The sequence below is a fragment of the Papaver somniferum genome, chromosome 2, assembly GCF_003573695.1.
Source record: "Papaver somniferum cultivar HN1 chromosome 2, ASM357369v1, whole genome shotgun sequence".
Classification (NCBI taxonomy): Eukaryota; Viridiplantae; Streptophyta; class Magnoliopsida; order Ranunculales; family Papaveraceae; genus Papaver; species Papaver somniferum.
In genome coordinates, this window is record NC_039359.1 from 83,913,684 (window position 1) to 83,985,772 (window position 72,089).

At 36.5% G+C, this 72,089-nt stretch overlaps 1 protein-coding gene, 3 long non-coding RNA genes and 2 pseudogenes across 12 annotated transcripts; 5 read left to right on the top strand and 1 right to left on the bottom strand.

The window, feature by feature from the left end:
• The first annotated feature begins 14,825 nt into the window (after positions 1-14,825).
• On the top strand, positions 14,826-17,316 carry LOC113348242. 8 transcript variants are annotated; one of them, XR_003359549.1, is made up of 7 exons: positions 14,826-15,038; positions 15,153-15,197; positions 15,346-15,427; positions 15,531-15,611; positions 15,763-15,964; positions 16,174-16,269; positions 16,965-17,316. It is a non-coding gene; the product is annotated as an uncharacterized LOC113348242 (long non-coding RNA). The 8 variants fall into 8 exon arrangements; XR_003359547.1 differs by having other exon boundaries at positions 14,826-15,197; XR_003359548.1 differs by having other exon boundaries at positions 15,153-15,427.
• A 631-nt stretch (positions 17,317-17,947) lies between these two features.
• On the top strand, positions 17,948-20,411 carry LOC113348241 (annotated as a pseudogene).
• A 1,766-nt stretch (positions 20,412-22,177) lies between these two features.
• Positions 22,178-22,929, top strand: LOC113348243. Its single transcript, XR_003359554.1, has 2 exons — positions 22,178-22,548; positions 22,713-22,929. It is a non-coding gene; the product is annotated as an uncharacterized LOC113348243 (long non-coding RNA).
• A 55-nt stretch (positions 22,930-22,984) lies between these two features.
• On the bottom strand, positions 22,985-25,226 carry LOC113348240 (ABC transporter G family member 9-like). Of its 2 annotated transcripts, XM_026591949.1 has the most exons (5): positions 25,085-25,226; positions 24,161-24,986; positions 23,764-24,089; positions 23,271-23,692; positions 22,985-23,091 (listed from the first exon to the last, which is right to left on the bottom strand). In XM_026591949.1, exons 1-5 carry the CDS (start codon positions 25,148-25,150, stop codon positions 23,085-23,087), a joined length of 1,647 nt encoding a protein of 548 aa, XP_026447734.1. In that variant the 5' UTR covers positions 25,151-25,226; the 3' UTR covers positions 22,985-23,084. The 2 variants fall into 2 exon arrangements, with proteins under 2 accessions (XP_026447734.1, XP_026447733.1); XM_026591948.1 differs by having other exon boundaries at positions 23,016-23,692.
• Positions 25,227-45,230: 20,004 nt separating this feature from the next.
• LOC113351518 lies at positions 45,231-49,203 on the top strand (annotated as a pseudogene).
• Positions 49,204-54,154: 4,951 nt separating this feature from the next.
• On the top strand, positions 54,155-55,172 carry LOC113353644. The gene is made up of 3 exons (XR_003361440.1): positions 54,155-54,219; positions 54,327-54,469; positions 55,046-55,172. It is a non-coding gene; the product is annotated as an uncharacterized LOC113353644 (long non-coding RNA).
• Positions 55,173-72,089: the final 16,917 nt, after the last annotated feature.

Sequence of the window (72,089 nt, forward strand, 5' to 3'; positions counted from 1 at the left end):
TCTGCATCTATTACCTATGTTGTACAAGGCGCCGCCTAGGCGCCAAAGTGGCATTATATTTCACTGGGCGCCACGCAGTGGAAAAGAGAGGCCACTTACAAAAGGGGCGCCCCGTCGGCGCCTTTATGGGCTCCCAGGTCAAGGTGCCAGTTGTCTGGGCGCCTAAAATTGCATCTTTCTATAAAAATCAAAATAAAATCTTCTCCAATTAATATTATAACTTATATTAGTTAACTTTCTAACCATATCCTAATTAGAATTATATGTATATTACCATTAATAGATTCAATTCATTTACTTCTCTATTATACCAAATTTTTTGCATATCCCTGACAGCTAATACTGGGTCGAGATCGTCTGTGCCACTGCTTGTGTGTGCCCTATGTGCCACACCAATAGAAACACGGTATTTTCTCTTGGAATTGTAATATCTTCTTTAACTAATTAATTATCTTTCCTAATCGATTAGTGTTGTATAAATAGAAAATCTATTTAGTTAGTCATGGTTAATGAGAGGAATGATGTGGCGTGTTTCTATTGGTATGGCACATAGGGCACACACAAGCAGTGGCACAGACGATCTGGACCCGCTAATACTACTACATATTACCATTAATAGAATGTCTCAGTTAATTTTTTAATTAATTTGATATGATATTCCTATAATTAAAATGGTAAGTACTTATGTGATTATTACAGTAGTGCGCTGCGGCTTCGCCACGCCTCGCTGCGGCTTGGGATTATACCCCCGACGCCGCGCTGCGCCTTACGCCTTGAACAACATAGTCTATTACTATATCTTCTGAGTTGCTCCCTTTACTGTCATTAAGTTCAGTATTCACCTTATTCAGAACTCCATCTTTAAAGTTATTCTGCAGAATCTATCTTTTATATTGTGGTTAGGATCAGTAACAGTTGGTTAAGGCAATTCTGTGAACTCCACTCTTATCAGCATCTCCAATATCTGACAGTTTATTTCCTTTGGTTGTTTCATTTCATCTTCTTGTGCTTTTGATCTCAGAAATCCTGTTGCTATTAGTGCAGTTTATTCTCCCTTTATTCATTCCGGAGCATTCTTTGTTTCTTTCAGCCTTGGTAGTTTATACCTGTATTTGCTTTCTGTTAGCTTGAACAGTATTCTTAGTTGAGTAGCATTAACTCTGCGTTTTTACTGATCCAAGTTGTTTTCTGTATTTTCCTTTGTACCTAGTCCGGTTTCTGTGGTTATTGTGCAGGCTTCTATCCTTTGCTAAAGGATTAGTGTTTTTACCTTTATTTCTTATAAGCTTTTGTTATTCTGCTTGCTTTTTTTTTTAGATTTCCTTTTGAGTAGCAGTTGTCCAGGCCTGTTATGGCAGCTCTAGTATTATCATCTCTCTTTACTACTATCTAAGTTTTTCGTTTTCTGCGCGTCTTAGAGTTCAGTCTTCATTCCCCTGCAGTTTATTTCCATTAATCTGAAACTCTTTCAGATCTCTTTTAGTAGTTGTGCCTGTGCTGTGTGTGCCTTTTCCAACCTGCTGTATTTCTTCCTATCTAGTCTACTAACTCAATTTTCTCTAGATCCCTTTCACGTAACTCTGTTGCAGTATTTTAGTTTTTCTTCCAGCTTTGGTCATTAAGATTAATCTCTCTTAATTTCTGTTAGTGCATATTTAATCTTGTCTCCAGTTCTGGCTGGAAAATTTTGTGTCTTTAGCTTGCACCTGTAACTGTAACTTGCATTTTCAGGCTTAAGTGCTTAACCCTGTCTACTGTAGCCCAATTGTTCTCTTTCTGGGCCTGAACCTGCTGTTTCTGTTGGCGTTGGTGATCCCAATTCCTCTGGAGGGATCCATTCCTTGATGAGAGTGCTGCATTGTCTGTTAACACTTAACAGTAGTAGGAATAACAACATAATTACATTGTTGAATTAAATGTTGTATCCTAGTGAGAGTACTGTTCTTATTAGGAGCAACATCCTGAAAAATTAGGTTGCACCTTCCCTTCCAAATATACTATATAATGCACATTAACTTAATCACATAATTCTCATTTCTGTAACTATTTTGAGGTTCTTCACCTGCAATGAACCAAGATATTACCCAAGACTGGAATGAATTATATTGCTGAGTAACACTAATAATATCAATATTTAAAGCATTCCATATGGATCTAGCATAGTCACACTCAACCAGCAAATGTGTAATAGTTTCAAGACTATGATTACAAAACTTATAATGGGGTTCAACTTCAGGATTATAACTAGCAAGTTTGATTCTAACAGGTTTCCAGACAAAAAAATTTATTCCATGGGGTACTTTATATTTACAGAGTTGTTTCCAAACATCTTTAGGACCGTTATCACCAGCAATGGAATTGATAACATAATTAGCACAAAGAGTATTGTAAGCACTCTTTACAGTGAAATTACCTTTTCAGTCAGGTTTCCAAATCAAATAATCTTCACCAATATAAGGAATAAGCATATTTAGGATAGCAGTAGAGGTATCTTCATTAAAGATAGAACAGATAAGCTGCTCATTCCAGGTTTTAGTACCAGGTAGAAATAGATCACAAACTAGAGTGTAAGATAACAGGCTAGAAAGACCCACAGTTGGGATAGGTGGACTATTGAAACCAATAATCCAATTATCCAGCTAAATATTAATTTTAGTGCCACACTGAACTATCCACATAGAGTATTGTTGTACAACCTCAATACCAGAGTGAATACTTTTCCAAAGCCAAGGAGAATTATCTTTTTTTATCTAGATGGAGTAAACAGCCATCTTTACCTTATTTGGCTCTAACAATTTGCATGCACAGAGAACTGTCATCATTACAAGCTTTCCATGCCAATTTAGTTAGCATGAAAGTATTGAAATGTTCAAGGTTTCTAAAACCCAGACCACCCAAAGACTTAGGAATACTTGGATTATTTCATCCTATCAAACAAAGTCATATATTACTACTATGTCCCCACCAGAAATGTTTTTGAATAGCATCCATCTAATTAATCAAAGTTTTAGGAATTCTAAAAAAAACCATTTGGTAAGTAGGTAAAGCATTTAAGACATGTTTAACCGTAACAGTTCTAGCAGAATGATTCATAGTTTTTCCTTTCCAAGTCTTAAGTCTAGAACCAAAGGATTGAACCAGTGGCCTAAAATCTTTGGTTTTGTTCCTTCATAACAACAAAGTGACTCCTAAATCACTATCCTTCATTTCAGTCATTTTGAGTTCTCTAGCAAGGATTTCTTTAGTACTAGGACTAAGATTATGACTAAGATAAACACTTGACTTATCTAAGTTGAGCATTTGACCAGAAACACTACCAAACTAGTCAAGAATGTTCATAATACCAGCAATATTGTGCATATCAGCTTGAGCAAAAATAAGAATATCATCTGCAAACATTAGATGGGTGGTAATATCTGGAGCATTCCTAGCTGCTTTAACTCCTAAAATTTGATGATTAGTTTTAGCATTTAATAAAAGCTTAGATAAGAATTACATACAGAGAATGAAAAGATAAGGTGATAAGGGATCACCTTATCTAATGCCTCTAGATGGGTTAAACCCATGAGTAGGGAAACCATTTAAGAGAACAGAAATGTGAGTAATAGAGATGCACTGATTTATATAGCCACAGAATTTCTCATCAAAACTAAAGCTTCTAAGAACTCCTAGCAAGAAAGGCCATTTTATTCTATCAAAATCTTTAGAAAGATCAAGTTTTAAGGCCATAATACCACTGTGACCTTCTTTGCGCTTCATAGAGTGAATCATCTCATGGGACACAATGATATTGTCATGTATATCTCTACCTGGTACAAATGCAGCTTGATAAGGAGAGATCAGATGTTTTAAGTGAGGTTTAATTCTATATGCCATAATCTTATAGATCACCTTATAAATAGTATTGCACAAACCTATAGGTCTGAAATCCACAGGTTTAGTAGCATTATCAGTCTTAGGTATCAAACCAAGATAAGTTTTATTGAAAGATGTTGGCATGTAACTTGTTTCAAAAAAAAAACTATAGAATTAGTAACATCTTGCCCAACAGTATCCAGATTGTATTTGTAAAAGCCAGATTGGAAACCATCAGGGCCAGGTGAACCCCAAGCATTCATATGCTTAATAGTTTCAAAGATTTCATCACTAGAAGGAATTCTATTGAGTTGAGAATTATCTTGAGCAGTAATAACAGTAGGGATGATGTCAAAAGTGGTATAAGTAAACTTAGGATTAGAAGTTTTACTTACCTTCTCAAAATGGTTAACAAGCATACTTGCAATATCATCACTATCATTAAACCAAACACCATTATCATCACATAAGAAGTCAATGTTTTTCCTAAACATTCTTCTATTAGCTAAAGTGTGAAAATGTTTGGTATTTTGATCCATGTCAGTAATGAAGGTGTCACCAGATTTTTATTTATAAAACTCAGCCTTAATGTTAAACCATTCATCTAGTTTTCTAGTAAGAGTAACAATGTTTTCATGCTGAGACCCAGGAATTAGGTCATTTTGAGCTGCCTCAAGTTGAGTTTGTAAATTATTAATATTTCTACCAATATCTCCAAACTCAATTTTATTCCAGCGAGAAAGTCTTTTCCTTGTACTATGTTGCTTAATCAGTTGAAAACCTGCAGATCCAGAAATATTAGTATTACATGCTATAGATAATTGAGTTTTAAAAGCAAAGTGTTCCATCCACATGGAAAAAAATTTAAAAGACCTCCAGGTATTTCTACTAAGAACTTGTGGAATTAATAAGATAGGACAATGATCAGAACCAGCCTGAACTAAGTGCATAAGCTTAGCTTGGGAAAATGAGTCACACCAGTAGCTATTACCTATAGCCATGTCAATTCTAGACTTTCTACTGCCAGTTCCAAAACTGTTACTAGTCCAAGTGTAATGTTTACCACTGTAACCTATATCCATAAGACCACAAATATTCACCTTGTCTTGAACATACCTATCTTCAAAAGAAAAGTTAGCAACTTCAGATAAGTCATGCATATAAAAGTTCAAGTCACCTATTACTAACCAAGGTTGCCTGATATTTTCACTAATCCTTAATAGAAAGTCCCATTGTTCTTTTTTCTTATCAAAATAGGTGGATCCATACATAAAGGTAATAAGAACATCTGGCTTACTAGGATCTATTTTGGTGATAACATGCATCATATTTTTTGAGACATCCTGAACTTCACAATGTATTCCATCTTTCCACATTAGAATTAGACCACCAGCTAGGCCAACTCTATCTATATGAACATAATTGCAGTAACTTAGGGAATTCGCTAGGGAGATCATTTTATCACTATATATTTTTGTTTCAGAGAGAAACAAAAAATCAGGAGAGTGTTTCTTAACAAGAACAAAAACTTGATCTCTGGTGAATCTTTTTGCTAAACCTTGAACATTCCAAGCTAAGACTTTCATATTTGCAGAAATATTGAGTAAATAAGAAAAATAATTAGAAAATTTAGAGTGTAAAGCAAAGGATAAAGATTTAGTTACCAAAATTGCAGTAGTATCAGTCATTTCATGGGAGTACTCTCTTGGAGGTAGTTCTCCTTCCTCAACCAAGTCATGCTCCATCCCATAAAAATGTTCCAATCTATTAGTAGATCAAATGTTAAGACCAATAATGTTTTTTTGAATATCATGAACCAGTAAGACACGACTTAGAGTGACTTTGGTGCCAGAATTATCTTCTTTATCTTTACTTCTTGACCTCTTATCTCTTATTTCTTCTTCTTGTTTCTCAGCCTTTTCTTTTTCTTCAAGCTTCCTCTGAATTGCTTCACAAACCCTTTGCAACAACAAATCTAAATCTTCAGTTATTTCAACACCACAAGCTCTTGCAAGATTATGACAATAAGTAACATATTCTTCATTTGTATATTTCCTAATCTTTAAGTCCAATGCAGTGTTTTCACATTCCTCATCATCATGGTCTATAATGAAGCATTCTTTGCAGAGAAGATGAGGTTGTCTTTCCCAATGATAATGAACCCATGTAACACCACCATAAGTTGTATTCCACCATCCACCTCTGTGCATAGGTTTCCTAAGATCTATTTTGACTCTTGTAATCATTGAGCCATACACAGGTCTACAATTTTCTAGTTCGGTTTTAATCTTTGGACCTAATTTAACTAGAGCTTCATCAATTACCTGAACCGAGTGATGTTCAAGATGAATATTTTTGAACTGGACGTTCCACTCTTGATGAGTAAAAACTTTATCTTTAACAACAATGGAGGGATCATATTTTTTGAGGTTCAGATGGTATTTCTTAATGTTCCAGGGACGTTTCTTAATAATAGCTTCAACAACTTCATTTGAAGTGAACTTAAAGAGAAAAATATTCTTATCCAGAGCACGCATATTCAAAATTCTATATTGCTTCCACAGTTGCATGGCTTCTTTTCTTATTTCATCTGTTTCGAAAGTATCTTTTGAGAAAAGCTTACCAATAAGATAATTGCTCAAATCTTAAGTTGCTGATGATATAGCTCTACTCGAATCAACACCTTTCCTGACTTGTCGGGCATTGAGATCGCGAAGTTTATTTGCTTGCATCTTTGAGGTAATTAAGGATACCCAAGGAATTGAAGATGAAGCCATAATTCTGATGATCAAAATTCGAGACTTTTCTTTAGAGAAGATGATAAGAAAACACTTTGGTTCCTTTGCATTATATTGATGAGAACCGTATATAATATAACCAAAATTAGTTATACTGGTATAACTATTTTGAGAGGAATTAGGAAAGGATATATTATTTTGAGCTGGAAAAGTATAAGTAGAATTGAATAAGGTAGAGGTAAAACAAAACTCATCTCGTTCTAAGCATAAACTGGCGAAAATAATAGGAGAGGGCGAAGAAAATAATAAAAGAGGAGGAAGAAAATAATAACAGGAGAGGATGTTGGATTCGAACGTGTACCTCAAGTAGCTTAATGTAACGACGTAAGCATTATTTTACATAAAACCATTTATTGGTATTATTCGACAATTTTTCCCTTTTTATACGTTATTAAGATATGAATGCTTACTTACACATAAAAAGATACTCTAATTTACAAGATTAACCAATAATGAATCTTCGCTTCATAATTCAATGTAAGAATCGATTCTCAAAATTAAAAAACTAGTCATGTTTTACAAACCCTACTACTAGTTCTTTTAGAGAAAAATAAAATACAAAAATTCTACAAGTTCTTGACTCACTGAGTCTGCAAGATTTGGGAAATTGAGATATATTTTCACATGGTCCAACAATAAGAAAGGCTACGCAAATTTATGTGAAACAATTGGCAGGGCTCTAATATCGTACTAATGGATTCAACAATTTCCGGTAACAAAGACAGTGGTAGAGCTACGATATTTTGGTTGGGAGGACAAACATGAACAGTGGAAAAGCAACAACAACACCATTGAGAAAAAAATTGTCGTCGAAGGTCGTGAAAAAAATTTAGCCGATGAAATTTCTAAACTCTTAGTATTCAATCATTATTGTAAATTTCATAGTATAGAAAAACTTGGATTATTGTGGACAAAAAACGAGAAAAGGCAGAGAAATGGATGGATCATATCCAAATTCGAAGAGTGGAGGGGGGACAATTGTTACAAAAATAGGAAACCTCATGCACAAAATTGTCATTTTAGAGATTTGTCCTCCCTAGTCCTGCTATGGATCCGCCACTGTAACAAAGGTAAGTAACTGAGATTTATTACTCAAACCCTTTTAATAGTAACAAGGTATGGTAGTCCTATCTACATTTGTATTCATGATATTTGCATTTGTTAGAAGGTTAAGACACCAATATTTGATGGATACCAACTAACACTCCGAATTATTATTTTCATGATAAGTTAAAACAGTGGTCCCAAGAATTACATCTAGGTATATTAGCCAAGGAATTATGCTACTCCCTCCTTCTAATATAGATGTCTAAATTGAGGATTTTTTTTGTCCTAAAATACTTGTTATATTTCATATTTCTCTACCTTTTATCCTTATTTCCCCTATCTTGGAATAAGGACATAACATGAAGAGTGGTGTATTTCAATTTTCGAGACACACTTTTAATACTTCTCTCTATATATTTTCTTTAATTTGCAAATTTTCCAAGTAAACAACAACTGTAAATCTAAACAGACCGCATGAAAAACCATGCCAAAACCGGGCTTCTCACAAAATTTCCAATGGCCCCACCCCCTCCTAACTCCATGTCCCGCGGGACCCGCCCCCATGTGAGGGGCGGTTTTTGCATAATTCATTTACACGGTACGTGTAGAACTGCTGAAACAACAAAAACCAAGACATCTAAAAAGTAGGAACCTCAAATACTAACGTAGGGTAATTATGGAAAAAAGACAATTCTCTTTGTGTTTCTTAATCTCTGTGCAAAATCATATTTAAGCATCTAAACTAGGACGGAGACAGTATTCTAAGGATTTAATCCCTTATCTTTCGTACGGATGAAGCTTGGGAACCATCAAACCACTTGATGGATCTCCCAAAACTACAAATTTGATGTACGCCTAATTTCAGGAAGATGTAAATCCCCAAACAGTTGGGAACAATAATAGGTTTTTAAATGGTAGAGCATCTCCAAAGGTGAGTCCAAAGATTCCTATATGACGGTCGTTATTAGATCTTCAGTTTTGAAAGTGTTTAGTGTGTCAACATAATATTTGTCTTGAAAACTATCCCAAGCGGTTATAGTTTTGTTTGTATTATTTTGTTATTAAAAATAAATTGTGCCTATGCATAAGCGGGAAATTATCGTTTGGTCATTGGTCCCTTTTAGGTGGTCTCGTCTAAGTTTAGTCCACTGACAATTAAAGGACATCTAGTTTGTCGTCTTGAACCATCTTTCGATTCATCCCCACGAGAATATTAAATCCTCATTGATTAAAACAGACCATGTCGAGGAGTTTTACTGGCCATATTTCTTATGTCTCTTTCCCTTATCCAACACAACTAATAGATGAAATCAAGAGTTGCCAGATCTTCTTCCCTCTGCTTTTGCGTCTCCTAAATTTTCAAGCTTCAAGTTCACCAATAATGCTGGCATATAAAACCCATCTGACATTGTACCCACCAATAAAATAAGTTTACATATTGTGCACATAACTGCATTGCATAAGAATGTGATTTATTCTTTCAGGTTCTTGGTTGCGTGGTTAGCACATTGCATTTTGAATCACACGTCTTCTTCTTAGCGGATTGTCAATGGCGAATGTTGCATTTTAGGAAGCTTACCACGTGAAGAATCGAATCTTAATTAGGAAGGACCAATTACACCAATATGTATTTGAAAGGAACATCTACATGATTATTGGGGTTTGCACTACTAACCATTTACAAAAGGTTTTTGTGTTGATCCCTCGAGCAACATTGCACTTTAAATCATCATCTCTCTATCTTAATCTGGTTGGACATTCAGAAATTCCAACATTTATATTTCAGTTATCTCTACTGTTTCTTTGATACTTGCATACTTCTGAGCAGATAACTTGAAAATACTAGGGATGTGTTTCAAAGTTGGGTTTCTATGCATTTATCCCACCAAAAGTAAATTTCTAACAAACTACTAGCTGAATTGTTTCCTTATATAGTACCATGCGATGATTGGATCATCACAAGTAATAGTCAGCGAACTAATGCTCAATATTTATTTCCTAATTGGTATAAAAAATAAAAGTTAGAATATCTCTGTAATAACCTAGTGTTAATCACACTTTTTTAAGTTCCTACGAAATTCGTGCAAATGGTTATCATACGGAACTCACAGTCAGAATGGGAATGCATTTATAATTTGGATCCAATGAATGTGAAAGGAATCACATTTTAGAAAAAAATAATGATCCAATTAGTCTAGTGAACTATATCACTAATACTTGGATAATTAAATCCATATCGTCGCCAACAATGTAATATTGGGGATTGGATCATTTAGGTTTTGACATAACCATAAATAACCCCTTTGATTGTGACATGACCATGCTCTGTTTTCAAATAACTAAAATGGACATCCTTTTATTTGATTGAAGAAGAAAATGAAAATTACAAAGATTAAAAGAATACAAACTGACAACTTCTCTCAAGATCAAAGATTTTCAAAAACAACTAGAAGCACCACCTCCCCTCCAATTGTATTTTTAAGGTAATAAAACATATCACTCATTATACAAACATTTATTTACTAAAAAGGATTGAGATCATCCTAAGATGCAAATGGCAAACAACCCATTCTTTCAACATAAAGAAAGTGATGTTTGTGGACATATTTATGCAGAATGCGGGCTCAGGTAATTTATGACTCTCCTGGATGATTCAAAGTATTGTATAATTAATGTTGACAAAAAATGATGCGTTTTTTAAACAATCCCAGCATATATCACTAAATTTTGAGGGTTCACCATCCTTGTTAATGTTAGAGAGTTATCATCAAAAGAACTTGATGATTATTGTATATAGGATCGTTACTATAGATCATGTTTAAAGGACTTTATCACCCATCATTCCCCACTTCCTTAAATGCATCATATTCGAAGCTGAGGCATCTCTAATACTAATGATGCATCTCTTCAGGCAACATAGGGAGATATGATGCATTTCTTCTAGCATCATAAGAAGACGATGCATTTTTTTATTTTCGGCCAATATTCACTTCCTACATAAGTCTTACGAAGTTTTTTAGATATATGTTAAAAATTAAGAGTACTTTGTCACCCATGATCTCCCGTTTCCTTAAATGCATCGTAATTCCAAGATGAAACATCTTTCGGATTAGTGGTGCATCTCTTCAAGCAACATAGAGGAGATTATTAATTGCTCCTAACAACATATGGAATATGATGCAGTTCTTATTTTCATCCAACATCCGCTTCCTGTATAAGTCTTACTAATATTTCTAGATATTAAAAATTTAGAAGACTTTTTTTATCCAATACTAATTCATTCCAAAGATGCATTGTTTTTCGTAACTAGCTTACATTAATTAAAAAACTGACTTTCGTTGTAGCGGAAGCGAGTGAAGGACGACACCATATATCCTTGATACTTTCACCCACCTAAAATTAGGAATTTCAAGTATATATGCTACTATGCATCCAAGAATTGTTTGGATTATACAGTTTGGACCAAGGTTATTGATCATTTTTTTTTATATAAATAAAAAATCGGGCACACCTAGCATGTTGTTTATTTTTTTATGATTCCATTATGACTCAGATTTGCTTACTTGAGTATAAAGTTTTACGTGATTCAAATACCTCAGAATCAGGTGTACATATGAGCTGAGTTACCCATCATGGAAAACGATATAAACAAACAATCTAATATGAGTCGAGTTTAGGGGAGGCAAAAACTTGTGGAAGGGGCAAGAACCACCTGTCCACCGAATTGCAACAGAGGATAGAAGCATGTATTCTCTTATTGACTACATAAGGGCAGCAAAACAACTTTGACGTTCTTGAAGCTGCACATGCAACAACAAAACTCTCTAAGCGCCTCAACATTGCAATTCTGTCAACTGGTTCCACTGAGAAACAATCCTTTGAGCTTCTTAAGGTCTTGAAAAATGTTGTAAACTTGTACTTGAACGCCTGTAATGCTGAGATACATCAGCTCAATGCTAATTGATCGCAGTGAGATGCAGTCATGAAGAAATGTAGTGTCCAGAAATCGTAATTTAGAAGATGACTCACTGAGGCTTTTGGTACCATTTCATGTTATATGTTTTTAGATATGGATAATGGTAATATGGAAGTACGAAAGTTTTGTATGGATAATGGAATTATGGTTGTTTTGCCTTAACAAAAGGAGTTACACATCAAGAAACGAATAAAATAATCTTATCATCTGATCCAACTTGAGTCAGATTCAAGCCTAACCCGAGTCGGCGAAAGAAAAACAAAGCATACAAATCCAATTCGATTTCCTTTTTCATTCAGATCAAAGGACACAAATTCTATTTAACATTTCCTCAGCTAAGCGTTTTCTCAGCTAAATATGTAAAAGTTTTCTTCGAGATATGACTTGCGGTTTCTAAATTTCGATTAGGGCAGTTTTGCCCAATAAAACCCAAAGGATACTATGTCGCCGATCAAATTTTCGTCAAAATATATAACATCTATAGTGCAATACAACACATACCCCGCTTTCTATTCGTCATCCCCTCTATTCTCTGAAACGAACCTCTAATATCTAATTTCTCATTCGTTAATCATACATAATTTGTTTAATTATAATCTTTTAACAGTTTGATTGTTATTTTTCTTGGTTGATCTATTATTATTTTAGTTTTCGAGGATTTTTATTTCTTTATTTTCGATTTAATGGATGCAGAAGGAGAATCTTTTGGTATGTTAAATAAGTCTTAATCTAGAAATCCATTGCAAGAACATGTTGTCCTCTGACAGAAGATTCTATATAAAAAATATATGTCCATCCATTTTAATATCTTCATACCATGAATTGTAATTTAAGGTTTTAGATTTTAGCTTACTTGTTCTTTTTTAAATTAATTTACATTATTTTTGTGACTTTTTTGTTCTTCAATTGTTAGGAATTATAGGTTTTCTTCCTCTTCTTCTTCTGATTTTTGAGAAAAGGAGAGTTTGTTAAAATATAGGTTTATTACTATTATTTATTTCTCATTGATTTTAATCAGTAATGAAGCTTCCTGGGTTTTTATGAGGGAGGATCCGCTCACACTTCTATTTTCACGATATCTCACACTTTGGGCGTCTTTTTCTTAAAAAATCCTTAACGGTAGCGGATTTGAAACTAATATTTTGGTGATGTGTTCCTTCTATATAACTCTATGTTCCTAGAAAAAATGAGAATATTATGAAATATATAACACCAACATCTGTTAATTTGAAAATTAACCGTCGAAATTATCGGATTTTCGATTGTTAAAATTATGATAGATAGATTGTGAGGTTTGGTATTCAGAATGTACTCATTTTTGGCGGCTATGTAGAGATTTGCAAGAGTAACATATCCCAAAGTATTAGCTTCAAATTTGCTATCGTTTAGGATTGTTTTAGGGGAAAAAACACCCGAAGTGTGAGATAGTGTGAATGGATACTCCATCTCCTCCGTTATTATATATTGTAATGTAATTATTTAAGTGTGAATTTTGGGCTTTATTACCCAAACTTAGGGATTACTGTTTGCAAGTAGTTTTTGAAATTAGTTGTGAGACTCAGTTGTTTCTACGATCATAATTAGTTGTATTCAAATACAATCTCCCTGCGAGGAAGCAAGCAATAGCACAACTTCTCATAAGCAACTTGTCTTGGCCATATTTTAATTTTTTAGCGAGATCATGTTTAATTTCTTACGACGAGTCTCATGTTATTTCCATTGGATATCATCCAATTCTAACTTTCACGTTTACGAGAACATTATACTTATGAGTACAATATTATTTAACTTCTACATATATATATACCTTATAATTTTGAATAGATGTTAGAAAGATGGAAAATACACTTTAATTAAGAACATTTAGACTCTGAGAAGAAAAGTGACGTTCGTTTTATATTGGAAATGAAAAAAATATGAGATGGTGGAGTACACTGAAAAAACGAAGCCCAAAAATTATGGGTTATCAGATGTGAAGAAAGGTGGAAGCTTTTTTCTTGAATTCTCCTAATAAACTATTGGATTTCATTACAAATTTCTGGTTTAGAAAAACTCAAAATTGTTATATGTAGAGACAAAATAGAAACCACTGCTCTCTTTCAGTTTAATTTTTGACACTTAGGCTTGGATAAGGGATATAATGCAAATGCAGCTGTGTACTATCATTGCTTATGACAACCTCATCTAACCTAAATAAGTTTTAAGAAACCTCATGAAAGTTATCTACTAACATCACTATTCCTTTCACTTAACTATATCTTATTCATCTTCTTTGCATCAACATTTTAACAAAGTCAATGATGATGAAAATTAAAACATTATCATCCAATAATTCACTCCAAGGTTGTCTTACTTTTTCGTAGCTAGGTTCCATAAACTAGACCTTGTGAAATTTTGTTGCAGTGGAAATAAGTTAGGGACGTAACTATTGCCTTGGAAACTCCGTCTACATAGAATGATGATATTCATGCCTATGCATCCAAAAACTCTTTCAAGTGTATAATTTGGACGAAGACTATTGATTAGATCTTTTTTAAAATAAAAAATAACTAATGTAAATACTAGGTTGCTCTTTTCATATTTTTTTTCCTAGCTCAATTAACGAGCTATTTTCTTTATTAACTTACTCATCTGGGTCCGATATGTCTGAATCGACATCTAAACCTAACTCAAAAATAATGAAATAATAAAGTTATATGTGGAAAGTTTTTATTCCATCCTGATATGTGCCCAATGAGTCAGGTAAAAATGATACCTGACACAAATAACCTCCAGAGGTGTATGAGCCGACTCATACCTCGAGTCAGGTCCGAGCCAAACCTCGAGTCATGTCCGAGTCAGATTCAAAGTTTGATTTAGGTAACGAATCATATCGAAACAAACATGGTGTAACTCGAATATGACTTATTATATTCGACTCTCAAAAAATATTAAATATCTAATTTTTGTAAAATCCTAACTCATATCTCGCTCCACGTTGATTGGTGAGCATCACCGTTGAATTCCTACAATCGCTCGGAGAAGAGGACCACAGTAGCTTAGAAAAGAGTTCTCACGTTAAACCTGGAGAGGACACTTGACGAGACCCTATTGGTCATGGGGTTAAATCATTTTTTTTCCTAACGAAATTAACAAAAAAAACACCTAAACCTAAAATTATTTCCGTCTCTCTTCCTCTCAGTGTTCTCCTATTGAACCCCTAACTGGCATTCTTTTTTTTTCTTCGTTGATTTACCCTCAGGTATCACATGTATCTCATCCTAACCGATTATTTTGATTAACCAAGGTTTTTTATCTGTTGCAGGTAATTTAAGTTTTATTTTTAGGATTTAAAGCTCAGCATTCTACTCAAAAGGGTTAGGGTATCACCTCTCTTTTTTTCTTGGTTGATTTACCTTCGGGTATCGTATATGTCTCTGTTTGCATCGTAATGGATTCAATTATTTTGATAAATTAAGTTTTTTTATCTGTTGCAGGTAACAGGTTTTTAGGTTTGCTTTTTAGGGTTTTTAAGTTCGCAGGTAACAGGTTTTTAGGTTTGCTTTTTAGGGTTTTTAAGTTCGCAGGTAATACAAGTTGCCAGAGATTTAGATTTTTTTCTCCAGAATTCTTTTTATCCTGACTCCTTATCCTGCATTATGATACCTACCGTTTCTTCTTTGTTCGTAGCTTATTTGTTCATAACAAAACGATTTTTCTTATTAAACAATAAGAAAAAACACAGGAAAGCCAAATCCTAGGATTTTATTCGGTAAGTTTTTTAGTTTTTCTTAATTCAAGTTTTTCGTTTTTGGTATATTCAGTATATGTGATTGATCAGAGGCTAACAATAAGAGAGATATTCCGGGCTTTAGAGAATCAATCACCCGAAGAAGATAAAGATGTATCTTAAGTACTACAGCAATGACAATGGTGATGAAGTTTACACTATCAAGGTAAATAAATTCAACTCTTATCTTTGGATTGATTTATCCCTAGGTTTTTAGGTAAAACAATATTATGACAGACAACGTAAGGGTTTGAAATTTTCAATTTCTATCACTTAATTTACAGTTTTTTCGTTTTGCTATTTTTATTTGATTATAGGGTTATTCTCAATAATGGTTTTACAAACTTTCTGTACAAGATATTAAAAATGGGCTTCGTGTACCCTTGGATCAGAGTGTTATCCATGTTGCAAGAGATTTACCAAGAGCAAAGCTTAGTGATTTCACAGAAGGTAGACTCTTTTACATTTGAAGAAGCAACGGGATAATAAAGAGAAGGTCATGGAAAGAATTCTGGTGAGGTGTGTATTTTCTTGCCATGTTAACTTAAATTGACTTCATAAAAGGAATCTGCGTTAACTTAAATTGACTTCATAAAAGGAATTTGCGTTAACTTAGTTTAAGCGGCTCGATCTTGATTGGCAATTGAATCATATGTATCCACAATTTCTATAGTAAGCACGTATTCACATTTCAACTACCAATTCAGATAAACAACTAGCTATCGCAGGAACAGAAGATTGTATACTTCATTCAACTGCTGGAAGCACTAGGTTACGTGCAATTGAAGCTCAAAATATGAATTAAGCAACTGAAGATTGGCCAGGTTTGTTTCTGAAGCACGGACCCTGACATATGTACAAATACAACGCACATTGCCAACCAAATTAGTGAGTTATGATAATATTTTGTGTTTGTACGAAATCTTATAAGATTGTTTCCCCCTGTTTTTAGATGCTTTGCAGGGTGAAACAAGCCTGTTATTAAATTGTTAATTTAACGTTTGCAAGTCTTAATTTTTGCTGCACTTGGCGATGGTTTGTTTCTTCCTAGAGTAGTTAGTTATCCTCTACTTGGTGAAGGGTTCCATATTTGGAGGAACCAAACCTTGCTAAATATTGAATGCAAGGTTATCATGGTCGAAAATGAATAAGGTACATTGTATGCTTTCTAAATATTGAATGCCTAGAACAAATCTGATTGGCGTGAAACCGAATAAGTATAATTGAAGTGATAGAGCTCAGGTAGTCCATCTTGATGATTAATGACTCACGAATTAAGTTCAACTGCATGCTGTAAAATGTAACAGTTGATCCACATTTGACATAAAGCCATCTCTCTGGTGCTTAACTAAAAATGTAAAAGCCAGCTTAAAATCATAATGAGAATTAAAATGATAACTTCTTATAATTTACTAGATCATCTTTCTAAGCTAGTACGCGCTCCTAAACTTCTTTTTTGGTTTGTGTTTTAATCTCTAAGATACACTAAGTTTATTTTGATGTTTTTTTTTTCCTACAGGCGAACAAATTTAGTGCGTAGCTGGAAGGATATGGAAGTCATTTAATCTTCATCTTGCTCTTCGCATTTTGGGGATGAATGTCAATGATGTTAAGGGTGCCAGGGGAAAGCCCTAAAGAGACCTCTTCGATCACATAAGTGTGCTAAGATTGCCCGTGAGAAGGTCCTTACTGTAGATATAGAGATGTGCACGTTTACGGTTATTACTCATGTCCTAAAGGCTTTGTCCTTTGTGTATAGATATTACTGTTTAACTGTTGTTATTAGCAAAACTACATAATGCTGCCATTTCTAAGACCGTGCCAAGATTGTACACTATTTTCAAAAACAATGTCACTAATCAGAAAATGTTGTTATAATAATGATGGTAGAAAGCAACCTGCATGCGATTTACCAAACATGCATTAGGGTTGGGAAAGCAACCCTAATGCACCATAGGACACAAAATAAGTAGTTAAAAGAAAAAAAATAATAATTATGGTAGATGGTTTTCGGGTTTATCCCGACGTAGCACGGGCACAAAAGGTGGGTCCTTAGACGAGGCGAAATCAAGCCACACCAAATTAAAAGAAAAAGAATAATAGTGAGGCGTATGTACTGAGTTAGATATAAAAAAAGCGAAAAAAAACACGCGACTGACATCTAGCACAAACAGAGTCGTATTTTTCCTTTAGGTCGTAGGTCAGCAAAAAAACATCTCGATCCAGGCGTATGAACAAAATTAGATACAAAAAAGAAAAGGCAACATCTAGTCAGCAAAAAAAATTAAAAAAATCCGGTTTCCATTTTCATGCCAGTTGACAGTTAGTCGGTCAGATCAAGTGGCCAAAATTTCTATTAAACGTTTTCTCAGCTAAATTTGCAGGAAGGTTTTTCCGAAATAACAGGCGGTTTCCAAATTTCGACAACGGGGGCAGTTTTGCCAATGAAACCCAACGGCTACTATTTCACCGACCACATATATGACCTCGACAGCACCACACAACACAGTTTCTATTCTCCCTCCCCGAAACGAAGCTCTAAGATATTTCACCGCACTCTGAATCTCCGATACGAAGCTAAGCTCTCAGATCTAATTTTACCGTACTCTGGAACAAAGCTCTCGATCTAATTTCTCGTTTGATAATCATACATAACTTGTTTAATTATAGTCTTTTTACAGTTTGATTATTATTTTTTTCTTGGTTGATCTATTGTTCTTCTATTTTGCAGGATTGTTTTCTTTGTTTCTTTCTCTGTTTTTTTTTTTAATGGATGCAGGGGGAGGGTCTTTCGGCACGTTAAACAAGTCTCGATCTAGAAATCCATTGCAACAACATGTAGTCCTGCGCAGAAAAAACTCTAACGAAAATGTATGTTCATCTATTTCAATCTCTTCATAATCTGATTGCAATCTAGGGTTTTAGATTCTAATTGAATTGCTGTTTTTTTTAATTAATTTATATTGCTTTTATGGATTAATTTGTTCTTCAATTGTTAGAAATAAGGGATTTTTTTCTTCTTCTGGGTTTTGAGATAAGGAGAATTTGTCAAAATCTAGGTTTTTTCTTTTTCCGTTTCTCATTGTTTATAATCAGTTACGGAGCTTCCTGGGTTGTTATTAGATTCTCTAATAGAAATGTTTGAATGTGAAATTGGAGATTTTTTACCCAATCTTTGGGGTTTGCTGGTTGCTGATAGTTTTTGGAATTGGTTTACCTTTTTTATTTACTAGATTCATTATGATGTTCTAATCTGATGTGTTTCTAATGTCATCCATATATTTCTTATGTGGTTTCTATTTTGAAAATTGCAGTGTGATAGGTTTATCCCGAACAGATCTGCAATGGATTTCGATTATGCAAATTACATGCTAATGGAAGCAAGGAAAGGTAAGGAGAATCCAGTTTTCTCCGGCGAAAGAGGCTTACAGGAAGCAACTTGCAGAGGCTTTGAACTTAAACAGAACCAGAATTCTCGCATTCAAGAATAAGGCACCTACACCTGCACAGTCGCTCTTCCCTGAAACTTTGTCACTTCAACAAGCGAAATCAGCAAAGCCCCGAAGATCCATCCCTCAAGTGAGTTTTTTCTTCAACTTCGAGACCTTTGGCTACTTCTGGTTATATGATTCTTCAAATGGTTTTGATGTTCTTGTCTTTTTGATGCCAGACTTCGGAGAGGACATTGGATGCTCCTGAGATCATTGAAGATTACTACTTGAATCTCCTTGATTGGGGCAGTGGCAATGTCCTTGCAATAGCTCTTGTGGGATGCAACCGATTCCTCCAGTTCTGAACTCATGACCGTTGATGAAGATGCAGGTCCTATTACCAGTGTAAGTTGGGCACCTGATGGTGGTCACATTGCTGTTGGATTGAACAACTCTGAAGTTCAACTATGGGATTTTACATGTAACAAACAACTTAGAACACTACGAGGTGGTCATGAATCTCGAGTTGGTGCTATGGATTGGAACAACCACATCTTATCCACAGGAGGAATGGACAGTCTGATTATCAATAACGATGTCAGAATCAGAAACCACATTGTAGAAACATATAGAGGACATCATCAAGAAGTGTGTGGATTGAAGTGGTCTGCATCAGGACAACAACTAGCAAGTGGAGGGAATGACAACCTTCTTCATATTTGGGATAGATCAGTTGCTTCGTCAAACTCTCCAACTCAATGGCTTCATAGACTCGAAGACCACACTGCTGCTGTAAAAGCCCTTGCTTGGTGTCCATTCCAGGCTAATTTACTTGCTTCTGGTGGTGGTGGAGGTGATGGATGTATTAAATTCTGGAATACCCACACTGGAGCTTGCTTGAATTCTGTGGATAGTGGGTCACAAGTTTGTTCTTTGCTGTGGAACAAAAATGAGAGAGAACTTTTGAGCTCTCATGGATTCACCGAGAACCAGTTGACCCTTTGGAAATATCCATCAATGGTTAAGATCGCTGAACTTACTGGCCACACTTCAAGGGTTCTATGCATGGCTCAGGTACTGATTGATTTAACGGCACATGAATAATAAGCTTCCCCTCCTCCTTTTAACTATTGCTGATCTTGTTTTTGTGAATTGTGCAGAGTCCGGATGGATGTACTGTAGCATCGGCAGCAGGGGATGAAACTCTGAGATTTTGGAATGTATTCGGGACACCTGAATTGGCTAAACCCCAGAGCCGTTTGCTCATTTTAATCGCATCCGCTGAGTAAATTTTGCAAGATAAAGCCTCTGATCCGTATTCTGAGTTTCAGTATGGGAGGGTTTCCTTGGTTCTGAAGATCTTGAGAGTTGATATACCTGTACAGTTTTTATATTAGATTTTGGTGCAGCAAATGCACTGATTTAGTAATGCAAGCATTAGTGTAATAACTCAGGTGGGTTATATACTTTTCTGGGTACTTCTTGTATTCGCTTACAACCCATTTAATGAAAATTTCAAATTTTGCTTCTTTTAAGCTGCTTGTGCTTACACTTTAAGTTCTGAAAAAGACTTGGTATAAACCTTTACCATGGTTTGATGTTGTTGTTTTAGTTCAGGCCATGGTGATCTATAGAGTTCAAGCCTATCACCCCTTTCTTCGTAATTCTTTACTTCGAATTTCAGTTTTTAAGTGAATCTTTATTATAATTGTAGCTGCAGTGGTGTTGATGCTAGTTCTGTGACTGTGTGTGCCTGCTAGGTGCCCGCAAGAGAAATATGCTAGGAACTGTATATAATTTGTTTATTGGAAACAAAGACGAGTGTATGCACCGTGCACTTGGATCATCTAAAGCTTTGGTTATTGCAACTACTTTGATTTAAAGCTTTGGTAAACTTTCTTATTGCTTCTTTGGTTTACTTCAGGTTCATTGCTTCACTGCGAATGAGCGAGCCTCCATTCGTGCCTTCTGCAGTTTCTTCAAGCAAGGACTTTCTTATTGCTTCTTTGGTTTACTTCAGGTTCATTGTTTCACTGCAAATGAGCGAGCTCCACTCGTACCTTCTGCAGTTTCTTCAAGCAAGGACTTTCTTCATATGTATGTATTTACTTGAAACGTTTTCTCTGCTGCATGTCTTTGCCCTTCCTGTCCTGACAGCTTAATAACATAATTGCCGTACAGATTTTATCCCTCCTTCTTTCTTGAAACTCTGTAATTTTGCTGTGCTTCCGTGAGCTCACTAGTTCAAATGTCATGACTTGTGCTTTAACTTTCATCCAATCCATCTTGGTCTTGGTTCAGTACAAGCGTCATCTGGTTGCTTTTGAAAGCAACTAAGCAGCCATATAGATAATGTAGAACTGAATATTTTGGGCCTCTTTTTGCACTTATATACTATGTACTCTGTAGGATATCTTACTGATACATATTCACTTTTATATCTTTTGGACCTACCTTATTTATAACATGTTATCTATCTTTGTTTCTCTTTACGATTTTCATTTTAAGTCTTACATATACTTTACACTTACTGTTAACGCTGAAATTTTCAGATATCTCGGGTCGAGCCATGTGTAGACACGCTTCCACCATACTGTAGAATGCACTAGATTAAATATCTAGTAAAGCAGAGTTCTTGGACCCTTGACTACTATTGCATCATCCAAATTAATTTCTTGACACAGAACAAGTTAAGTATCAGTTTTCTTGGTAATATAATTTCTCTAACATGACATGTCACAACACCTAACTGAATGTTTAACTAAACATACAAATGCTTATAAATTGCAAGGTAGTACTGCTGATATGCATCCACAACCTTAATAAAGATTCTATACCACTCCTACCACATCTGCTGCGATAGTCCATCGACTTATCTGATGCTGATCTGCTGCTAATAAGCTTGCTTGTCTAGAGTATCATCTTTTTAAGTCGGTAATTTGATATGCAGTAGTTATCTGAGTTACCAATGCAATTACATTTTATAAAATTTACTACTTCATACTGTTATCTATCATGGTATAATACTATCATATGCTTCATAAAGAACATTACTTGTTCAGTTTAAGGAATTCACTGAGTGTTTAGGGTGACTTAGTAGATCTCAAACTCTTTTGTCACCTTGAAACAGAAAGAAGAGTACCAATTTACCACAGAGGGGGGTAAATCTGTGGATGAAACTGTCCATTCTACGGATTCCCTTGAAAGTGAAGTAATGATGCATAACTAGGCTCTTTTGCTGCTAATCTGTGACTCTGCCACTGCTTGGAATTCAAGGTTCAGTTGATTATTTCTATCTTCTGTGCTTATAGATTTGGGATAGTCGATTGTTTTAAAGATTTCTAAGATTAGATATCAAAAGTTCGTTTAAATTGAATTGTTGTATCATGACTGTCATGCAGAAAACTTGTCATTTCCAATAGGTTATTATATAGCCTACCTTAATTATTTGGACAAATTTCTTTTTACAAAAACAGTACCTTTAAACATTTATTGTATTTTTAGGAAAGCAACTTCTGCGAGTATTGAATTTTTTACAATTCTGCAGTCTCAACACTTTTTAGACAAAATTCATTGTAGGTTTCTCTTTCTGAATGAGTTGTTCAGCTACGATACTTCGTCGGTCTGTGATATTTTCATGTCGTAGTCCTGTGACCACTGACTCTTTCATTTGTAAGCCTACCAAATACTATTCAAACCTTTGTTGATCCTTTTTCTTTCAGCCATTACTGATCTAGTTCTTTTAGGTTATTTGAACACTGACATCCTGTTCTTATTAGTTGCAAGTCTTTGCATTGCATCGGCTGCTTTTTAACGAGTAAGTTTGTTTTCAACAGGATGCCACAATGAATTATCCACATGCTGCAGCAAGGAAAAAAACAACAATTGGGACCAAATATATTACTCAAGCTCAAGTGTTGGCGGTGTGCAACAAGAGTTTGTTTTCCAAGGTATTTGCAGGTTTTTGACTTGGATATTGACTTGTGATGAGTCTGGAATTTTTTTATTTTTTTTTGAACAAATGAGCAATAAAAATTGAAAATTTAGAGCTTGCCTCACAGTTTTGCCATTTCAGTTCTCTGTACAGTGCTTATTGAAAAGATTCGTCCTCATTCCGTATACATCATTACATTACAAGATCATTGATGCCAACAATCCAGATTTACTTGGTTTCTCTGAGTCTCTTAAGGGCAACATAAGCAATAACTCTATAACCTACAAGCAATAAACCCAAAACAACAACTGAGATAACTTCATTTCCTAGTCCAACTTTCTTAATAGTAGGATTACTTCCAACTCTACAACTAACATTTGCTCTACAAGGATACAAATCATCCTTCTTGTACTGGGATCCAAAGAATAGTTTGTAAACATAATAATTGTGAGAGATATACTTGATCCAGGCTACAAAACTTGGCACATTTCTGATGTAAAATCCACTGGCTAACAAGAATGCTTGACCTACTATTCCACCAAAAACTGTTCCAATTCTAGGATTCATGATCACAGAACCAATCGCAAGACCAAGACCTTGAGAAACTAACACATTGTACAGCATAACAACTAGGGTCACTAAAAAGCTTTCTACTGTTGGTTTCAGTCCTACCATCCAGTAAGTTATTGTGACAAATATGCTTGGTAGTGCAAGCTCCATGGGAAGGTCTGCAACATTTCTTGCTATGAAATAAGATGAAAGCCTATACATTCTTGACGACTGCTCCTTAATTAGCATCATTCGCTCTTGAGGGAAAGTCAAGATTGCAGTGAACATTGGATAAAGACTCCAGTACATGGTGGCGGCGAATAAAAATCCAATCTGCATAATATAAATAAACTTTGACATAGATAAATATTTGCAAATGTCCAACAATTGAAGAGCATATATACCTGATCTTCTATGTGATTGATACTAGATTTCCACCATAGCATCCCACTAAGGAAAGCCACTGCCAACATCTGACCAACTTGCATGATAGAAAGTGATTCATGTTTCCTTTCCAACAGATCTCTTTTCAGCAACACTGAAAATTCCTGACGGCAAGTTGTAGGCCACTGGCCAATATCTTTGTCCATTCGACTTGAATCATTATTGTGGTCAACTTCCAGTTTTTGTTCTTCCTTCAATCTATCAAGAATAGTGTTCTTGTAAGCCAAGACAAGATTTCGTTTGACATCCTTTCTTCTTTCCTCATTTAGATCACCCAAATAAACACCTACAACAGAAAATCAAGCAGTTATCTCATGTTAGCCAACTAATAAACACGGAAAATATGTAATATCTTACCGTTTGCTAGATCAACAAGGAAATCACATAGATTGACGGCAACAGGTGAAGAATAGCCGATACTAGAGAAATACTCCATGGTTTCATTTCCCCTGCCGAAGTATAAAGGATTGCCATCTGACAACAACAATATCTTATGGAACATGTAAAACAGTTTACTAGAAGGTTGATGAATTGACACTAACACTGTACGATGACCTTCGCTTGCTAAATCCCTTAACATAGACACTACTTGCTGAGCTGACGTTGAATCGAGACCAGACGTGGGTTCATCGAGCAACAATAAACTTGGATTTGTCAGGATTTCCTGGCCAATGCTAACTCTCTTCCGTTCTCCACCTGAAACACCTCGGATAAATGGTCCTCCCATTATACTGTTCTTGCATCCTGTTAGTCCTAATTGCGTTATCACTTCTTCTGTCCGGATAATCTTTTCTTCTTTGGTAATTTTGTTAGGTAACCGCAAAAGAGCGGTGAACATTAATGTCTCTGTTACTGTCAGGTGGGCATAGAACCTATCATCCTGAGCAACATAGCCTGTATTCCGGTACATAGCATTCGATAAGTAAGGTTTCCCATTGTATGTAATGGTTCCACAAAGCTGTCCACCAAGTAGTCGACCTCCCAAAGCAGTTAAAAGAGACGTTTTACCACAGCCTGAAGGTCCTAATATCGCTAGCATCTCACCAGGTTGTACCGTACCAGTGATTCCTTTCAAAATAACTGTCTCATTATTATTATCATCAAGTTTTGATTTTAAGTACGTTCTTTCTCCAATCTGAAATCCAGTTTTCTTGGTATTGATCTTGTAAGTCACGTTATCAAACTGCCATACGTAAATTAAATGCTCGATAAATTATGATGATGGATGTTGTAAATTAGGAAACATAAATATGATACTACTTGATGAACAAATTAAATTACCTTTAAAACAACGGGATGATTATTTAGTTTCTTGATGCTAGCCTCTTGTTCTTCACTTTCTGCCATCTCGTTAAAGCCTTGCTACAGACTACTTCCGGTGATCGATTATGCAAGCTCTGGCGCTTCTGCATATGTAACTCTGAAGCTTCAATCTGATTTATTGTTGCTGCGCACCAAATTTGACCCGCATCATTTTTTATAATCGAAAATCATATCAAGAATAATGTGCACATTAAGATTATTAATTACCTGACATTATTGTTTGCATACATACATGCTCATCAACATTATAAACATCATTGACTTTCTGAACTTACGATTTTAATTGGTTGTACAAATTTAGACTCTCCACCAACTTTGAATATTGAGTTTCATGTACACACTGCAATACATTAAATATACAACTATCTTTTGTACCGTGTGTTTCTTTTAACGATAACAAGAAATCATTTTATAAACATAAATAAGAGAAGGTAAGAGACGTGAGCAGTGTGCCCTGGCTTACAAACAACTTATGAAAAAAAGGCGCAAATGAACCTGTTAGAAGATACGGAGTATATATTGCCGTTATGATAGAAAATATGGAGTATATATGCAGTTATTTTGTTTCTCTTTTGTATGTATATTACGCATTCATTAGTTTATATTCGTAGTTATCTTCTTTCTGCTTTTAACTCTTGAATCTTGTATAAGATGATGTTGTAACTCTTTTGTTAATCAATCAAGTGAGAAAACCCTTTTCCTCAATATACTGTTGTCATGACTAACTTTGCAATGGCATCAGAGCCAGACAACATCTAAACCATTTCCGCTGCAACACAGAAAGATTATTATCCTGTCTATGAAATCTTAAAGTATCAGAAATCAAGTTATCTCTTTACTCAGATCAGTTAATCATGTCTCGAGAATATTTTTCACCCATTAGTGTCAAGTTTGATGGAACCAATTACAATCACTGGTCATATCTCATGAGAAGCTTTCTCAAAGGAAAAAGTATGTGGAAGTATATTGATGGCACAAAAAAGGCTCCTACTGCAAGCAGTTCCGGCGTCAAGGACAGGGACAAGGACGTGAAAGATTCATCAACACAAGATCCCAAAGAAATCTGGGAAGTCAACAATCATAGGATCCTGACATGGATCGGGAATACAGCGATCACATCCATAAGCATGCAGCTTGTCAATTTTGAAGTAGCCAAAGAAGCATGAGACTTCCTCTCTAAAAGGTATACTCAAATCAACTTTGCACAAAGATACAAAATTGAGCAGGATATTCGTTCTTTGAAACAACAGTCTGACCAGACCATCTCTGATTTTCATTCTGAGATGTCAATCGTATGGAATCAACTAGAACTTATGGAACCAAAGTGGACTATTGATACAGAAATATGGCAAAAATACAGAAAGGAGTCTAGACTAGTTCAGCTATTAATGGCATTGAGAGATGAGTTTGAAACTGTCAGAGCATCTATGCTTCATCGATCTCCTCTTCCAACAGTAGAAACTTCACTTTCTGAACTTATCACTGAAGAAACTCGTAAGAGAGTCAAACTAGATATTCCAGCTGTCCTTGCAGTACCAGCATGACCAAGTTACAACTCTCAGTTCAACAGTCAAAGGGGTTCTCATGATTTATCTCAAGTTCAATGCCATAACTGCAAGAAATTTGGTCATCTTGCAAGGACCTCACCGTTTCACCAAGTACATCATCTGCAAATGCTTATCAGGTCTCAACATCTCAAACTGTGCCTCCTGGCACACCTCAAAGTAACTACTGCAAAGCCTTTGGACATGTAGTTGGAAATTGCACATCTCCATCATCTAGAAACATGAGAGAAAGAAGAAGATTAAATGGTAATGTTCCTGCACATTTATATGCAGCTCTCGCTAATTTGTCTTATAGTCTAGAGAAACCACAAGATGCAGCTGGAAAATCTATATCACCCAACCTAGCTGAAATCTAGGAGATGCTCAAACAAGCTTTGTCTATTGGTAAAAACTCCACAGCTGCTTCTGCTTTCTCAGTTCCAACAAGTACATATTCAACTGAATGGTTTCTTGACTCAAGTACCTCAAATAACATGACTTTTAACTCAACGTTGTTTGAGAGAAAGTGTCCCATTACTACACCTAAAATTCATACTGCAGATGGTACAGAAATAAGTGCTACTCATATTGGCCAGATTAAACTTTCAGACAAAATACATATACAAGATGTGTTCCTTGTGCCTCAGATTAAAATGAATCTCATATATATTGGTCAATTATGTAACCAAGGTTTTAACATTCACTTTACTTCTTATGGTTGTTTTATACAGGATCCTATGAAAAAGATGCTTGTTGGGATATGTCGTAGAGTTGGTCAGTTATATCTTTTGGAGTCTCTAGTTATTCCTCAGAAATCCAAGAACAAACTTTTTGCTACTTCTGCTTCTACCTTACCTTCCACAGTATCTCCTTTTATATCTTGGCACTCTAAGTTAGGACATGTCTCTTTCTCTCGACTTTCCTAAAAATGCAAAACTAATTAATAAAAATATTTATTCTTGAAAACAATGAAAATACAGAATATGGGTTAAAATGGAGAATTAGAGCACAAAAGATGAGTTAATTGCCAAGAAAAATATATATAAATATGCACTTTTTAGCACTCATCAAATACCCCCAAACCTGAATTTTACTTGTCCTCAAGTAAAACAAAACTAAGGAAATCCTACATATACCACTGTTGCTGGTCTCTCGAATGCATTTAGCGTATGCACTAAGCCTTTTAAACCACTAAGTGTCCCTAGTGGACGAGTTGAAGTCTCGTGAAGGTTTGCTTAGAACGTACCTACAAAGTTTTAGGACAAAATATAAGCTCAAATTCCATGAAATGTGACATGTGCAAGACAGTAGAAGCTCACAACAAAATGGAGATGTCAATCTAGCTATCAAAGGCACAATCCTAGCACTGATAACAACTAAAGACACGTGATAAGAGTGTAAAGTGTATCTACACATGTTTCTAGAATGACCTGAAGTTATGACTACTAATCACCAAGAGATAGTTTTTAGGCTAAGAACCGAATTCTAAGCCAAGCTAGCTGTCCGGCTTTACGAGAATTGTGAATGTTCACCCAATGAGTTGGTGATATTTCAGTTTACCCGCGTTATACATCGATGGCTGCACCCTCCTTGCTTATTACAAGACTATTTACAACAAAAAGATGACTCTTTACATGACTCTTATTTACATTGATTACTCTCTTTTATTTTTGGAACAAGAGAGAACTATTGTCTTTAACATGACAAAACATGGAATAAATAAATACTTGATATTTTTTTTTATTTATTTATTATTTTTTCTGAAATTTTTTTTTTTTTGTAAGAAATAACTTTGATCTTAACAACATAGTGACACTTTTGATACATGAACAAAAAGAAAAACATAATTACATGACTCTTAGCAAGAGGTGGCCCTTATCGAATGCATCCGGTCAAATTCTATGGTTGCTTTTCTTAACGTATCCTCCAACTTCTATCCCAGCCAACCAAAGAACAAGCTAGTCAAGTCTCATTCAGTATTCTAAAGTGATTGGCAATCTAACTTCCTATCAAACACCTTGAAGATCGAGGATATACATGTATTGGTAGATCGTGCGCGTGCAAGTTTCTTATCACATGTGAATTGTGCTAGAATCAGGGTGCCTAAATATCTAGACTAAGAATCCTTATGTTTACATACATGCACAAGAGTCAAAATTTCAAGGTAAATGAGCTCCATTTTTATGTTTTTCTAATTTTTTAGTTTTTTTTTTTTTCAATTTTTCAATTTTTTCAAAAAGAATTCAAAAAGAAGGAGTTCTTGTTTTCAATTATGGCATGTGATCGTGGTATCTACTCTATACCCCCAAACCTAAACTAAACATTGTCCTCAATGTTTCAAAAGATGTAAAGAATTATAATACAACATATGGAGAGGATTATGCTGAGTAGAGAAAAAGGAAAGAGAATACCCGATTTCGGCGAAAGCAAGATTAGAACTCCGTTATTCAAGGCAAAAATCCAACATTTTTTTAGCCGAGATCATATTGGATTAGCACTATATATACAAAAGAAACAAAAGATTTAACTAAGAAACTATCTACTAGATTTTATACAAGAAAATTTGGTTTTTAATGGGATTGGACGTTTTGGGAAAAATTTGGTTTTGTCGGGAGACATTTGGTTTTGATGGGAAAAAGAAAAATTTTGGTTTTTAGGGAAACATTTGGAAAACTTTGGTTTTTATGGGAGAAAAACATTTGGTTTTTAATGGGATAAGGAGACCAAGCCCACTGTTGGGTTTTGCGAAGCCCAGCTACGTTTTTGAAAAACAGGCCCACTGCTGGTGAGTAAAGCTCACTGTTGGTTTTTGGAATTTTGAAATTTTGGCCCACTCGAACTTTGGTTCAGGCTCACAGTTCAGAAACAAGCCCAGGTAACAATTTGAAATTTGGGCTCTTAAATAGCCAAAGGTCGAGGCCCAACTGGGCTTTGAAAACGTTTTCTGTTTTTGGGTCAAGCCCACAGTGTAAATTTTTAGTTTTCAAATGGATGTTAAGACCACAGTCCCAGAAATTTAGTTGGGCTTTGGCTAGCTACTAACTAAAATATGAGGCCCAACTGGGCTTTCAAAAGTTCAGTTTTCTTTAATTAAAACAACAGGCCCAAATCAATCTAAAACCACAAGCTCACAAGAAATTAAACAAACAAGCCCACAAGAAATTAATTACAAACCCAACAGAAAATATAAGCCCAAATGTTGGGTTTAATATTACAAGCCCACAAGAAAAATGGAAGCCCACAGTTTGGGTTCTCTTAATGGGTTTAGGCTTACTTGCTTAAGCACAGCTCAGCTGTTCAGTTTGGTTGCAAAATCCCAGTTCGGCTTTGGATCATCCTAAGCTTGTGTAGCCCAGTTGTGTTTTGGTCTAGTTACAGCAGCAGCAGACAACAACACAAGATCAACTCAGCAACAGCAATAGGCTTGGCCTGGCAGGAAACAGCAGCAGCACCAGGTCAGTTTGTGGCAAGGTCACAGCAACAACAGCAGGGGCAACAACTTCAGCAACAGCAGCTCTGCTGCAGCACCACAGGTAACAACAGCAACACCATTTGGGCTTCACAGCAGCACAACAACACCAGAGGTTTGTTCTCAGCCTCACAGCAAGGTCACAGTACCTGGTCACTCAACAAAAATGTCAAGGACAGCAAATAAAGGCAGTGAACAAGAACTGTAACGCAAGATTGACTGCAAGAATGTAAAGATGACTAATATGCAAATATGATATGCAATCAGGACAGCAAGATGCAATGAGTATGCAATGCAAAGATGAATATGCAGTAATGAATGCAAGTTATGATGAGATAAATGCTTACACTAAATGATTATACTAAATGCAAGATATGCAAGGGAATAGAAGCAAAAGAAAGCAAGGAAAAACAGCAACCACACAATGCCAAGTCCCCGGCAGCGGCGCCAAAAACTTGGTAAGCTTTGAAAGGGGACAGAAAATAAGAGCAAGAGGAAGCCTACTTGTTAACCGCAAGTGCACGGTGTCGATTGTAGCTTGTGCATGAACGGGTCATTTCCACAGGGACTAGGGTGTATAGTTGAAGTTTTTAAGCTAGTTATCTAAATTAACAAGGCAGTAAGTAAAGCAATGAGGTAACAGTGACAGAGAACAAAGAAACAGTGAAACAAAGACAAACAAACCAAGGCTGTGAGCCAAGGGCAGTGATGGAAGCTAAGGGATAAGGTGAGAACTAAGGCTTCAATTCCACCCCTAGCTGCATATAATTCTCTAAGATGATATACTAGTCTTCTCCTATCACACCGATGCCTTAATCTCAGCTATCATATGTCAATCCCCTAACATTACTTGTCTTTCTAAGGTACAAGCAATCTAAGATTATACTACATTCAGTTCATATAGCCTTTTCGGAAATTAAAACAAGCTTGTCATCAAACTTTCATGGATAAGAAGTGCTCATACAATAGGGTTATATTTATCTAGAGTTTTATCTCTGCCTTAGTAGTAGAATTAAAACATGATGAAGTTATTAAACATGTTGTTTGTCAGACAACAATATATAAAACTATCCTACTGATGTTAACATAAGAACATAACATGAACATGAGCTTAATGAAAATTGTAACAATCACACAATCACATTCAAAACATGTTGGAGTTCTGAACAACAAATATTTAACAGTGCATTTGAATTGAAAATTGTGGAACTGAAAGATTGACAAACCCTAAAACTAACAGTTCATGGAAATGTAAATTACAAAATAAAACCTAAACTATTCCTATTGATGCTCTGGATAATCCAGGCATGCCCCAACACAACGCACAAGCCTTCTATTTATACCCAATTTCAATTCCCCCAAAATACCTAATTTCTAAAATTAGGGTTTACAAATTAAATCAAAAATTCTTACCAACTACTTCTGATATCCACTCAATTAGCTTGACCCACGCTTCCTCTTCCTCTCCTGCTCACTCTTCTGGTACAATTGCCCTAGCTCGAGCTATTCCATCATTTTCTCTCCTAGGGTTTCAGGAACTGTGAAGAGGAGAAAGTGATAGAATAGTAGGCTAGAATGATGGGGGATTAGGTGGTAGTGATGGGTTCGAGTGTTTGGGGATTTGACGGCTCGTGGAGGGGAGTGGTGGTGGTTGAGGCGACGGAGAGGGTGGAGTTGGCAGGAGCAGAGCTCGACTGCTCGAAGGAGGAAGATGAGAATTTGGGTAAGGTGCGTTTGGCTGAAGGGTATAGGTATTAGGTGTTTGGGTGTTGAGCGGATGCATCAAGTCTCGAATATTCACAAAGCTGAGCCGTGGATGCGGAAATGATAGATCGATCTAACGGCTACAAGTGAAGAGGCTGGTATCAACCGTCGGATGCTTGATACAACGAAACTGACGGCTCAAGATGGAGTTAGGTGCTGTAGTGTTAGACAGGATCTTCAAACTTTGATGTACTGGCGATGCTGCGACCATAGGATGCTGAGATGATCCAATCTGACGGCTAGAAAGGGAAACGGGTATGGATATAGGAAATGGATTTGGGTGAGGGTTTTGGGCCTTGGGTATGCCAAGCCCATATCTTCTTTAAGAACAATTCTTCCTCTTCAAGCCCAGTTCTAGCCTTCTGGTCTTGCGCACAACATTCTTCGCGGCTTCCCTGTGTGATTCCTCTTGGCTTCCACCACTTTTCTGCTCTTTTCCGCTCCGCAATTCATCCAAACTTTATTTGGTACCTAAAAATGCAAAATTAATTAATAAAAATATTTATTCTTGAAAACAATGAAAATACAGAATATGGGTTAAAATGGAGAATTAGAGCACAAAAGATGAGTTAATTGCCAAGAAAAATATATATAAATATGCACTTTTTAGCACTCATCAGTGAGTACATATCCAATCCCTTCAAGGATTTTCTAAAATCTGAAGGAACTCTTCTTCAATTGTTTTGTACAGAAACTCCAGAACAAAACGGTGTTGCTGAATGAAAACACCGACATATTATTGAAACAACTAGAATACAACTTCTATCTTATTCTGTTCCCTCAAACTTTTGGGGTGAATCCGTTCTCACTGCCGTTTACACTATCAATCGCATTCCAACTGTAGTTATAGGAGGTATATCACCATACGAGAGTTTGTTTAACAAGAAAACAATCTACTCTGAACTCCATGTTTTTGGTTCAACATGTTTTGTTCTTCTCTCAGATCGTGGGCGAAACAAACTTGGAAAGAAGAATACTATGTGTGTTTTCTTAGGATATGGTATAGAACAGAAAGGTTACATATGCTATGATCCAGAGACTAGAAGGTTACGTTTTTCTCGACATGTAACCTTTTGGGATAAAATACCTTTTTAGTCCCTTCTTAGTAGCACATCTTCTACCTTAGAAAGCTTCACATATCTAGATCCTTTTGATGATACTTCAGTCGAGAATTCCTTACCTATCAAAAACACTCTTGTGTCCTACTTCTGCTGAATCTAATGTAGTTACTGAAGGTGAAGTTGATATTGACGACTCTATGCATTCTGACAATGCATCTACACATGGGAATCCTGTACAAGAAGCTGTCTCTCTTCCTCCACGTGTACGAAAACCACTAGCTCAGATTTCTGACTATCACTGCTCTTTAACAAGTATTCTGTCTTTGAATGAACCTAAAAGTTACAAGGAAGCATCAACGATTCCAGAATGGCAAGACTCAATGGGAGAAGAATTAACTGCACATAAACTAGATGGCACATGGGATATAGTAGATTTACCACCTGGAAAACCTATTGTGGGAAGTCATTGGGTTTATAAGGTCAAAACTAAATCATATGGTACCTTAGAACGTTGAAAATCTCATGTAGTTGCTTAAGGAAATACACAACAGTATGGGATTGATTATGAAGAGACTTTCGCTCATGTGGCTCGTATGACAACAGTACGTACTCTTCTTGCCGTGGCTGTTGTACGTAATTGGGATCTTCACCAGATGGATGTTAAAAATACATTTTTGCACGGAGAACTACAAGAGGAAGTGTACATGATACCCCCTCCAGGCTTAGCTCATTCTCCGAATCAAGTATGTAAGCTTCGTAAAGCTCTCTATGGACTCAAACAAGCACCTCGTGCATGGTTTGAGAATTTTTCGGCTGCTATTCTTCAATTTGGTTTCAATCAAATCCCATATGACTCAGCAATGTTCTTCAGAAGATCCACAAAAGGAACAATACTTCTTCTTTTATATGTTGATGATATGGTTATCACAGGCAGTGACTCAGAAGGTATAAAATCTATAAAAACTAATATGAATTTATGCTTTCAAATGAAAGATCTTGGTCACTTAAGGTATTCCTTAGCATAGAAGTTGATAGATCATCTGAAGGTTACTTTATATCGCAAGTTAAGTATGCCTCTGAGATTCTTAATCGAGCTGGATTAACAGATAGTAAGACCTCGGAAACACCTCTAGAGCTTAACGTTAAGCTCAATCCTATTGAATGGAAAAGCTCTGTCTGATCCAACCTTGTATAGACAACTAGTTGGGAGTCTTAATTATTTGACAATAACAAGACCGGATATTAGCTATGCATTACACGTTGTAAGTCAATTCATGTCAGCTCCTCGCACTACACATTTTGCTGCCATTCTCAGGATTCTAAGATACATCAAAGAAACATTGTATCAAGGATTGTAATTATCTTCTAAGTCAGACCGTCGTCTTCATGCTTATACAAACTCTGATTGGGCAGGGGATGTAACAGATAGAAGATCCACATCTGGTTATTGTATTTTTCTAGGCAACTCTCTAATATCTTGCCGTAGTAAGAAGCAGTCAGTTGTTTCTCGATCTAGTGCTGAGGCTGAATATAGGGCTATGGCACACACTACCTCTGAAATAGTTTGGTTACGGTGGTTACTGAATGATATGGGCATCCATCTAACATGGTCTACTCCTTTATATTGTGACAATAAAGCCGCTATTTGATGTGTTTTCAAAGTTGTTGTAGTAATAAGATTCGTTCAAGACTTGTGAAAGCAGATTTTAGACTTAATTTTAAATAAAAATATAGGAAACTTAAATAAAAATGATATGAAAAATATGGAGAAGACTGGGGATATGGATTCCACTAATTACCAATATCAAAGTGATTTTATATTCTCTAATTATAATTATGCAAATCCTTCATTCAAATTGATTCTAAATATCGCAAAAGTTGATTTTTTTTAGAAATAACAATTGTAAATCGAAAGTATGGGACATCAAAACCCTAGGCTAGCATGCTCCATCAATTGAAATAACAATTGTTTAACAAAAACCATTTTTTCCATTTATTTATCAAGGCAAATAATCATATAATAATTGCATAAATTAAATAAAATAGAGATTACCACATTTTATTGGCGAAATAGCTTCCTCCGTCGCCCCAGAGGATGGGTTTAGCTCATCATTGTATAAACTTGCTCAAAGTTTTGATTCATGCTCAAAATTTGTTCACAAAGATGAAATGGAGAGAAAATAATGAAAAATCGGTTGTTTGCAACGTTTATAATTGTTGCAAAACACTGTTACAAAGAACGATAGAAAGAACTGTTGTTGTTGTATCTCTGCGACCCTCGTGTGTCTGTCGTTGTCACTGTTGATAAACGACTGCCTATGGTGGTCTTTTGTTCTTCGTGTTCTTCCTAGCAGCAGCAGAAAAGTTTTCTCTGCAACACGATCAATCTCCTCTGTTGTTACTCTAAACTCTTCCAAACTCTCCAGACCGCTTCTATGTGATCCTAGGAACCTATTTATACCCAGTAGCACCAAGAAATCTCGCTATAACTCAAGATAATTCTCTCTTAACTCGTCCTTGATGAAAAATATTCTGGGAATATTTTTTTCCTGATTTAGCTTCTCACGCTGTTTCCCCACGCCAAATTACTCTCAACGCATCCAGTCATTGTCCAGAAGTGTTCCAACATGCAGCAGCCACGCGAAAATCTCTTGGTCACTCAATCAGGACTCGGAATGGGAAACCAACCCGTGATGCTCTGATTTCATATCTTGGGTTATCTAGCCAAATTTGATAGAAAAAACACCCATACCAGCTCTGTTAGGACATATCACAACTACCCATGAAGTTTCAGCGATTGAATCGCACAAAAACTCCTCCAAAATCCGATCGAAAAATCTGCAGTGAAGTGAATATTTTTCCCGCCATTTTTTATTTTTGAACTGTTGAAGATGAAGTCCCCCTATCCTTTTCTGGGGTGCGAATAACAGATGGGTGCTGAGGACAAATTTGGGTGCTGAGGATGAATTTGGGCTACGCAGAACCTTGGGTGTCCCTTAGCCAAATCTAGGGTCCGTATAGCAAATGTCCTCCAGGGGTCCAAATAGCACTTTTTGAGCAAATTTTTCCACACGAGTGTATTTCTCCAAAAACACCTACACAAACATAAAAACACCATAATAAGTACAAAATCAAGCACTAGCAATACAGACACTGAGGACAATTCAGACACAAAAATGTGTCTATCACTATTCATATTGCTCATAATGATGTTTTCCATGAGCGTACAAAACACATTGAGATCGATTGTCATTTCGTACGTCATCACATTGAGATCGATTGAGATCCATTACACTTCCATACGTCAGCTCAGAAATGCAGGTTGCAGATCTTTTCACCAAGTCATTATCTTCTCCTCGTCTCAAGTTCTTGACTAACAACCTCAAGATGTGTTCTATACCATCTTGAGGTTGGGGTGGGGGGGTTGGTGTTAGAAGATATGGAGTATATATGCCGTTATGATAGAAGATATGGAGTATATATGCAGTTATTTTGTTTCTTTTTTGTACGTATATTAAGCGTTCATTAGTTTGTATTCGTAGTTATCTTCTTTCTGTTTTTAGATCTTGAATCTTGTATAAGATGATGTTGTAACTCTTTTGTTAATCAATCAAGTGAGAAAATCCTTTTCCTCAATATACTGTTGTCATGACTAACTTTGTCAAACCCAATATAAAAAGGAAGCATAAAGAAGATCAGGTTGAAGCAGAAAGAAGATCGGGTTGACTAGCATCTCCAAGAAAGAATAATGGAGAGGATCAATTTTCAGTAACAACCTGTCTCCGCCTGTTAATCATTTGTACCATATGTCCAAAGCATGATACCATATTGCTAATGTTATTATTACGGCGAAGTTTCTTTTAACAACATTGCCAATGGGGTGCCATTTCACATATGAGGGTATTAAAATTCATATTAGACAAATTATTTTTTTAACTTATTTTATATGAATTTGGTATCCTCCGAGATAAAATGACACCCCATTAGTATCCAGCCAACCATGTTTTTCTAATGTAAAGAGAGTAAGCGGTGAACAGGGGAGGAGCCAGCCCAGTGTAAGGGTGTGCACTTGTATCCCCTGCCCAACTGGCTTCAAAGTCTATTTTAGGTCCAATCTGTATCCATACATATTTTTGCTTTTTTCTACCTTGTAGAATTTTTTTCGCCCCATAGCAAATTTTGCACCCCCATAACAAAATTCTTGGCTCCGCTCCTGGCGGTGAAACTGAAAATGACATGGAGATTTTTGCATGAGAATGAATTTTTATGGGTTCAAATTGGACTAAATATTTGATAGAAAAATCCTTTTGGGAGGTTTAAAATTAAAGAAAGAAAGTGCTCCACTACATGGTCAGCAATTCTAGACAGCAGAAACGAGCTCAAAAAAGATTGCACTCGGCTTGTTTCATGAAAGAGCCATGACCTTGTTGTAATGGGCTTAGGCCTTTGTATTTTATGTCTATTGTAAGGCCTTCATTTAAGTTTGTCTTAGAGTTATTTTCTTAGAGTTTTGTTTTGTTAGTAGGTGTGCTGGAAATGTCCGATCATGAGTTGTGGATTGTTCCTTTAATACCCTATCATTGTATTCACATGAGTTCATCAATAAAAATATAATCTAGCTTCTCTAACTTCTATGTTATTCGAATTCTTCTTCTCAATACTTGTTTCTGAGCTAATTTGTAATGTAGATTGTTATAATTGGTGTCAGAGCACTCGATCCGAGTGTCCTGTGAAAGATGGTTAACCAAAAAATATTTGGTGATTTACACAAGAAGTTCAATACATTGATAAAGAGTCATGAAGAGATTCTTAGAAAGTAAAATGAATCTCAAGGAAACATCAGCAAATCCATACACACCGAGATTGAAGCGATGGAGGAAAGAATCATAAACAAGCTGTAAACTGGAGAGGGTTTGCTACAAATACCGCTAGGACATCTATCCCATGAAAGATATGCAAACAGAAGCAATATGGGAGGTAATAGTCAAGTTTCACCTTAATTTTCAAATCCATGGAAATCCAAAGTTGGATTCCCTAAATTCGATGGTATAAACCCCAGATATTGGATTAGGAAGTGTAGAAATTTCTTCCAATTACATATATATGATGGATGAGGAACATAGAGTCAAGTTAGCTTCCTTGTACTTAGAAGATAAGGCTGATATTTGGTTTCAAGACTATCATGAAGGGAATGATATAATTGTATGAGAATAATTTGCTTCTGTATAAACTTTCGATTCCAAGAACTAAGGCATGATGATATTGTTGGGGAATTCAATAAGCTGAGTCAGGATGGTACAGTGATTGAATACCAAGAGGTCTTTGAAGAATTGAAATCATTTATGCTTGCTAAGAATAATCCCTTATGCTTTCAAGACTATCAAGTTAGCTTCCTTATGCTTGCTAAGAATAATTACTCGACAGAAGAATATTTCATATCCAGCTTTATCAGTGGAATAAAGGAAGAACTAAGGCTGGCAGTTCAAATGTTCTCCCTACAAGACTTAAGAAGGCTATGTACTTGTACAGAATGCAAGAAGCCATACTGGATAAGACAACTAGGAGAGTCAGATATATTACCAAACTACCTCCATTGTCTATTCCCAGTAGCAGAAACAGTAGAGGATATGTCACTTCACCAAAAACAAATTACCCTTCCCCAAAGAGCAGGAGCAGTCCAAAGCTACCTCTAATCGGAAGATCACATATGTTGAAATGAGGTCAAGGCGTGAAAAAAGGCATATGCTATAATTGTGATGATGTGTATACTCAGGGACATAGTGCACTAAACATCAACTGTTCATGCTAGTGGGGGATAATGAAGAAAAATGTATATCTGAAGAGGAGTCACCAGGAAGCTCTCCCTTGATTCAAGAGCTAGAGGAAGAATTTTAGATATCATCACATGCCATGTCAGGTAACATTTCATATAACACTATAAAAGTTCAAGGCAAGACTAGGAATACAAAATCTATTACTATATTGGTGGACAATGGCAGTAAACACAACTTCATGGACCCTGAACTAGCCAAGAGTAGTGGTGTTATTATTAAACCAACTTCATATTTTCAAGTTGATGTGGTTGATGGTAAAAATTTACTCAGCGATGCCAAATGTGCTAACTTCAGATGTAGACTATTCATACAATCAAGGGATACTGAAGTTCAAAGGAAGGATATTAGTTGCTCAAGGAGGATATTTAAGAAAGAAAATCATTGCTTCAGTTTATTCTTCTGTGGTTAGTGGTCATTTTGGAACTCAGGACAGTTACCAAAAAACCAAACTCTACTTTTTCTGGAAAGGAATGCATAAACAAATTATGAAGCATGTACAAGAGTGTGATGTGTGTCAGCAACACAAAAGACTTACTTCTCTTCCAAGAGAGATGTTACAACCTCTTCCTGTACCAGAACAAGCTTTTGAGCACATCAGCATGGATTTCATCATAGGCTTACCAAAATCTGAATGGACATAGATCATTCTAGTGATTGTAGATAGATTCTCTAAATACAACCATTTTATGGCCTTGAGTCATCCTTACACAGCAGCCTCAGTAGCAAAGGTATTCATTGTCTTCATTTTTAAACTTCATGGTCTTCCTAAGACATTATATTAGACAGAGATAATGTATTCATAAGAAAATTTTGGCAAGCTTTATTTGCAAGATTGGGTACATCTTTACACCTAAACACAACTACCGCCCTCAGTTGATGGTTAAACTGAGAGGGTGAATGCTTGTGTGGAGGCTTATCTTAGATACATGACAAGCTTCAAACCAAGTAAGTTGGATTTATGGTTACCTTTAGCTGAGTGGTGGTACAATACTAGCTACCACACCATCCTAGGCTTACTCCTTTTGAGGCACTCTATGGTGACCTACCTTCCAAATTTGGTATCACATTAGCAACTCAGGATATAAATGAAGATGTAGATAACTATATGCAACAGAGACATCACACGGGACAGTTACTCAAGGGAGCTCTAGAAGCAGCACAACATATGATCAACCAGATGAAAAGAAGAGATCTGAGAGGTCATTTGAAGTTGGTGATTGGGTTTATCTGAGATTACAGTCATACAGACAGAGCACTGTATGACTAAGAAGAAGCCTCAAGTTATCTTCTAAGTTCTTTGGTCCTTATCAAGTTATAGAGAAGATTGGAAAGGTTTCCTACAAGCTACATCTACTAGATGGATCAAAGATTCATCCCACCTTTCATGTCTCTCAACTAAAACCCGAGTTAAGGGATGGTTTATTGCCAAAAATTGAACTACCAGCAATCACTAAAGAAGGTGTGATGAAAATTAAGAGCCATTACATGTATTATATACCAGAATGATTAGAAAGAACAACCAAAATGTCACACAAGTCCTTATTCGGTGGAAGGGCTTGTCAGCTGAAGCAACTACTTTGGAAGATAAGAAAATTATGAGTCTCAGTTTCCAAAACTAATCCTTAAGGATAAGGATCGGGTGAAGGAGAGGGATTTTTCATGAAAGAGCCATGATCTTGCTGTAATGGGCTTAGGCCGTTATCTTTTATGTCTTTTATAAGGCCATTATTTAAGTTGTCTTAGGGTTACTTTCTTAGAGTTCTGCTTTGTTAGTAGATATGTTCGGAACCGTCCGATCGTGAGTTGTGGATTGGTCCTTTCATACCCTATCATTGTATTAACTTGAGTTCATCAATGAAAATATGACCTAGTTTCTCCACCTTCTTTGTTCTTCGAATTCTTCTTCTCAAGAGTTGTTTCTGAGCTAATTTGTAATGTAGATCGTTATAGCTTATTGGTAATGGACAAGATATCGAAATCTTTTCAGATCCATGGATTCCTTTTATTCAAGTAAGAGTACCCTACATAAGAGCAGATGGCAACACAAACATCACAAGAGTTTCACCACCTCATAAAAAATTCAACTGGTGAATGGGACATGTTAACCGTTTTGAAGGTTGTAAATGATTACACAACTTCTCTAATCCACCAAGTCCCCATCAACTCAGATGCTGCATACATTCTTATATGGAAGTTTACTACTCATGGAGGATTCACTTCACAGTCATTCCAAAAGCTTCTCCAAACTATTCAAAGTGAATCTTCTAACTCCGGTGAAGAAAATTTCTCTTAGAAGAAATTCTGGTCAATTAAAAAGATCGCCCCAAAAATAAAAACTTTTGTTTGGAGGGCCTTACAAAATGGGCTTGTTGTTGCCCAAAAGATCAGCATATTTGTCGATGTAGTTTCCCTAGAATGCTCTATGTGTACGTACTTATGCAGTTGAATGAGTGGAACACCTCTTGATTCATTGCATGTTTTCTCAAGAAGTTTGGTTTTCTTCTCCCTTGGGAATCAGAATCCAAGAAGCTCCACAGTTATCTCTTTCTCAACTGGTGCAGAGTTGGCTACATAATAATGACAATGAATACTCGATCACTTTAGGAATGTCTATTCTATGGGACATATGGAAAGTTCGTAATGCTAAAGTTTTTGAAAACAAGACGACCAATGTGCAAGGAGCTTTAATCATATGAAGCTACTGGTTTGATCACCATTACAACATCAGGATGGATGATCAAATCAACACTACAACTGGCAATTCTTATGGCAGTGATAACATGGTCTCGGATACTTGGACTCCACCAAAAAATCCCTACATAAAGATTAACGTGGACGTCGTGAATATGTCAGCAATCTGCAAAAGAGAAGGTACATAATTGACCACCAGAAAACCAGTAGCAATTAAACTCTGGATAGTTTGATAATCCACTTCAACATGTTTGGTGCGAGCATGAAAAACTGGATTATCTGCAAGATGAGAAGCACCAATATTATTACAGAAAATACTGCAGGATAATTTCAAGAAACCTATAACTCGGAGTAAATAAGACACCAATTTGACTTTTGAGGCTGCAACAGCTAAAGACTTGTATTCAGCTACAGTAGAAGCATTTGAAAAATGACAAAGTAGGTTGATTCTTGGATGACCAAGCAACTAAATTAAGCAAAATGATTTAATTTTTTTTTATAAGAAAAAGAGTAACTTACCTAAAAATGGGGCAGTTAACTCAAGGTTACAGAGCAGCCTTCATCTGGGCTAACTTTAGCACCAGGCTGAAAGGACATATTCCGATACATAAAAGTTTGATTGTGCGTGATTTAGGAAACATCAAAAGACTGGAGAGAAGTAAGGAGTTGCTGGAGGTTTGGGCCCTTCCAATTAAGGTTTTCGAGATAATCTGATTGAATACAAAGTTTATCTAATCTAATTGGCGATAAGTTTTGATGATGTTCAACTTTGGTTAAGTTGTCTAAGAAAAAATTAATTGCTTCAAAATATCCTCCCCTCATTTGGTGGAATCCTAGTTGAAATCTTCCCTGGACCTCCTGTTGATATTCCTTCTGGATTGTTTGAGAATAGAGTTGTCTTGAGCTTCAAAGTTTATGTTGGATTTATGAAGCTCTTTTCCCCGCTCCAGTGCTAGTTTTGCTCCTCTTGTATCCATGTTGATTCCAGTGGTGTTGTCCTTATAGGTCCTTGCTTCCATGCAATTCCCTGAAGAAGGCATGGCCAATAAAGCAAAATTAGTGTAAAGGAATTTTCCACTATTAGCATCATGCAACAAAACCTCCACGATGTTAATGCTAATAATAATCCCAAATTTTTTCCTTATGTGTGTGTTCATGAGTCTTACAGTCATGTCATCAGTATTCACTTGATAGTTAATATTATTTAGAATGTGCATTGGGTTATGCATCACTCTGTTGAAAGACCAGAGATGCTGAGTTATCATGATTGCAGTGGTATTAGCATTAGATTTAATATTTTTGAAGACAAAGTCACATTTGGTCTTCCAGATGAATACAATGGCTTCAATCAGGGGATAACAACACAACTTTTTTTCATACCAAAGCAACGATTCACCGCAGCCGCAATAATATACAACAATTACAAGATTCGCAGAACAATTGGATCAATGACAAATCACAGGTGATCCAGCTCATTCTTGATCATTTCACGAACCAATACAGGGCTCCCCCCCCACAATAATAAATGAGAAACTATTGACGGAAATCACTCCAAGATTGATTCAAGCACAATGCACAAAACTTACAACATAGGTAACTACAGAGGAAATCAAACATTCTTTATTCTCTATAAATTCAGAGAGCGCTCCCGGTCCAGATGGATATACAAGTACGTTCTTTAAGGTTTTTTGGGAAACTACACAAATTCATATTGTTGGCATGGTTCAAAGTTTTTTGATTCCCTAAATATTCACCCTCTCATGAACCATACTAACATCACTCTTATTCCAAAAGTAGATTCACCAACAAAACCATCACACTTCAGACCTATAAGTTTATGTAATGTCACTTACAAAATCATATCAAAAATCCTTGTCAACCGGATCAGACCTCTCCTCCCATTCATAATCAGTCCGTATCAATGTGCTTTCGTTCCTCAAAGGTCAATTCATGATAACATAGCAATTGCAGGAGAAATATTTCATCACATAAGAACCTCAGACATCACCAAAAACCCTAAAATAGCTTTGAAATTAGATACTAAGAAAGCTTATGATAGTCTTGATTGGAATTCATCAGGAAAACTTTCACAAAACTGGTAATTCCAACCATATTTGTGGAGTATATCATGTTATGTATCACTTCAGTGACCTATTCTGTCAATATCAATGGAACTCCGCATGGTTTCGTAACCCCAACAAGAGGCATCAGACAAGGGGATCCGATATCGTCATATATTTTCATTATATGTGCAGAAATATTATCAACAAATCTGGGAAACCTGGAGGCCAAAAAGATGGTAAAAGGACTCTGAATCTCGCAAAAAGCTCCACAAATATTACATCTCATGTATGCAGACGATCTACTCATCTCCTATCGGGAATCTAATGAAAGTAACAACAACTTACAAAAATACTACATGCCTATAACTCCTCTGCAGGTCAACATATCAATACAACAAAATCAACAATTATACACCACCCGAGATTACAACCACATCTTATACAACCACTTAAACAATTTTTTAACATGCCAACCACATCAATACCACCGATATATCTAGGAGTTCAATTCAAGCATGGACGCACTTCTCGACATATATTTGAGCCATTACTCCAAAGATTGGCGTGCAAAGCTCAAGGATGGATGACAAAATGTCTGACCCCTGCTGGAAGGTTAGTTCTTATTAAAACTTTCCTAACTCCTACTTCCAACCATCTTATGCAGACACAACTGTTCCCCACTCATATTCACAATCATATTGATAGAATAACAAGGAATATTTTCTGGGGTCATGATTCCTCTATTAGAAAACTTCACCCTATGGGATGGAATAAACTCTACAAGCCAATTACCCAGGGAGGTCTCGGTATTAGGAAGAGTAGTCATCATAATAAAGCCTTGTTCATGAATAGAATATGGAATATCCATGATAAGCCACATTCCATATGCACCAAGCTCTACACAGAGAAATACCTTAAACACCAACCTATATTCCAGGATGCTATCCAAACTCCTACTACTGCCATCCCACAATGGAAACAAATGACATCCCTCATACCTATTTTCAAACAGAACCTATTTCATCGCATAGGAAACAGATTCAATGCACCAATTCAATCTAATTGGATACCTCATTATCAAAACCTTGATCCTATCCAATGCTACCCTATCCAAACGGTGACTGATATCATTGACCCTAACACTCATAACTGGAAACATGATCAACTACTTAACCTCCCACCTATAGAAATCCAACATATAATCAATATCCATCTTCCACTTGATAATCCACCAGATAAAATCATTTGGCCCCTATCTAAATCAGGAAAGTACACTACCGCTTCTGGATATAATAGTCTAATTAAACAAGATACTCTTTAATAACAAATCACACTCCCACAAACCAAATTCCTATGGACCTTACCGTGTCCACCTAAAATCCAGCTTTTCTTGTGGAAAGCTATCAACGAAGGTCTTCCTACCCTCTCTCTCTTACACCGCATCAACCTCACCAATTCCAACCTTTGCCCGCGATGCAAAACCAATCAGGAAACCGCAGAACACATGCTTATCCATTGCCATGTATCTTTCGACACATGGATTAGTCTATCCAATTACATCACAACAAATCAGCTCAATGGAAATACCCAACCCCTTAACATAACAAATCAAACCACAATTTCCCAGATTCTTCAAACTCCAACCACAAATTCTATTATTACTTCATATTGTTACCTCATGTGGTCACTCTGGACAACCCGAGAAGAGCTTGTTTTCAGAAAAACTGACTCTCAGACTGCGGACATTTTAACAAGAGTTATACAACAACAACAAGAATATGAATGGGGAAAAAGTGTTTCTCCGCCGATTCTGCCTGGCGAACCACCTACCAGGAACTCAACGACCAACAACAGAGCGAAAGTAACAATTAACGTCGGATGGACCAGATCAGAACCTGATTGGATAAAGATAAACACAGATGGAGCTGCTAAAGGACACCCAGGACTAGCAGGGGCTGGATTCATTTGCAGGGATTCCAATGCTCAAACTGTGTTGGCCGTTGCTCAACCTTTAGGAATAACAGACACCATAACTGTGGAAACTTGGGCAATGGTGCTAGCAACAAGAACGGAAACTGACAGACAATGGAGTAAGGTATTGTTTGAAACAGACTCGAAAAATCTAATGAGAATAATCAAGAATAATATGAATGCTCCATGGCATATCTCGGAAATGGTTGCAGAAATTAAACGTCGAATGAGACAAATCCCAGAAAATGACATACAACACACCTACCGAGAAGGAAACCAAGCTGCAGACGGAACAACAAACTTCACAGCGGATGTTAGTCAGGCAAGAAATTATTACACCACAATTTGGGATAGGGCAATCCCACCGTGCATCAACCAAATTCTTCTAAATGACTTTAAAGGAATTAATATCCCCGTATAATTTCTATTTAACTGTCTTTTAATTTTTTATGCTTCAAAAAAAAAAATAATATATATATGTAGTAAAAATGACATTCCAACTTGCAAGGAGTGTATTGGCCTAGAACCATTTATTGAGCCAGTCGTTTTTTTAAAGCAAAATTTTGGTGGTCGGTTTTTATTTTCCAAACGTACCCCTCCGTGTTTTTATACTCTACTTTGGATACTTCGCCAGATTTTGGTGAATCTCAAAAAACCAATGGGTAAATATGTTTACCCGTTTCTTCTTTCTAAAAACCTGTTCGATCAACACTTCGACCTTAAACCCAAGCCAACCTCTTCTCCATTAACACCACCAAAATCACCTCTTCTCATCCGAACGGAGATTGATTGTTGCAGAGGAATAAATACTTCTGATTCGTCTACACTTCAAAGCCCTAGGTACACCTTTTGGCCTACATTTTACTCTTCAAGTCTAGCTCTAAAAGCTTCAACATCAACCCATCCCTTGTGATTGAATTACTTTTGGGTTGTAAGGAAATAAGGGTTTTGATGAGATTGCAAACTTCAGATTTGTTAAAAAAAAATGGTTGATCGAAGAACAATTTGAGGTAAGATTAATGACGCATATGATAATTGGTAATCATTTTCCGAGTTTTATATTTTACTTTCTGATCCTGTAAATTTAGTTTTTGGTATGATTTCCACATTGTTGCACTATGCCTGATTTCAATTTATCTCTCCAAACCCTATTAGTTTATCTGTTGTTGAAACTTAAAGTTAAAATCTTTGTTAACTTGCTCACGCAAGAGTGAAATTAAGATGGAAATTTGAATTTGTGTTTTTATAATGTAATTCCCGCTATCATTGGTTGTTGGTTCACAAGGAGTCATAAAGCAATAACAGAAGAAATTAATACTTCACATTAACCCACACAATATTTCAATTCACACTTCCCTTTGATGTTCATAGGGACTGCATAGAATGTAGTGTTAAAAGATTACGATTTGACAACATTATCTGTTTGTCTAAATGCCTAAGAGAATGGCATTATTGCATGTCTCACAGGGCTATATATATATAGTCAGTTATATGTGGTGATGTTTGGTGGTCGGTGTAGTCGTAGTGACTAGTGAGTGTTCTAGCATCTCTACCTAGTCTGCACTAAATGAAGCAAGCCAACAGTCACCAGTGCATGATGCAAGACTCTCCAAAACCTCAGGTTTGGCTAAATTATAGGCTCCGTGTAATCCCTATTGGATTGTTGGTTATTAATTGGACGTTTCTGCTTTTCTGACTCAGGTTTGTCCTCACAGGGCAAGATACTAGCCTTGGATGTTATAAAAATGCAGGGAAAGGGTCTGAACGCATTTGACAGGACACCCATTAATTTTGATTCAGGTATTTAGTTGCTAATCACCTCTATCCCATTACACATTTAAGTGAAATTTCTTCTTTTATAGGTCTGTCTTAATGGATTGGGTTTTTTCTTATTCATGAAGCTTAGTTGACAAACAAATGCAATCAAAGAGCCTGTGGTTTCACATATCCATACACCGGATAAATTTTTTATGGGGGCATTTTTTGAAGGGGGCATGGGGGATGGATCTTTGTAGTTGTTAATAGTTTTTGGAATAGTTTACCTTTCTTGTTAACTAGATTGATGTTCTAATCTGATGTGTTTCTGATATCATCCATAGCGTTTATCTGATCTGGTTTCTATTTTGAAAACTGCAGTGTGATCGGTTTATCCCGAACAGGTCTGCAATGGATTTCAATTATGCACATTATATGCTAATGGAAGCAAGGAAAAGTAAGGAAAGCTTCGAGTTCTCCGGCAAAAGAGGCTTATAGGAAGCAACTTGCGGAGGCTTTGAACTTAAACATGACCAGAATTCCTGCGTTCAAGAAGAAGCCACCTACACCTGCGCAGTCGCTCGCCACTAATAAAGGGCCTTTACTTTCTTTTCTTACCTTGTTTAGCGAGGCCCAAGGGGACTTTCTTTTTTCTAAAAAGGAAGGGGAACAACTCCATTTTCTCGCCGTTCATTACCACAACAAGCGAAACCAGCAAAGCCCCGAACATCCATCCCTCAAGTGAGTTTTTTCTTCAAATTCGAGACTTTTGGTTATTTCTGATTATATTGACTTCTTCAGATGGTTCTGATGTTCATGTCTTTTTGATGCCAGACTTCGGAGAGGACATTGGATGCTCCCGAGATGATTGGCGGTTACTACTTGAATCTCCTTGATTGGCATAGTGGCAATGTCCTTGCCATATATCTAGGAAACACTGTGTACTTGTGGGATGCAACCGATTCATCTACTTCTGAACTCATGACCATCGATGAAGATACAGGCCCTATTACCAGTGTGAGTAGGCCACCTTCTCAACTATGGGATTCTACATCTAACAAACAACTGAGAACACTACGAGGTGGCCATGAATCTCGAGTTGGTGCTATGGTTTGGAACAACCACGTCCTCTCTACAGGAGGAATGTACGGTTTGATTATCAGTAATGATGTTAGAATTAGAAACCACATTGTAGAAACATATAGAGGACATCATTAAGAAGTGTGTGGATTGAAATGGTCTGCCTCAGGACAACAATTAATAAGTGGAGGGAATGATAACCTTCTTCATATTTGGGATAAATCAGTTGCTTCGTCAAACTCTCCAACTCAATGGCTACATAGACTCGAAGATCACACTGCTTATATGTAAAAGCCCTAACTTTGTGTCCATTCCAGACTAATTTACTTGCTTCTGGTGGTGGTTGAGGTGATTGGTGTATTTAATTCTGGAATACCCACACTGGAGCTTGAATTCTGTGGATACTGGATCACAAGTTTGTTCTTTGCTGTGGAACAAAAATGAGAGAGAACTTTTGAGCTCTCATGGATTCACTCAAAACCGGTTGACCCTTTGGAAGTATCCATCAATGGTAAAGATCGCTGAGCTTACTGGTCAGACTTCAAGGGTTCTGTACATGGCTCAAGTACTGATTGATTTAAAAACACATGAATAATAAGCTTCCCCTCTTTTAACTATTGCTAATCTTGTTTTTGTAAATTGTGCAAAGTCCTGATGGGTGTATTATTGCATCTGCAGCAGGGGATGAAACTCAGATTTTGGAATGTATTCGGGACACCTGAATTGGCTAAACCCGCACCTAAAGCCAACCCAAAGCCGTTTACTCATTTTAATCGCATCCGTTGAGTAAATGTTGCCAGATAAAAAAGCCCCTGATGCCCATTCTGAGTTTCAGTATGGGGTTTCCTTGGTCATGAGAGTTGAAATACCTGTAGGTGTTTATATTACATTTTGGTGCAGCAAAAGCACTGATTTAGTGTTATGTACTCTTTTGGGTATTTCTTGTATTCACTTACATCCCATTTAATGAAAAATTCAGAATTTACTTCTTCTAAGCTGTTGGTGTTTTGTCATGGCCCATCTGAGTCCTTAAGGGGCACCCTGTCTGCCTCTAGTCCTTTGTGTGGTGTCATTGTAACTATTGCCCTAATAGGTTAGTAGAGAGCCTCGGATAGTGGCACGTGTTCGCTATTTAGCCGTTGGCTGCTAGGGTTTAATCATTTGCTTATTTAGTATGTAAGAACATTATCTAGTTCATGAATGAAAGTTAAGTGTATAGTTACAGTCTGAACTCCATAAGAAGTAGAGTTACAAATCTGGTAATCCTGATCCATTTGTGCTAAGCATAGTACAATTGGCATCAGAGTCATCTTTTTTTTTTCCTCCAACGATTGGTTTTGATCCAAAATCTATGAAGGATCTTCACTAAAGATAGACAGCACACAGATGATCGTCTCAAGGGTGTTGAGAGAGAGATTAAAGAAACTTCCACGCTTCGCAAGGAGACTTCACATGCTGTTAAAGGTCTCACAGAGAAGATGAATTTGTTTCTCAGAGATGCATCTCCAAACCGGCAATCTGTTGTTCACGACTCAAGTGGCCATTCCGATGGTCCTACACCTGACAATCCTCCTGTTTTTGGTTCCTTTCCTCCAAATCAGCCAAACCCCACCTTCAATCGCATTTCTAAACTGGATTTTCCCAGATTTGATGGAAAAAACCCTTGTGGATGGATCCATAAATGTGACAGGTACTTTTTTCATCACAAAATTGAAGAGCATAGAAAGGTTGACATAGAAGCTATATATCTTGATGGTAAGGAAGATAAATGGTTGTTAAATTTTTAAGTTGGTCACCATCGTATGTCTTGGTATGAATTTTTTCAGGGTATTTGCGCTAGATTTGGAAATCCAGTAAATGAAAATTTTGTTGGTTCTTTTAATAAGTTGATGCAATTAAACTATGTAGAGGAATACTATGAGTTATTTGAATCTCTTAAAGCCTTAATGCCAGCTTACAATCCCTACTTAGACGAAATATACTTTATCATGAGTTTCATCAGTGGTTGTGAGAGCACTGCTCGGTCGAACTCGCAAGCTTTGCTGTCTCAAGCTTGTTTATCAAGTTTAGTTGCAAAAACTATAAGTCTTGATTTCTGGTCTACTTATAGATAAGTCTCGAATTAGGATAAAATGTGTAGTTGAGATTTATATTTCACGACGTTCATCGATTGAGGACGAAGAAATACTAAGGGGAGCTTGTGGAACTTCATCAACAAAAGGTATGTGGAGACTTGAACTCATCTATCTCTCAAAAGTCTATCTACTCTATCTCCCATTTGAGACAAAAGTTGTATAGCTATATAGACTTCGATTATACACATTTGATATTTCGATCTGAGGTTAAATCGCTTACATATTTCTCGAAATATGTGTTGGTAAGCTTTCGCGTTAACCAAGTTCATCTTATATTCTTGATGAAAGTCAAAAGACGATCATGTGAAAACCGCCTGGTAACATCTTATATGATTTGTGTGAGATAGTCATTTGGTGTATACTCGAAATGTTTCGTATTGATCATTTGATCACTTGAAAATTGCTTTGAAGCTAATAGTTTTTGTGAGACAGCTATTGTCGTCTTCTAAGAATGTTTCAATGATTTAAATGGGAGTTTCGAAAAATTAACCATTAATTGGATATAGCACATCATGCGTACCTGTATGCTAACTGTTGTAAGTTATTCCAAGTCCGGGAACCATAGTATGCATACTGGTTTGATAGTTGAAGTCCGGGAACTTAGTATGCATACCCATATGCGTACCGGCGTAAGTTCAAGTCCGAGAATTCAACTGAGTTTGGTGGTGTACGACACTATGTGTACCCGTTCGCATACTGCCGAACCCAGACCAAGTCCGACTACTTAGGTATGTGTACCCGTTTGCATACTTGAGTGGGTTATATTCTAAAATTGGTTTGTTCATGAACTAATACACTTATAAAATAAGCAATGCAGTATTTTGCAAACCGTGGCTATAATGTTCATGAATTGATTCGAGTGAATCAAAATTGATTTTGCATCAACTGTGTCTTGTATACTTCTATGAGAATATAAACAATTGAACAAATCTATAATTAGTTTCATTTGAGTCATTTGAACTAGTTGTGTTAAGATGAACAAGGTTGATATGAAAGTGTTCATATGGCTAACTTCGGTTAACTATTGTTGAGCCAACAAGGTGTACACGTTTAGGTACGGTTACCCATACTAAATGAAGTCACTTTCCATTCGTGTGTAACAAGATAAGTTCGATCTAACGGTTGAAAGATATTAGCTTGAGTCTAATCAGGTTTTCACCTAACGTTGAATATTGAATACTTTGTTACCAAGGTAATATTGATTGCAAATCCTGATTTGAATACTATATAAGGGAGAACTCTAGCAACTGAGAAACCTAATCCCCACACCTCCTATGTGATACTAGTTGCGACTAGAGTCGATTCTCCTTTAACCTAGGTTTTTCCTAAAACCATTATAGGTTAACGACTTAAAGAGTTCATTGGGATTGTGAAGCCAGACCCAACTAGTACTACACCATTTTTCGGGATTAGCAACGACTTTCTGCGGTTGCAAAAGGGACTTGCAATAGCATCCAGCCGTTGCGAAACGCGGCGTTGCATTATTTTGCAGCAACCCCTAAGCCGTTACGAATTTTTTTCGCAACGGTTTCTGTTTCAGCCAACTGTATTTTGTGCCTTTGCAATGTTTTGAGCTGTTGCGAAAAGGTTTACCAACAGATTTTTCTGTTGCTATATTCTTGTCGCAACAGCTATGTAGCTGTTGCGAAATTTAGAACCAAAAAAACTTAGAACGACTATTCTTAGCCGGACCAGGTTCTATTATTCTGGTTCTAAATGTAGCAACTGTTCGCAGCCGTTGCTAATATTTTGCAACATAAATAAAAAGTCTAGTCAATTTTTTGTTGACCTAGTCAAGAGTCCCCTACAATATTTTCAGGCCAAATCACATTGGATTCGCACTGTAACAACAAAGCCATCTATTTCAACAGAATATTCAGGACAATAAGTGTTTGAAAATTTGTTCCATGAGTAGTTGTACCAAAACAAATTATTATCAACAACTTCTACTTGGTAGACCTATATGTGAAAGGATATCACTTGCTGAGGCAAGCTTTAATTTTCTCACCGATTACCAGCACAAGGATGAGTAAGTGGAAGTTCAAATGCCTCTTTAATTTCCTGAATTTGAGCATCTAGTCCACCTATGTGTGCATATGACTAGTAGTGCCTTCTCCACCTTCATAACACACCATGGGATCAACATCACCTTGAAAACGCCCGCCAACGGAGAGAGCTTGAACATAAAAAACACACAGAATTAAATTTCGAGTAATATTTCAGAACATATAGATGAGATTCAAATAAAGAGTAATATTCATGGGATTTCAATGAATGGATAAACCTCATAGATCTATTTCCATATATGAGATTCTAATCAATTTTCATCTAAAAAAAAAGCACCACCTTTTTCTCTTAGAATTGCACTTTCCTTGTGAATAAATCTTTGAATAAGTGCACAAAAATCTTCCAACAATTATTACAGATGGGACAAGCAAAATAACTTGTGTGCCCTTCACAAGTCACTAAGACATACATGTCACTACACCATATCCTGGTTTTTGCAACGCCACAAATTTTAGATGCGCACAGATATAAAGGTTGCAAACTGACCAACATTAATATAAGTTGCACAATAAAATATCCGTTGCATCATTTATATATTAATCGATAATAATTGGGAGTAATTCTTGCACCGTTGATATTGGTTGCGAGTCTACGGTTAGGATAAATTATATTATTTTCAAGAGTTTTTATTTATTTATCTTTTTTTGTGAAAGGGTTTTATTTATTTATATCTTGTTTTTTTTCTCTCTTATCTCGATCAAACTCTCTATGGTTCATACAGACTCTACTCTTCCCATAAACTCTCTTTCTTCTCTATCAACTCTCTTAGAAAAATTCCATTCTATCATCTAATTTTATCACCAAATTCGATCATCAACTCTCTCAGACAGATTTCAGATGAAAAGAAATGGCAAGTTCAACTGAAGAATCTAAGTAGCTGAAAAAACCCTATTTCCAACCAGAGAAGAAACCCTAGAATTCGGCTTTAAAACCTCAAATCAAAACCCATTTATTTTTAAGATATGTATCCTAATCAAAACCACTAAATCGGAAAGTTCGATCTATCGACTACTAACCCTAATTTGCAGAAGAAGGTAGAAACCCTAATTTATGTTTAATTTTAAATTTTTTTTTTGGTTGATTGAAACGTCGTTTGATGATTTCTGGATCTTACTCATCTATTTATTCTCTTGTTATCTCATTATTTCAATTTGGTTATCTTCTTCATTAGGATTTAATGAAAGTTTGGTTATTTTCTTCACTAGCTTGTTTTGTATTCAGAAACCATATGGTTTCACTTGAAATATGATTCGTTACAGGCTTTTTGTTGTTGTTTTGCTTTGATTTCTAATTCAATATGTTTTGTTTAAGCGCATGGTTCACTATTAAGTATTATTGCAAAATGTGTATGTTTATAAGTTGTGTTAGAAAGCATATATTAGTGACTGGTTGTGTATGTCTTCATGAAAGGTTGTTTCTTCGAAAGTTAAGTTTTGTGCACTAGATATTTGATTTTGATTTGTGTTGATTGATTCATAGTGTTCGAATTAGTAAAGGGTTTGTCTAATTTTGAGTAATGGGTTTTCTTTTTACAAGATTAGTCATTGTTTTGATTTTCTAGGTTGTTTTGGTTTCCATTTTAGCCAGGCATAGAGGGAATCTTTTCACAGCTACAGGGCCTGAAGGGTTCAGTCACAAGGACAACCATACTATGGTTTGGTATTGTTTAGTTTCTTCAGTAATTCGCTTCTATTTAAACTACTTGGAGCTTTCATTTTGTTTGACCTGTCTCACATACTGGATACTGACCTGTCTTTTCAATCTAGCTGATGCAAGGTCTTTTCAATCTAGCTGATGGAAGGTATTCGCGAAACTCTCTCATGGATGGCACCTGAACTTCTTGGTGGGAAAATCAACATGGTACTGAAAAGGAATAGTTGTGCGGATATTTATTTTGCTTCTCTGATTGGTAAGCAGCTCTTGAACTCTTTATTCGTTGTTTTAGCAAAAAAATAAAGTTCTGATGCCTGTTTAATAAGTGATTCAACCAAAGTTCTGCATTCAAGATTTGTTATATATTAGTCAGGTCATATATAGATGTTAACTGGTGCTTGTGTCGTTCTTTAGGAAGCTTATTAAACACTGAAGGTTGGTTTTTCCTTTATCAATTGAGTGTATTTTATCATTTTGTAAGTACAATTTCAATTCTGTCTTAGATTTTATGTAGAACTGATTTCTTTTGTGAAAATGCCTATGAGAAATATAAAACTGTTGATAGTTCACTAAGTGCAGGTGATTGTTCACCTGATAACTCTATTGATGTGTCATTGTGTTTGGATATATTTAACTTTATCTAGTTTTTACTTGAGCCATCTGAAGTAGCTATTCTGCTTGTCATTACTGGGTATAGCAGCCTCATTTCTCATGTTATTATAGGTTATTATTAACCAAAAAACAAAGTTGTTGAGAATTTCAGCGTAGTGGGGTTGTAGGAAATATCAAAACTCATTCTTGTATCTTGAACCTCGTGGTGTGCATTTTGCAGGTCACTCAATCACTTACAGCATTAGCAGCACTGAAATGTGGAGCTGCAGGTGTAAGTACCTGGAATCCACTTGGAACTTTGCTATAATATCCAAAAAGACAGGACAGATCCCTGACTGGAGGTGGAAAAGGATGCCGTAAAAGCTTTCCAACAAATTATAGAGAGTCCAGTCCTGTCAACAAGGACAAAAGTTTTCTATCTACTAAGAAGTTTGATGACTGGAAAAACTCAAAAACATTTGTAAATAAAGTCTATTATGAAATGATGCAAAGTAGAGGTGACGAGCAGGTAAACTATTCATTAGACTGTGGAGAAATGCATTCAAGGATGCCTATGAGAGACTTAGTCTAGTACGAGCCGGTAGGCACGAGTGGACGATCATGCTTAAAACCTAGGCGGTGGTTGTAATGGAGGCATAAAGCCACGCATAAGGGTACATAGGGGTTAGGCAACTGATCCACATAATATCGCTGAACGGGTTCGTAGTTTTTGTCTCATTTGTGGTTTACTTTTAAACTTTCAAAACTGGAGCCCATGTGTTGCCTTCAAATGTTGAAGTGCTCGAAACTTGAGATTGTTGAATATTAACCATGTAAAAATTGTACAGCTTCGAAGAGAAAAAATTGCTGACAGGATGAAGAATTTGCAAGAACTCGTTCCAAATGCCAGTAGGGTAAACTATTTACTCTCCGTTTTCTCGATCTTATTGAAGCCCTTGTACTTATATGATGGTGTTGCTAATTCTATACTTAATTGTGCAGGCTTATAAATCATCAATGCTCGATGAGATCATTGAATATGTCAAATTTTTTTCAGCTTCAAGTCAAGGTATGGTAACGGGCATATGCCTATTTCAAATATTAACTGATAGATCTAGTGCACCAATACCTACTGACATATTACCATGTAGGTTTTAAGCATGAGCAGGCTTGAAACTGGACTTATCGGTGCTTGTTTATCTTTGTCTTGCGATGTTTACATTGTATATCCCTCTTTCTACTCCTTGGTGACATGATTGGACTTAATAAGAACTAAGAATTTTTGACTGGTACCAAAGGATGGGGAATAGCGTTCGACACTCATATTTTTGACGTAAATTATTTTTTTTGTGTATGTGTGCAGGTAATGGAATAGTGTGTGGGTATACTGGATATGTCCATGTTCAATGCCATTCTTCGTAAATCAGCTGGTGACAACCCAACGGATCCTGTCTTTGATCCCATTAGTGATTCTCGCGTTCTACATGTTCCAGTTGGGAACTCAAGCTTTGGTTTGGGTGCACAACTTAAAAATGCTGTAAGTTATAACACAACACTGGTTGCAAGTTATTTTATTTCTCCAGTTCAAATAACTCTGTTCGATATATACTTAGCTGATCCAACTTATTCGATTACACGCTTTCAGGACTTGGTGGCAGTTGTGATATCCACTCTGTAGATGAGGTAGGTATCTCTCATGTATTGCGTGCATTACCACATTAATTTAGAGCGTTATGTTTTGTCTGCTTGTGTTCTCATTGTATAACAGACCATCGAGGGTGAAAGATTAACAATAACGTTATGGGTCACCTGTGATAGTCCTTATAGTAAGGATGTTAAACTCATTTTGGTTTTATCTCAAACTCTATTGTCCGCTAGTTTAGATGATAAACCATTTCCCTACCTGCTATGGTTTAAAAATGAACTCTGCTCTCATTTATGGCAGTATTTGTAAAATTGCTTTGCAGGAATGAGCAAAATAGGAGTACAAACTCATTTCCACATATCATTTGTTATGTGTCACTATCTTCATATGATGCCAAGAAACAAAGCTGGTCCTGGCGGTGATGATGCATATGCCAAGGTGATAATGCATATTCTTGGTGTCGATACTACTCCTCCTAGTAGGCACATCATAATGCTTCCAGCTTCTTAACACATTGAATTTTACCATTAACTTCAACTTCTACCTCATTTCAGGCCTCAACTTAATTTTAAATTAACATTGTTTGCGAAGTAAGTTTTCTGGTCAGATTTGTTTTGATTTCATATGTTCTGAACCATAAATTCAATTGAAGTGTCAACATTTTGGTTTCGTCGATAAACTATGAGGCTTATATATCAACTTTGGTTGGATTATAATTTTGTCTTGTACAATGGTATATGAAGGTGCAGAAATCTTCCGGAATTATTGTCGGAATTTATTTATTTTACCTGGAATTGTCGTCGGATTTTTCTTTTACCTGTAAATATGTTTGCAACGTGTATAAATGTTACTCAAATTAGAGTAATACGTTGCTTAAATTATTGTAGCCGTTTTACAAATTAGACAAACCGTTGCTCAACAAACGTTGGTAAAACAATTGACCAACGTTTTTATGCGTTGGAAAAATTAATTTTCCCAACTGATTTTCGCGTTGCACAGAAATTTGCTACGCCATATTATCAACGGAAATTCATTGCAACGCATATATCCGTCCCAAATTAAATGTTTTGGTGTAGTGTGTTCCACTCTGACTTGAAATACATGCATTATAAGGTTAAACACAAGATTCTTATGGTCACTATAGTAGCTTTAGCCAAGTAATACTCACCAATTCCAAGATGGGTATTTATGCTTGCATACCATACGACTTACAGAAAAACAGTTGCACTAAAATCTAATAGCATCAGCAGTAGAACTTTTTAAGAAAAAGGCTTACCATCTGATCAACAAGCATTAAATCAGCCTTTAAAGAGATCTTCCAGAAAGGTCCAAGTAAATCCATAACATGAACATTGTTTTCTTCTTCGACCCCGAACCATCTCACATTTGGTATTCCGGCTGATACATCAAAGACAAAAGTAAACATGTTGTCAAAAACTTGAACACAACACACAAAGCTATATGCGTAACAGACGTAGAGAACATCAATAAAGAAAATCTGTTACATCCGTTGACATGCACATAATGAGTATTGGTAAAACAAAACCTTTAAGGATTCTCATCCGATAGCAGCAATGTAGCGACATGCCCCACCTTCAAATTTTGAACCTTTAAGTTAAGTTCCCTTAACATCTGCAAACCCATAAGAAAGTTAAACAATATACCTAATTAGTAAGCTCGATAATGAAAAAAATCTGATGGACACTTGATAATCAATTTAACGACAACAAGAAAATGATCTACATAGTAAACTTCTGACCCTGGGTTTAGGAGTTGAGGAAATTGAGCTTATAGGAGATTTTTCTATAGAGGATTCAGCATCACCATCGATCTTTCTTCACAAATGGAACTGATTTGTTATCGCTTTTTGTGTGAGGCGCAAATGTCTCTGAAGTTGAAACAGGTTTCCCATCCCCTACCTGAAGCAATGAGCTAAAAAAGATCACGAATAATGCTTCACCCGCTCTAAGATTGACTATAAATGCAACGACGACATGTGAAACTAACCTTGATAACATCACATATTGCTTCCAGTTTTAGCATATTTTTGCCATCAAACTTACCTTCTTGGAATATACTCAATCCATGGGATAGACTGCAACAGAACATAACAAAAGAATTCAGATTGAATGAAATGGACAATGCAACTGACTAGAGTTCAATGTAATAAAAACATCGAGTAATCTGCAGTTATCGATGTATATATATATATCCTAGCAGATACAAGATGCTCATTATTGGAATCTACACAAAATATCCAACTGAAGTTTATAAGATCAAAATTGGTACCTTAAAAAATCAAATTTATTCAAACATATTAATGAGGAGGATTTCTGAGAATCATTCTAAGAATCCAAACAAGAAGTAACAAAGGATACATATTAAACCTTAGAGATTGAGAGGAGAAATAACTGGATTAATGGATTTTTCAATAACGTGATTTGTAGTTTGAGTCTTCCTCAGAAAGAGATGAACAGAATCTGTCTTCATTACCCACTGCAAACTTTGATAAAACTGAAAAACCAAAGCAAATGTGGAGAGTATGAAGAATTGAGGGATGTGCACTGAAACCCCCCAACACATAAATTAAAATCCGAGCTACCAAACTAACAAAAACCCAAAAATCCTAATAAAATTACCTCTAGAAGTAGGAGACATTGTTAGCTACTGGATCTTTTTACAATTTGAAATAAAACCAAAAACATTACTTATAAATTTCAATACAAATGCACCAAAGAAAAAGATCTTGATTTGAACAAATCCTATCCCGATTTCTTATTTTCAGAAAACTCTAAATCCCGAATCTAAGAAACAAAAGTATAACTTAAATAAACCCATATATAAAGTGTCTCTTATACCAAACGTGTATTCACGAAGAAAAAAAAATCTAAGAACCTGTCATGTCCCAAGCCTAGGGGAGGGTGCCCATATCATTTGGATGACGGTATTTAGCGTAATTAGTATAGAGGTAGCCTTTAGTGGTAGTAGAGGTGCCTTTATCTCTTGTAATGAGTGGTTAGATGTAAGCTTATAGTGGCGTCGTAGCCGTTGGATCTAGGATAGTATTTTGGGGTCAAGCCTTATAAACTCAGGAGTCTGTAAGAGAGTCCATTACCTAAGATTAAAGAAAAGAATCAGATCGTTTCAGTCGATCAAACCGTGTTCGCTGAACCGGGAGGCTTGATCGGTGAGGATCTTGACGTTACTGTTATCTCTAACCTATTCTTGTTGTGAATCACATCTTGGTTCATGACAATTGGTATCATCCAGTAGTTCCTGTGCGAACTCTGAAATTACAGGAGACTCTGCAATGGAGGAACTCTTGGCGAAATTTAAGTTATATGATCAATTAAGTGATTATAGATTGCAGAAACTAAGGCTGTTGAATGAAAACTCACCACTTCGAGAAGGCCAGCTTCAATTAATGGATCTTCTTATTTCCATGACACAGAGAGAGAGTTGGAGTCATTTAACAAACCTACATCTGAAGAACAATTAGTTCCTGGAGTTACAATGAACAAGAAGATGAGTTCGAGTTGATTATTCCTTCTTATTTCTTTGAGGACAAGATGATTCTCTAGATCTGGAGATGATTCCTTCTTACTTCTTTGACGAAGAAAACGATGCAAATATTTTCGATTCCGGAGTGCTCATGCCCTTGTTTTTCTTCCACGAGAAAGATTTGTCAGATGGGATGAATGGTCAACCTCAAGAAGTTTTTAGTGATGTGGTTTTTGGGGATAAACAACTCCGTTTACAGGTAATATTACCCACTACCCACACCCTGTTGGTTTCTGATGGTTTTATCATTCCTATCAATTCTTCTCGTATTCTATTTGATCCTGGCAAAGAGATTGAATTATTAAGGGTTTGTCTGATGTTTCTGGGAATTATATGTCATGTTCTCTTTCGAATAATCCTGGTTCTTTGGTGCCCAATTTGTATTCGGTTCTAGTGGATAAATTTGATCGGAAATCTGTTTATTGGAATGTTTTAAAACATGGCTATCAATTGGGATGGTTGTTTGAGGATTCAATAGTGATTTTCTGGGTTACAAATGAAACCAGACATGTTGTTGGCAATATGTTTGATAAAACGCCTGAGAGTGTAGTTTGGTGGTTGAACAATGGCGGAGATGATTTTCTCTTGCAATATACAATGGGTAAGTTAGGCTACAACTTAAAAGTTGATGAATGTCTCTACCTCATCTTTGGTTCTGCTCGTGGAGTATTTGACCGTGGAAAGGAATTTAACATCATTAATGGGTACTCTTATTATCTAGGTGAATATAACTTATGTTTTGCTTTACCTAATTATTTTTCGTTGGTACCTAATGTATGTTGTATTCTAAGGAAGTACTACAATAGATATGGCTTTCAGCTGAGTGTTGAAATATTAGGGAAAAATGAAATATCTTTACTCTTGTTGGTTAGAATAGTGGAAATCTACAAGGGTTGTGAACTGTTTGATCAGTTGCTTGATTTGTCGGAAGAAGAATCTTTTATTTTGCAGCTGAAGTGTAGTTTGCTTCATCAGATTTTGGTCTTTCAGTTCGGGCTACTGGGTGTTTATTTTGTTCTACTTCGTAAAGAAATCTTATACGCCTGGAACTGAAGGGTTTACCCAAGTGACTAAAGTCGTTAGTTCAGGTGGTGATTGTGTTAGACTCCATGACTTTGCTCTTAAGCTGACATGTGGGTTACTCCATAAAATGATTCCCTTGAAGGAGCTTCGTTACCTCCAGCTGTTTCTTCTTTCATTCCTCAGAGTGGAGAAAGATCATATTTCTGTCTCAGAAATCAGGTTATTACATGTTTTATTGCATACTGAAATCTACGGCAGTCTTTCACTCTGTGAGAAAGTTATAGTGACAGTGGGTTATTCCATCTGGAGCTGTTTCTACTCGTTTTGTTGTGCTAAATGTGCTTGCAGTTGACATTCTCAACTGTGTTCCAAGTATATGTGGGGAATTGTATGTCAACCCAAGGATGAGGTCCGTAATCAACTTGCATCCACTTTCACGGGATTACCAAGTCGGCACTTAGCTGCTGCAAGTAAACTTCTCAATATGGGGAATGATATTGTTATTTTTGGTGGTGGTTATTGGTTGTTTGATAGAGGAAAATGGTGTGACTCCATATTATGGATTTCTCATTCTAAAAGCTGGAACTATACAAATACTTCACATGTGGCCTATCGAACCAGTCAAATTTTCACTAATCTTCTACCGGTATTCAAGTTATGGGTAACTCCGAAGTGGGGATTGGTTTCACACCATAATGCTCAGGCTGTGCTGCCTACTGGGTCTGGACCTAGTTCTCTTATCGTGGCAATCGTCGTCTTCGTCCCTTTTAAAGTATCCTCTCAGGTGCGATCGCTCTATGCTGAAGTTTATGAGCAGTTACATACTACCTTATGGATTACAGCCGAGTGCTTTGTTCCTATTAAACTTTATAAAGTTCAAGAAATGGATAATCTACATTCCGTGCCGGCATACACTTTCAAGACTGATAATTCCAGAGGTACTTGTATTAGATTGGCAGTTGAATAACATAATAGTTTCTCCAGGGAATTATATAGCTTTTGGGATGAGTGTTTACTCATTGAGATTCAAACTCCTATGGTGTTGGCATGGCTCGACTACTTGAGGTGGAAATTCAAGTTATTTTCTACAGGTTGGTGGCGTGTAGAAAATGAGAGGTTAGTGCTACCAGGGAGAGATAAAAAAGCTGCATTTTCCTTTATGTCAACTACCAAGGAAGGGGTTCAAAGAAAGTGGAAGTTTCATATGTGCTCCTGAAACTCACAGTTGGAATCGAAGTAATAAAGATATTGGCAAGGGATTTGGTAATCTTAACCCCATACTTAATCATTACTATTCAGTTCCGGGTACCCAGGATGGACATTAGGAATTTGAAGGTAAAATGTGTTGTTGATTGAAAAGCTTGAAGTAGCTCAGCCAAAGGGGGATCCACTTTCTGGTATACCCAACATGTGGAATAAAAAAGTTTCTTGTGCTACAGTTGGTTTGTCATGGGATTATGAAGTGCAAGACGTTTGGCGGCATGAGAAGTTTTTGTTATGCAACGTCGGTCATCATTAGCTTCACGGTTCATCTTGGCCTGAGCAGAGAGGACTACAGAGTTCATGGTGCGGCGACAAACGACATGTTGGCAAGGCAACAGACAGCAAAGTGTCATCATGTCCCTGTTATGAGAGTGGAGCGGCCCATATCATTTGGATGACGCAAAGGCAACAACAATCTTCCCCCTGTCAACTTAACAAGCCCTTTTTTCTTGATCTTCATCCTCGAGGACAAGGATGTTCTGAAGGGGATGGTATTTGTCATGTCCCAAGCCTAGGGGAGGGTGCCCATATCATTTGGATGACGGTATTTAGCGTAATTAGTATAATGGTAGCCTTTAGTGGTAGTAGAGGTGTCTTTATCTCTTGTAATGAGTGGTTAGATGTAAGCATATAGTGGCGTTGTAGCCGTTGGATCTAGGGTAGTATTTTGGGGTAAAGCCTTATAAACTCAGGAGTACGTAAGAGAGTCCATTACCTAAGATTAAAGAAAAGAATCAGATCGTTTCAATCGATCAAACCGTGTTCACTGAACCGGGAGACTTGATCCGTGAGGATCTTGGCGTTACTGTTATCTCTAACCTATTCTTGTTGTGAATCACATATCGGTTCATGACAGAACCCTAGATTAAGCAAACACAGTGATTTTCTTCACCTAAAACGAAATATTTTTTCTTAACTCGATCGAGATTTTGATTTTGATTCATTTGTTAATCGATCTAATTCAGAATGAGAATCGAGATTTTAATTGAAGATTCAGTTCTTAATCGAGTTCTTCGGACTGAGAGAGAATGAGAACTTTAGAATTCTTCAGACTGAGAAACAAGAGCGCGATAGAGAAAGAAGAAGGGTAAAGTGAAGAGTGTATATGAAGTGAGGAAAGTGTATAGGGTTAGGGTTAATTGGGCGGTGTAGATTTTATTTTAAAAACCATATCTACGGCTGAGTTTTACACACGTAAATACACGTGTAAAATTTAGGCGTTACTTGGCACACAGCCGGGTCGCACATGAGATATCTGGTGTTACCTGGTACACAAGCAGGCACCACATATGGAATGGTCAGTAGTTGCGAATTGCAACAGCTGAAGAGCAGTTGCAAATTTCGCAACTGCAATAAACAATTGCGAATATTGGAGTCGTTGCTAATTCTGTTGCAAATTCGCAACTGCGTAAGAGATGTTGCTAATTTTTGTTGCTAATCCGGAAAAATGGTGTAGTGATTTTCTCTGTAAGTTGCGTGTTCTGATCTTGCATTGTTCTATCGTATTGAGTACTATCTTCTCTAAGATCTCCGATAGGCAAGATAAAAAGTAGTCACAAACATCTCTGTTTCATTGTTTGTGACTCCACAATATCTTGTTTCTCTACCATACAATTGATATTATTGTGAGATGATTGATATTACTAAGATGTTCTTCTGGAATATAAGTCCGGTGTATCAATTGGTTCCTGGTCACCTTGATTTATCAAAAGTCAGAACAAAACTCATAGGTATTTCTGTCGGAGACATATTTATCTATTCAATAGACTTTTATGTGTGATACAGATTTGTTTATCAAGTCTTCAACTTTGGCTCGTATCAACTCTTAGTTGTGGGTGAGATCAGCTAAGGGAATCAAGTGCGCAGAATCCGGCATGGTTCTAGAGGCGTAAGGAACGCGACTGTTCCTTGATCAGTGTGAGATTGGTTAGGGCTCAACTACATTCCAGTCAGAAGTTAACTTGTAATAGGCTAGAGTCTGCAGTTGCTTAATACAGTATGGTGTTCAAATCTGGACTAGGTCTCGGGGTTTTTCTGCGTTTGCGGTTTCCTCGTTAACAAAATTTCTGGTGTCTGTGTTATTTTTTTCCGTATTTTATTTTCTATATAATTGAAATATCACAGGTTGTGCGTAGTTCAATCAATTAGAAAATCCAACATTTGGTTGTTGATATAAATTGATTGACGCTTGAACATTGGTCTTTGGTACCGTTCAATTTGTTTCTCATAATAATCAGGCTCACAGATTCTATCTGTTGGATTTGATGATTACATTGAGAAACAGAGAGAGAACTCTTGGATATATTTTCATTGATTGAGTCTGACTGTCTAGTTGATTCTCTTGGAGTTATATTGGAGTTTGTCCATACAGATTTCTTAAACGAAATATTAGGTGTGGTTATTAGACCCACGCTTTTTCCGTGGTCTCAAGGAAGAAACACGCAATTCTGTGCATATATTCAACCCTTCTACACTTAGTCAGACATTTTTCTTAGGTAGAATGGAAGAGCAGAAGTGTCATTACTCTATAAGCCAACTAAACTGAAAAGATGAGGGTACCCAAATATACCTCAATCTACAAAAATTCCACTTATAAGTCCTTTCTCCGAAAGTGATTGTCTATGGACTGAGTCGATACAATACAACAAATCGGTTCACATTCATGTGATTTTCTATGGATACGAGATCGAGACAATACAACGACGAAGTATGTTTACTTGATAAAAAGGTTCGGACTTAACCAAACACAATGGGATTACTTATCTAGTAAATAGAAATTAATGTTTTTGTATTTTACTTCTAATTATAATAAAAACAATTATAATTGCGGAAATAGAAAAGTAAAATACACAACAAGATTTTGTTAACGAGGAAGCCGCAAATGCAGAAAAACCCCAGGACCTTGTCCAGAATTGAATACTCTCGGGATTAATCTGCTATACAAAATCAAACCAATTTCGTATACTTGAAACCAAGCAACTAAACCTATAGTTCACCTAGTTCCGTTTGTATTTCCACGCCTCCAACTTATAAATAAGTCACGTACTTGGAACAATTCCTTTGGTTCGTATTCCAAACAGTAAAGGAACAACAAATTTGTTTGGTAGCAACTCTTTTCAACCAAGTGATGTGAGTTCGACAAAGGCTCTTCTGTTTATCTCAATAAACTCCTTTGTCAGGTTCTTAGATCTATCTTATTACCAACTACTGAAGTAATTGTTGAGATTTTGCAATCAATACTTTCAATCACAAAGAATTGTATTGATGCCGCTCTACAAAACTAATCAATCTAATCAACCACAAGGATAAACCGATTATAGTTGGATCCTCTATACCAAAACAAGTATTGTGCACACCAAGGTGATTATGAATCCCAAATCAAAAATCTTCAATATCTTCTTTGTCTTCAAATCTTCTTAGATCTTCAATAAACACCTGCACACAATCAACTTGAATCTCTTATGATCAATCACGCACAGAACGGAATCTGTTAACAATGAATTATCACAAGACGTCTTTAGATCTACAAACAGCATAAAGATCCCCGTCGAAACTTCGATCTAGTTTGAGTGAATCTTATATCAGAAGAGAAGATTCTCAAGCATAAACAAACTAGGTGCAATCAAAGTTCAACCACAATTAGTCAATCAAATCAATCGAAAACAAAAAATAAACCGCAATTATCTAATTTCCCACCAATGGTACTAATGGAGATTCTCAATCCCAAAGAAGACTTTTAATTGAGCCTCCGTAAGAGATTCTACCTAATTAGGTTACTCTCCTCTATGAATAGGCGGCCTCACCAGTAACAGTATAACTGAGATAATTCTTGCTGTATGAAGGATTAGTTTGCTTGAAATGCAAACTTTCATATTTATAGACCAAGGAAGTTTGGACACCAAGGAATTTCCAAAACCGAAAATATTCTCAAGATATGCAATATATCCCAAATTCGGTTTCCATAATTCTTGGAAATACTTTGTCCAAATAATGATAGAAAATCTCTTGGAAAATATCCAACTAGTAAATGCACATTACTAATTTTTATTTTCCTAAAATAAAATTAAAAACCTTAAATAAAAGATTCTCAATTTGTTTTATTCGATCCGGGATTTTCTTCCTTTAGCTATTAAGGAATAACTTTGAACAATTAAAGATTAGCGTTACTTCACATGTTCAAAGTATGTCGACATCCTTACTTTGCAAGTCCTCTTTCATACTTACAACCTTGAAACGGATTTTCCACATTTCCAAACAAGTTTAGAATTGGTTCATCTGACTTTCAAGAACTATGTGATTGATCAAGAACACTCAATCACAAATCATGGGTTTCACGGCTCTACCAAAAAAAGTTTCGGTTCTGCCTCCATGTGAGTATTGTGCATAGTCACACTAACTTTCCAAAAATTCGGTTGACTAGGTACTAGGATCGGTTCCCCACATATATATGGTATCTGACTTGTACTTGCTGCACATGTCCATAGGATAGGTTCCTCTTTGCCTAAAAACGTGTTGCACATGTCCATAGGATCGGTTCCCCTTTATGCTAAAACTTGCTACACCTCTTACAAGGATCGATTCCCCTTTGTGATGTGTTGCACCTCTTACTAGGATCGGTTCCCCTTTACCCAGAGTCGGTCATACACAAAATCACAATATCGATCATACCATCTCAGGTGATTACTTAAGATCGGTTTCACTAATAAAAGTCATACCAATACAAAAGTCAGGCCTTTGTGAATAATTTTACCAAGAACAGAAACAAGTCATGAATGGTTATACTAATCACACATATTGGTTGTTCACAAGATATGCAATGAATAACAATACCAGTAATGCATGGAGATTCCCTTTTCGATTCACAAAACAAGTTTATGAATTTACTTCCTTAAAACAAATGTAAAACATTGTTTCCTAGGATGAAATATTCACCTTATACCCATACATAATCACAATAGCATTCAAACGATTATGTTAATGTCTTATCTACAAAGTTTAATGGTTAAGCAGTAAACCTCGTATTGTATTCCTTAATACTATGTCTAACTAGAGTGTCATTCATGCTTCGCAGTTTTGTTTTCAATATGCACGACTTGAAAGATACGTTAGGGAATGAAACAGTTCAAGTCAAATTTCACTAACCTCAAGTGGAAGGATGATGTTGTTGTTGTAGATCCTTACTTCTTCACTTCTTCAAGTCTTCGCAATACTTGTAATGTCTCATATTCTAATACTTTCAATCTAACCTATACGAAGTTGACTCTAGTACATGATCAAGCGACTCTTAAAATAAGTTTTGGCTCACTAAAATATGACAACCAAACTTGAAATACCAACGCTTGGTGGGTTCAAACGATCTATGCTCTAACAATATCCACCTTTGTCAATTTTAGTGACAAAACTCTTACATCATATGGATAAACAAATTACAAGAATTCATTGCACATATGCTTGATTCCCGAATTCAACAGCACAATAACCTGTATACATTCAATCTATAAATGCCGTTGTTGACATTATAATAACAAATCTAATACTCCCCCTAAAGCTAAGATAGGTAGATTTTATCAATCTGCACGTCTTTATTATTCCCTTGTAGTCCATATTCTACAAGTATCGTATGATATGTTACTCCCCCTTAGTCTATGCTTTTACTCTTTCGTTAGATAAACGTTTAAGTACAATTGTCTTTTCCCTTAGTGATACCAATCAATATAAATCAATACTAGTTTCACTTATTTATTCCATATATTTCTCCCCCTTTTTGTCACAAAATGAAAAAGAAACAAAAAAATAAAGGACAAACCGAAAAGGATCTTACAAATCTCAAAATAGCTTGTAACCTATAGAGTTAAGCACGAGGGTTCCACTACCATTTTTGATAACCAATATCAAAACCGAAACTACAAAGTAATTATGTTTTGATATGTTATCAAGGAAAAAATTGCCCGAAGCAATTTTTCCTAATAGTTTAGCAAACCAAAAATCAACTAAGCACTTTAGTTCCTTTGCTAAACCGATTGTGCAAACACAATCGCTTGTTCGATAAGACCAAAATAAAGATAACTCTATTTTTCTCATCGGGTTCTAGTTAACCCTATAACTTAGATCTTTAACTTTTAAACAAGAAAAGTACTAGGTTAGTTAACTAGCATTTCTTGTTAAGGCATTCGATTAGACTTGAATAACCGAAACGTCCACTTTGATAAGTCTAACTAAGATCAGAATTAACTTAGTTTCTCTTATCCAGAATCGAATTGGACTAAAAAATTCATCCCGTAAACCTTTTCTTTCGTTAATCAATAAACAATTCATAAAAACCAAAATAAATCAACTTGCATAATTATTCACCTCAACCGGAAGAAATTGAAACAACATAGAAATTAAAGCACCGCAATTGAACCGAAATTTTGTAAGCCTAAACGATTGATACCACACAATAAAGTAAGATAACAATAGTTTTTCTTAACCGGAAACAATTTAATCACACACACATCCATACACACATAATGGAATAAAATATCAATTGCACCGAAATTTTGTTAAGCAAAAGCAATAAATAGATGAAACAAAATCAGGCTTTTCTTAAACAGGAAAACGATTAACTAACAAACTTGTTACCTCAAATTTCGCATCCTCGTCTCCAATATGTTTGCATCTTCTTCCAGGGAGAATTGATATCGAAATATCATTATGTTGTAATCCTTATACAAAACAAAAGAATAACAACAAACAACCTTTACCAGAGAAAGGTTGAAAACCAGTTTTTAACTATTGCAAGCAAAAGTTGAGACCCTCGAGACACATTTGATTTTATGCAAAACCAAAACCGATTCAACATATTGTGACTTTTTCACATATTATTTCTATCAGAACCCCTCATGATTCTTTGATAAAGCCTACCAACATGGGCTAGAACTTAATCCTGCTAAATAAAAAAGTCACCCAAACCATAAGGGTTCACAACATTATGAGATCGAATATCAAGGTAATAAAACTGAAATCAAACATCTCATAAACATACATAGCAATTTTTTGAGGGTGAAAAAAGTTTCTGCTGATTTTGGTAATTTCGAGTGTGTGGGTGAGAAACGAGTCTACACCGTAAACAATGTACTGCAAGGGAGTACTTTGATTCGAGAGATCAATCTGTACAAATCCGGCCTAAACCAAGAAATGTCCGTTCCAGACTTTCTTCGTTCACAAAGTGAAGTAGAAGGGTTGATCTAGGGAGGGAAGCGAAGAGAGTGTCGAGACCAGAATAGTTGATTCGGGAAGAGTAATTGTTTGACGACTTGTATCAGAAAGTGGAAAGATAACAGATGGAAAAGCTAACAAGTGATTTATGATTGTTGTATTCTCCTGACTAAAACTTGTCTTTGGTGGAGATAGGTGAGACCTATTTATACAAGTCGCAACGAAAAGCACCCTGGTCTCGTAAGAAGTGGAAACGGTTGAGTAAATGGAAGAAAATGGTAACGGGTAACGCCTGGAATTGATGTTTCCATAATGAAGGAAACGTTTCACCATTACTTCTTGTATTTACTACCCGCCTCACCCTTATGACACTTTCCTGTAACGGGCGTAGTGTACGCCGCACGCTGTAAGCCTCCAGACCAGTACCCTGATGAGCATCCCCCAGTTTGTGACATGTTTTGATGTCTCGAGTGTTTTCGTGTAGCATGTTGCTACATATGGCGTGGACAAAGGATTTGGCGTTTGTATCCAAGTTGGTGCCGTGACCAAAGAATATGCATCTTAGCCAGGTTGGTACCGTGACCAGAGAGTTAGCATCGCAGCCAAGTTGGTGCCGTGACCAAGAGTTAGCATTCCAGCCAAGACATTGCCACGAGTCGTTTGGTGGCAGGTTTATATGGATGAGATCTGCATCTCAGGAGGAAGGGTAGCCGTAGATTGTTGTAACCCTTCGTTTGGCAACCAACAGCATGGTTGCAGCGCTTGCATGCTCTTGGCACGACCAAATTAAGGTTTTGGCGTCGTGTCCAAGATATTGCCACAAATCGTTTGGTGGTAAGTTTGTAAGGTTGAGATTCGTATCTCAAGAGGAAGGGGCTGTTGATTGTTGCAACCCTTTATTTGCAGCCAGTGGCATGGTTTAGGTGCAGCCGAGCTAGGATTTTTGCTTAGTTTAGGCGCGGCCAAAATTAGGGCTTGGCATTAGGCCAAAAGTTTCCATGCGTTCGGTGGCAAGCTTGTACGGCTGAGATTTACATCTCAGGAGGAAGGGTGGCCTTTGATTGTTGCAACCCTTCGTTTGCAACCAGTGGCATGGCTTAGGCGTGGCCGAGCTAGGATTTTGGCGTAGTTTAGGCGCGGCCAAAACTAGGATTTTGGCATAGTTTAGGCGCGGCCAAAACTAGGATTTTGGCATAGTTTAGGCGCGGCCAAAATTAGGGCTTGGCATTGGGCTAAAAGTTGCCATGCGTTCAGTGGCAAGCTTGTACGGCTGAGATTTGCATCTCAGGGGTAAGGGTGGTCGTTGATTGTTGCAACCCTTCTTTTGGAATCCAGCGGCATGTGGTAGGGCCTGCATGGCTTTGGCAAATTTTAGGCGCGACCAAAATTAGGGTTTTGGCAAAACCGTGATGTTTGGCCTTGGGCCGGAAGTTGCCATGCGTTAGGTAGCGAACTTGGACGGCTGAGATTTGCATCTCAGATGGAAGGGTAGTCGTTGATTGTTGCAACCCTTCGTTTGGTATCCAGCGACATGTGGTATTGTCGGCATGGTTTTGGCATATTTTAGGCGCGACCAAAATTAGGGTTTTGGCAAAACCGTGATGTTTGGCCTTGGGCCGGAAGTTGCCATGCGTTAGGTAGCGAACTTGGACGGCTGAGATCTGCATCTCAGATGGAAGGGTAGCCGTTGATTGTTGCAACCCTTCGTTTGGGAGCTAGCGGCATGTGGTAGGACCGACATGGCTTTGGCATATTTTAGGCGCGTCCAAAATTAGGGTTTTGCCAAAACCGTGATTGGTGTGAAAATGGGGTTGCACACAAAACTTGCAAGTATACAAGGTCAAGTTTTAGTATAGAAAGTAAGAATGGGATCAGTCCACAGGGAGTGGGAGCATACAAGAAATTATCCTAAGCTATCAATGAGTGCAAAGCACTATGGCAGTGAGCATAAATGGAAGAGGACACAAGATGGCAAAACAGTTAACAAATCAAGCAGTTAACACAAGATGGCAAAACAGCAAAGATTAAATGGCAGAGGATATAAAATAAAAATAGCAGGGAACCAAGGCTGTAAGCCAAGGGCAGGGGGAGTTTGTGCACTGATTTCAGTGCACAACAGCTTCAAAATGCAAGAAAAACAGTGAAGGAAAGTAAATTTAGCAGGGAACAAAACAGAACTGAAACTATAAGTGATTGTAAAGGATTTGTGGTTAAGCTAAGGGCTTAGAATCCACCTTTGTGTCCTAGCCAAGCAATGTGATCCTAGGTTGAGTTGAAAATCCTATGCATACATCTAGAATGGGAGGAAAACTAATTTGCTCACTAGTTTGCCCCTAGCATTGACTGTCTTTTGACAGAACAATCAATCACAGGCACTATGAGCATCAATCTCTTCCCATTGCTCAATCAAAACAAACATCATGATAACTATCCTAGCAATTCACCATTTGACAGTGCACTAGGCTTCATCTGAGCCTCAGCCTAATGCAGTTTAGCTCATGCTAAACATGTGTATAACAACAGCATTCATCAAATAAGCTAAATTAAGATACAACATGAACACAGGTTGCACACAATCAACTGTAGCTAAAATGGA

Bases quoted from the DNA above. Each gene is read 5' to 3' on its own strand.
- LOC113348240 (XM_026591948.1), bottom strand. From the start codon at position 25,150: ATGGCAGAAAGTGAAGAACAAGAGGCTAGCATCAAGAAACTAAATAAT. The intron at 24,090-24,160 runs GTAAGATATTAC...TTTCTGTTGTAG, and splicing joins CCTTGTTGATCTAGCAAACG to GTGTTTATTTGGGTGATCTA. The intron at 23,693-23,763 runs GTATATATGCTC...TATATTATGCAG, and splicing joins TCAATCACATAGAAGATCAG to ATTGGATTTTTATTCGCCGC.